Source organism: Protopterus annectens, chromosome 8.part0 (assembly GCF_019279795.1).
Source record: "Protopterus annectens isolate FY-2018-M chromosome 8.part0, PAN1.0, whole genome shotgun sequence".
NCBI lineage: Eukaryota > Metazoa > Chordata > Ceratodontiformes > Protopteridae > Protopterus > Protopterus annectens.
This window is the reverse complement of record NC_056741.1, coordinates 1,693,273,943-1,693,346,031: the sequence shown is the minus strand read 5'-3', so window position 1 is coordinate 1,693,346,031 and position 72,089 is coordinate 1,693,273,943. Positions and strand designations below refer to the sequence as shown.

Sequence of the window (72,089 nt, the reverse complement as noted above, 5' to 3'; positions counted from 1 at the left end):
ACAACAGCATGGGGATAAGCAACTCCCCATCGCTTACTATTCATCACAACTGGACCCAGTGGCACGATCCTTACACCACTGTGTACAAGCAGTAGTTGCAGCTGCAATGGCAGTGCAGGCTTCAGCCTCAGTAGTCTTGTTCCACCCTCTCAATTTGAGAGTGCCCCATGCAGTCTCGATCATTTTACTGCAAAAAAAAGTGGCATATCTCTCCCCTGCTAGGCATCTTTCCTGCATGACTATATTATTGAGCTAACCTCATATGACAACTGAATGATGTACAACTTTGAACCCTTCTACGCTGCTCCCAACCCCTGAAGATGGCACACCCCACCGCTGCCTGCAGGTAATTGAGCAAAAGGCCATACCTAGAAAAGATCTCATGGACGTCCCCTTGGACAATGCCCAGGTGACATATTACGTGGATGGCTCGTGCAAAAGGGGTCCTGCAGGAAAAAAACTAGTAGGATATGCAGTAGTCTCTGATACTGAGGTTGTAGAAGCAAAATCTTTACCACACTATTTATCTGCACAGGCAGCAGAATTGATTGCCCTGACATGGGCATGTACCCTAGCAAAGGGTAAATGTGTAAACATCTTTACTGACAGCCAGTATGCTTTTTCCACTGTACATGTGTTTGCACAACAGTGGAAAAAACGGGGAATGATAACATCTACTGGCAAACCTATAAATCATGCAGTTTATTTTAGATCTTTTAGAATCTATTCAGTTACCTCAGAAAGTGGCCATTTGCAAATGTACAGCTCACACCAAGCAACAGGATAGGATTTCAAAAGGTAATGTGAGAGCTGATACAGCTGCAAAACAAGTGGCCACAGAAGTATTTCTTTTTAATAAGGAATTACAACCATCTCAAACCTTAGATCTAGACATGTTAAAAACAATGCAGACACTCACTATGCAAGCTGAGAAACAGCGATGGATAAAATGAGAAGCAATCCTCGAAAAAGAGCTGTACATCTCTAAAGAAGGAAAACCGATACTACCCTCTAATTTGTTTTGCTATGCAGCATTGTTGAGCCACGGGCAATGCCATGTCTCAACAGGAGGGACAGCTGGTGAACCAAGTGTTCACAATGTACGGATTTACAAACTACTCTAAAAACTTTTGTTTGATGTGTCAGATTTGTAACAAACATCATGCACAGGGACGATAACGCCCAAGCAAGGGAGTTTCCCCACACCACCATATCCGTTTCACACTATCTGTATGGATTTCATAGAATTGAACAAATGTGAAAATAAAAAGTATTGTCTTGTAATTATAGATATGTTTTCCAGGTGGGTGGAAGCCTTTCCAACCAAAAATCTGGATGCAGCTACAGTGGCAAAAGTACTTGTCAAGGAAATTATTCCTAGATTTGGCATTCCGTAAAGAATCTACAGTGACAATGGTACACATTTTATAAATCAAACCATACAGCAGTTAAGTAAGCATTTTGGTATTTCTTTAAAAAATCATTGTGCGTACCATCCACACTATGCAGGGCTGGTTGAAAGGCATAATGGTATATTAAAAAGCAAATTGAGAAAATTAATAGCTGAGACAGGAAAAACTTGGTTGTACTGTTTACCCCTGGCACTGTTGAGCATGAGAACTGTCCCTACAGCAAAAGGATTGACTCCTTTTGAAAAACTGTTTGGAAGAGCTTATTATACACCCCAGTGGAAAATTCTCATGTCATCAGACCAGGAAGCCGATTTTACACTAGCTGAATATGTGAAAAAGTTGTTGAGTTCTAAACATCTCTTGTAGTCAAATTCTGTTTCAGATAAAAAACAAACCGAAACATCGGAAGTGGCAGTGATGACAGGAGACTGGGTATGGATCAAAATCGTGAAGCGAAAGAACTGGGCATCGCCAAGGTGGGAAGATCCCTACCAGGTGCTTCTTTTGACACCTACTGCAGTCAAAATAGCAGAACGAGCTTCGTGGATACAACTGATGCACTGCAAGCTGGTAAAGAACTTTGAATTGGACAAAGATCTTACCTCTCCATCGAGACCCTAAGCACAAAGTCTGGCTACAAAGGGGGGTCAGATCAATAGGACTGATCCGTCTCAAACCCAGTGAAGAAACCATCGATGCTGAAGGTCCTATTAGAGCACAGAGTAAGAGCACGTGTCCAAAATAAGATGATGGAATCCAGTAAGATCCAAAACACCTACTTGGAGAACTGGAGAAAACGGAAATGCAGAACAACCGTTTACACAAAAATATTACATGACCATCCTGTTGACTGTACTGGTGACAATAATCTTTTTATTGTGGCCATTTCTATTCTCAGCCATGCAAGTAGAACTAAATAAGCGTGCAGAGTGGCACCCGAACTTTAATACTTACCAGGCAATTAAATATGTGTATGCTGATGCCTTCAATGTTTCCAATTGCTGGATTTGCACGGCTTTACCAACAGCATATGGGGGGCTACTGTTAACTGCAGTTCCCCTAGGGGCTAACAAGACCTGGAAAAACTTAATTCATGATACATCAGATGTCACATCAAAAGATAAGGTAGCATTGCATTTGTCTATTCGACAGAAAGGAACTGTGTGTTTTTATAAGAATGATACAGTCAAGGTGGGTTGGAACTATTGCAATGTAACTGTTGCCTATAGATGCTACACTAAATCCGATAACATCAAATTCTATTGCAACATGAGCTGTGATTCATTTGTTGAACTGATGCATAGGACAATTAAAGAAGTAAAACTTAATGCTGATCTCTACAAACAACTGTCTGTAATCGACAGAAAAATGTTTCATGTAGGGCAAGGGTATAGTAAAGTTACTACTAAAGTGGAAGATTGTTACTTTATATGCAGAAGAAAAGCATATAAATGGCTACCCGAGAATTGATCCGGCAGTTGGTTTTTGGGATATTTGGTTCCAGCCATACGACACACGACAGTTTTACCTCAAGGGAAGATTCAGAATGTCCGAGAAATCAAGAAGCCTGTCAATCCAGTGGGACAAATCAATGCACCCTGGAAATACCATCATGACTTAGGCCCTGGAAATAACAAAGGACTATCACACAGGGATCTGAGTGATACTGTCATATCGTGGGCAGGCGTATTGCCAGCATATGGAGCAACAAAATCAATCTGGGAACTGAGAAAATTGTCTAAACTTCTCAAAATAATGAGTAATGCAACCTTTTCTGCCCTAGAATTGGCAACCGATGAACTGACTGCCATGAGAACAGTGGTATTTCAAAATTGCATGGCTCTTGACTTCACCCTAGTGACAAGAGGAGGTACGTGCACTTTAATCCAGAGGAGTGCTGTTCGTATATCCCTGACCACAAACACGAGATAGACAACCATCTTGAGGTAATCCAGCAGGTGTCGGCCATGACCAAACCAGGACCAAATCCATTGATGGACTTTTTCCAGAAATTGTTTGGGGGGGGCAGTATCCTGATGAACATTCTGATTGCCATCTGTGTAGGGATAGCTCTACTGATGATGTGTGGGTGCTGCTGCATTCCCTGCATAAAAGGACTAATCAAAAATTTTGTAGACATTTCAGTTTTGGAAACCTTATACCAAGATGCCGAACTCGAAGAGTTACTGAAAATTTGAAAATTCTTTCATGGGTTTAAACTAAATGACTCTCTTAACTGCAAGTCCTGAGTAGGAAGAGGTTAAGGGAAGAAAAAACTGTTTATGCTTGTTTTGAAAGTAGAATAAAAGTATTAAAAGGGGGAAATGTTAAGAAAATGCATAATAGCAATGTGCATGCTTAGTACATTAAAGGCTTAAAAGGGTTAATACATTTATTCTGTTAATACTGCATGAATCTGCACAGCTATTAGAAACTTAATAAGAGACACTTTATTCTGCTTATGCAATGAAAATATGTGCAGCTACTGGAAACTTAATAAGAGACATTCTATTTCTGCTTATGCCATGAGAAAATGTGCAGCTGCTAGAAGTCTTGATAAAGAAAACAATAGATGTTTGAAAGTTTAAACTATAGTCAGCACTTCTTGTACCAAAGCTAGAAATGTACCTTGAATCTAGACAAACTTTACCGCATGTATTCGAATTGTACAACGGAAGAATTGAAGAGACAAGGTGGGCTAAAATAAGCCCAAGGCCAGGGTGTTTTTCTCAAATGTTTTTGCAAGACAGCAATAATCTGACCATGTCAGCAATAAGCCTGGTAACATTTCCTGTGTAACATACAGAAAGCTGTGTCCAACTATGTCAGCAGTAAATTAGTAACATTTTCTAAGTGACATGAAGAGAACTGTATAAGAATAATATACTGACTACCAGAAAGTTAGACAAACCTTGTACCTACATGCTTTGTCTCCTTGCTGCAAGTAATAAAGGGTGCCTTACTTGAACCTAACGTATATTGATCTTTGAAGTTTTTCCTTCTACAGAAAGAATTTGCTTGGCCAATTTAATTACTTTGCCATTTTCGTCACTGTAGTGCAATCTCAGATTTGGTATATTTAAGTAGAGGGGCGTGGGGGGCACAGTCCCCTACATTATGTAATCTTTTAAATTTTTTTTATTTCGGAACAGCAATTTTTTTTCTCTTGGAAAAAAATCACTGTTCTGAGGTTTCGACGTTGTAAGCTTTCACTTACATGGGGTTGATTATTTATAGTTCACTTTTGTAAGCATGAGATAATATAATATAGACCCATACAATCAGTCAGGTTTTCTATATATACATGTATTTATGCATGGTGATGCATATATGTGGACAAATATAGATGAAATATATCTATAGAGATACATGTACAGTATATACATATAGGCATACACATATATATAAAAGTATATAAATACATACACACATATATAAATATTATATATATATATATATATATATATATATATATATATATATATATATACACACACACACACACACACACACACACACACACACACGCACACACACACACATATGTAGACATACATTTATTTATTCGTTTATTTATTTATTTATTTATTTTATTTTACATTTGTTGACCGGAATAGTCCGACTGGATACATGTCCATTTTCAGCGGAAGCCCGGGGAGAAAAGCTCCAAGGGTAAGCAGATACAGCATTACATAATACCAGCATTACATATTACAGACTATTTACAGTGATTACATAAGTAAGCAAGCTAAACAAGTTCCACAGGTTAGAGTTAATCCCGAGCGTAAGTCAGGATTAAATTAAATTACACAGTAAACTGGTTAACAGATTTTTACACATTCTAGAGAGAGAGTTAGCCAGGCTTGATACATTGACATAGCCAGCTAAGTGCCAAATGTTGCTGAGTCTAGTTTTAAATTGACCTAAGGTAGAAAGTAAGGTAATATCAGCTAGAAGAGAGCTCCAGGGTCTACTTACAGAGTTTGCAAAGAGAGAGTCACCGGCTGTGTTATTAGTTTTGCTAGTCTGAGTTAGTAGTTTGTTATTTGATTGAAGCGGTCTAGGATTGTTATAGGGGGTGATAATATTTTTAAGTGCAGGAGTATTGTCCAGATTGTAGAGGATTTTATAGGCCATAATCAGTTGGTTATACTGCATTAGGCTGGGTAGTTCAAGCCACCCAAGCTGATTTAGATTGATGCAATGATGTGTCCTAAAAGGCAGCCCACTGGCAAACCTGGCAATGTGGTTGTAGCAAATTGAGAGTTTGCTAAGGACAGTCTTGTTTAAATTCGAGAGTAGAGAGGATGCATACAGAAGGGTTGAAAGAAGATGAGAGCAAGCTATGGCAGTTTTAGCTGGAGGGGTTAGGAAGGCTTTTATTCTGTAAAGTGACCCTAGTTTTTTATTGATGGTTTTGATAGTTTGGTTAACATGTAGGTCGAATTTTAGATTATTATCTATAATGACACCTAATAGTTTTGTAGAGGGGTCAGGGGAGATTATTGTGCCATCATTTGAATTTATGGTAAAGGTGAACACGGTAGACATACGTGCTGGTGAAAATAACAACATTTTAGTTTTTTTGGGATTTAGGATCAGACGACGTTCAGAAAGCCATTTTTCTATTGTATTAAAGGTGGTCTGGCTTGCTGACCATAAATCTATTGGAGATGTGGCCAAGCAAATCAGAGATGATTTGTGTAAATACATGCAGGTTAATATGGGTGGTTGGGGATTCTGAGGAACAGGTGCCCCGGTCTATGTTAAAGTCTCCAAGTAGTAGGGTTTCTTGAGGGTAGTGACATGATAGCCAGTGCAGGATATCTTCAAGTGTAGATATATTGTTACCTGGGGGAATGTACATACAGATGATATTAATGCATTTATTTTATTAAGTTGCAATTTAGTGCAAGAATCTCTGAGTTATTAATCTGAGGTGGTTGTATTACATCTATGGTGACATTCAACTCAGATTTATAGAGTACAGCTACCCCACCCCCCTTCCTGGAAGCACAATCCAGCCTGTGTATGTTGTACCCAGGTGGTAACACTTCATTGTCTGTAGTGTTAGGTTTTAACCAGGTTTCAGATAAACAGAGAATCTCAAGGGAGTGGACATCCAGAAGTGCATGCAATTCATGTACCTTGTTATTAATGCTTCTAATATTGAGATGACAGGCTAGGAGAGAGTTAGTTGGCCTATTAATTGTAGGTTTGTAGCTTAGATTGCAAGTAGAGGGGGTATGTATATCTGAAGTGGGTGGGCCAGGATTGGGGTGAATATCACCACCAAGTATTAGGTTAAGTCTATACTTGGTGATGAACTTCAGGAATTTGTTTATTAGTTTGTGGTAGTGTTTGGATCTAGAGCTAATGTGCCTGGGGTTGAGATGTTGATAGACTGAACAAGATGTTGGATAGGACCTGGTACTGTAAGTATTGTTGAGGGTGGGAGGATTTACAGCTGGGGTGAGAGTATGGCCTTTTGGGACCTGAAATCCTGAGAGAAACTGGTTTTCATACAAGGTAAGGAGGTATGTTGCAAACAAGAGGGCTAGTAAAGAGGTGTATATCATTATTTGTGATTCACCTAGTGAGTTAAGGAACTTTTTTTACCTGGTGATGCAACACCAGAAGATAGAGTGGTGAGGTAAAGGTACTGGAAGAGGGATGAGAGAATGCCAGATGAAAGCTAATAGGTGCTATTAAAATGTAGATAGAAGAATGGGGGTGGGAGGAATTATCCCAAATGAAAGCAGATAGGATCTAGAAAGTGGAGGAGGTACTGGGGGCGGGAGGTAATTGGGGGCAGGGAGGGGAGCGAAGAGAGCCTGAGCATAGCGTGGGTGAACGTAACGGGGCTATTGCAGTTTACAAGGTTTCCTACGGTGTCCTAAAGCTATAAGTTAAGTATTATAGCTCTTAATGTAAGAGTCAGTTTACTTAAGTTACAGAGGAAGGAGACAAACAATCAAGTAGAAAAAAAAGCCCTATGGCTGACCAAAATGGTGACCTGCTTAATTACACAGCACTGTAAGTGAAAGCTTAACAAAAGCTTTTCGTGTGCAACCTACTTTGCTTAAATGCTGAGAGAAACTGATTTTGTTATGGTGACCAATTGCAATCCTGTAGACTCCGTTGTGTAGGTAAAATGTACAGTTCAACTAGGAAAAGAGAAAAGCAGAGATTCTAGGTAAGCGTAAAGGCAACAACAGGCAGTTATTTTATAATAATAGTAAAGTAGCACACTTCAGAATTAACTAAGATTTATAGCTAAGAAACCTAAGCAAAAGAGCAATGCAGTAAATAAACACGTGCCAGATTTTAAAGATATACCAGAAAAACTAAATACATTGTTCACAAAAGTACAACTGGAAAATTGCCAGTAAAAGCATTTCAGGTATAGCTAGCCCAAGTTATTCAGGTCATAAAAGCACTTCTTCAATGTGTGTGTGCAATTTAAACATTAAAAACACATGCAGCAAGTAGGAGCTCTGATTATACACTTTCTCTAGGTACAGGTTCAGTTTAAACACAAATATTACCACAGAAATTCAGTAAAGTCAGTAGCTACTTATAGAACCTCTGCAAAAAAATAGAACAGTCTGTGCAGAATCAGAATTTAGCAGCAGGTCATTCAGTTACACAAAAAATAGAGCAGTCTGTGCAGAATCAGAATTTAGCAGCAGGTCATTTGGTTAGACAAACAACAGTAAAAGATCCATACAATGAAGAAACTTACACTAAGTCACACCAGGTCAGCCAAGGGGGAAAGAGAGTGGGAAATGCTAAGCACCTAGATTTGAAAATGATGTCTGTACTGAATTGTAGCACTTTAACCTGTTTGAGGAAAGGGGGGGGGGGAGAAAAGAGAAGGCAGTAGGAGTGGTTACAGGGAATACACTGATTGACTCAAGACACCACACCAGAGGTAAGTTGAATGTAAGGGCCTAAAATCTGCACTCAGCACGTTAGTGTTATTTGCACTCAGCACTTTAATTTTAATGTTACTTTCACTCAATATAACATACTATATATACTAACAAATATACCTAAATATATAACAGCTACAAACAAGTGCATTCTGAGGGTCATGCTGCTCCACAAGGGAAGTTAAAATCTCAAAAGGCAGTCACTTGAAGCACTCCTTATTCACAAAGAATGCACACACATCCACACTGGTAGCCCAACATAATGCATCATAGATAGTGCAGGTGTAGCTAACATAGGGCAAGACAGCAATTCAAGTTGTAGCCTGCTACTGGTCCCCAACCATGTCCCAAGAGTCAAACCCCACATTCCTAAGTGCCCTGGAGAATATTACTGTCCAACCTAACACTATTATACTGGTTGACCTCAACTACCCCTCCATTAACTGTGAAAGCTATCCATGTATCAATGCACTTGCCCAATGTTGCCTGGAATGCATCCATTCCAATGGCCTGGATAAGCTCATTTCCACACCCACTACAGGTAGCAACATCATTGACCTGGTCCGTACTAAAATGGGTGACTGTTGCTGTACACCAGTAGTCAATTCTGCCATGGTTAGATCTGACCACAATGTCATCACCTTAGAAATCCACATCACTCCCACCCACCTGCAAAGGTAACCACCATGAAAAACCTTTCCAAATCAAATGTTGCCCTCCAAAGATCAGAGGTGGCTAACTTCACAGCACACATGCAAATAGAGACTAGTTGCATGACCTCCAAACACACACCAGTGCAGTACGTACACGTACACAAATACAAGGATTCCACCATACACAATAGAAACAAGACACTCCCCTCCAGAAAAGGGAAGCCAATATCGTGGTCTCCTGCCCAAAAAACTCTACAACAGAAGGAGGAAACTGATATGGAATAAGGTGAAGTCCCAAGACTGGAACCCCCCATCAGCCTCAACAAAAAGATGAGATTCCTCATGAAATACTCAAAAGGTAGCTGTGAAAACAAAATTCCAGCACACAGTAAAGACATCCACAAGGCCTCATATAGTTATCTAAAGAATCTCCATGACAATGCCAACATGTACTCTGGGCTACTGCATAACGTTAACTGCTATAATGAGGCAACAGATATTGCCAATATACTGGCACACAGATTCAGTGGCAACTTTACCCCTCTCCCCACATCAAGGGACCAGTCGCAATACCAGTACACTGCCAAGCACCCAGTAGTACTGTTGATTTGTTTAACACACCAATGTCCAAGGCCAAGAATATAGCTTCTTTTGGACCTAGCAATATCTGTAGCTGTCTTCTGCATGAACTACAGAGTGAACAGTCACCTCACCTGTGTTCCCTGTTCAGTCACAGCCTCACCTTATGCTTTGTCCCTACTGACTGGTGCACTACTACAGTTATCCCTCTCCACACCGGAGGAGTAGCTGCAGACCCTGGGAAGTATCACACCATTAGCCTGACAAGGCTGTCATGCTAAGCTATGGAATACATCATCATGGACCTAAGAAACAGGGATAGGGGAATCCCCAGACTCAGGATCCCACACTGTTTGCTTTTGTGAAGGGTAGACCATGCCTGTTCAATCAACCTGGTTGACTTCTTTGAGTCAGTCACCAGAGCTATGGATGAAGGCAAGATGGTTCATACAGCCTACCTCAATCTGGCCTAGCCCTTTGATAACATTCCCCACTCAGGGTTCATGGATAAACTCATTAAGATATGCATCAACCCCTATAACAGTAGGTGGGTTGGAAACTGGCTCACAGATAGAACACACAGTGTGAAAGTAGCTGAGCCCAAGTCAGACTGCCGACCAGTCACACATGGAGTCCTACAGGGTTTGGTTCTTGGTCATCTCCTGCTTGGTATCAACATGCCTGAAGTCCTTGCCAACATGAAGGGACTCTGGCTGACAATGTTTGCAGATGATCGCAAGTTGAGAGCTATTAACTACCCAAGTGATGTTGATATCTTACTGAAATGCCTCACTGAGTCCAATGACTGGTGTCAGAGCCATGGCCTGAAGCTCAATGTCAATGAGTGTGTTGTCATCCCCTTTGGGATGTCAGGCATGACAGGGATGTTACAGCACTAAAAATCAGACACCAGTGTCAAAGTATACCCACAACCAATTCCACAACAGACACAGTCACGTACCGGTAGATCAGATGAACAGTAGAATATACGGACTGTGTGAAGAAATACATAATAGTTTACCAGTCATACATTACCCTTACATATAGTGGTCCAGTTCTCAGTGTAGTCTAAATTCTGACTGTGGTACAGGACATGTGTCAGTCTGCCACTACAAAGGCATACAGGCAACAGACCAGAAAACACTGGAGCAGCATACACAGTCAGATAAAAAAAGGAGCCATAACACTTATATTTAACATCTAACATCATGGCTGAGCTATGCTTAGCAGGTGTACACATTGCTTACATGTGAATGATAACCATTACTTAGCTCTGCTAAGCATATTTGTGCACTGGTAAGTGTCGGTAAGCAAATCCTACACAGTTTAAGCGCCTATCAGTTTAACCGTGTCTTAGCTCCACTTAGCACTGTGCAAACCCATTGAAACCCACTAACAACTGCTTAAATAGTGCCTTAATCACTCTGTATCCAGCAGCCCTTCTTCTGGCCAGCAACAAAATAATCAGCCATGCTCAGTCTTGAGCCCAGGATTCTGTACACCATAGCCACAGCAATTTACCACTAGGCCATCTTAAATGCACGATGTTAGGGTGTTTTTTACAACATATTGTGCAGTACAGTTTACAATTGGAAAGACACACTGTGCAAACATGAATGATTATCTACAAATATATACATGAAGAAAATATTTATCCATATAGAGTGATAGATAGATATGTGTGGAGATGCATATATAAATATATATATATATATATATATATATATATATATATATATATATATATATATATATATATATATATATATATATATATATATAAAACAATAAACAGATATATTACCAAGAAATACTGACATGTATGTATATGTATATGTATATATATATATATATATATATATATATATATATATATATATATATATATATATATATATATATATATATATATATATATATATATATATATATATATATATACATATACACACACCATGGCATTCACACCTGCACCGCAGTCCAAATAATAAGTGAACAGTATGCTGCTACAAAACCATCATAGGCCATGCACAATGGCCAGAAATATATAGTGACTCTTAGCAAAACAACTACAATGAGTGAAGATAGTAAACAAAAATACAAACATCCAGTAATTCTCACAAGTTCATTTTACTCTGATGTCTTTGACAAAGCCTTCAAGGAGTAAAACTTTACAAAAAAATTCTTGCCTTAATTAGGAGAAGCAGTTAACACATAAGTACATTTAAATACACAGCCTCCAATTACAATCCTCAGTCGGGTCTATATTACATAGTCGAAGTTCCGTAACTCTGAACACCTAATGGTCGAACCATTGTGTTCAAAGTTACAGAACATCGACTATGTAAAAAAAAATAACTACACAATGTACAAAACAATAACTTGTAAGCAGGGGGGCAAGCCCCCCTGCACCCCCCACATGGGGGGGCTGCACCTCCCACACACCCCCACTACTTAAATATACCAACTCCGAGATCGCACCACATTGAAGTGAATGGAAACCTCCACCTACGGAGATTTCCAATCAAACGCTCAAACTTTTACAAATTCGAGCATATGGTCTCGATCATATGTGGTTCGAACTTGTAAAAGTTCAATTACATGATAGGAACCCTCCTCAGTCAACCCCCTAGAGGGTAAAGTATCACATTTAAAAACATACATTGAATCTGTACATAACAATTGTTCTTTTATGACTGTATGACCAAACTGAGAAACAAACTTTTTCCAAAGCAGTACCTTGCAACCCACTACACTTAATTACATGTATATACACTATACATTCAATCCCCCTAGGGGATAAAGTATCACATTTAAGAATTTAAACCAATTCTGTACATAATTCTTCTTTCAGGACTACTACCCCCATGGTGGGAGTTATTCAAATGTAGAGCTATAGAACTGTCTTCTTCCTCATCAGTAATATCTGTCACATGTTCAAACAGCCTAGTTTTAAAGCACTTGTTATTCTCCCCTTCATAAAATATGTTACAATGGCATCTAAGAGCATTCTCCACACATCAACCTCTAGAATGTACAGAGTCCCACATGTTGCCCAACCTTTCCCCTCAGTAGGAATGACAGAACATAGTAATGGTAGACCCTACCTATCAACCTCCTACTGTATGGCATCTGCACCTAGCCTGACATAATGTGAGACTGAGGCTTAAAAACATGGCCATACTTGAAATGTTGCTGTTATACACTGAGAAAATAGTTGGCGTTACAGGGTTTATTGTAACATAACTTTTCTAAGGGATATTATGTCTGAAACACAAATGGATGTTGGCATGCACTGATTGCAGTCACCAGAGTATGTGACTGATTTGCCAAGGACAACAACTGTCTGGGGAACAGACCAAACATAACAGGCAAACCTCTGGCCATTATGTGGATAGCCCTACAGTTGAGAGCTATGCAGACACAGAACTTTGTCAGACTGATGCCCATGCAGAAGTAGCATGTTCAGACAAACCCTGTTAAACAAGTCGTATTCATAACATATAACAGCAATACTCACATTCTGCCCTAGAACTTGAATCTTCTCTACCATTTAGTTGGCTTGTCTTCACAGGTCCTGTTCCAAGAGGTATTAGCTCACACACCCCCAGGATCTCTTCCTCACAGGTAAGGGAATGGGCCAACCCCACATGGAGTACTCAATTATAGGAGTGTGTTGCCATGACATTGGCTATTGGGATAACTACACAGCTGCTCTGCATGCAGTCAGAAACTGGGGAACACCAATTGGTGCTCAGGCCATCACATGGTCATGAGCATTTCCTACAAAAGACAAGCTGCCATATATCCAAACCATTTCTGTTATAGACAGTCCATCAGTGCAAAGCTAAAGAAGTGTGAGAAAAAAGAATAAGAAAGGATATATATGTGACATATCCATGAAAATAAGGTATGTGAAACAAGTAAGCATGTAATTGAATGCAGTAGGTGGTCTGTAATAATGTAAAATAGGGGTTTGAAAACATATGCCTTAACAAGACTTACTGTACTGATGTACTGCAAAACAGCACTGATGGCCATAGCATGTGGTTCTGTCTGTAGTGACTAAGCCAGTTACTGGGATGTTGTACATATCCATAAGCTACCTGTGCATATAACTGTGATACACATTTTATCTTGTAAATATAAAACAGCTATACAGAGCATGTGCAGAGTAAAGTACTGCTGCAGATGTGTATGTTGAACTGCATGTTATATACTGAGGTCATACCATTCAACTGTCCAGTGTTCTGCACACTGACCATATGTGTGCCTCATATTTGTAGTCATTTACCCATAGAGTTGTGTCATGTCAGTCAAATCCTTGCCAAATCTGTGAAGACTAACAATACAACATCCCCCTTAATTCTTCTCTGTCGTTTCCCATTCTGGATTACCACAGTGGATCATCCGTTGCCATTTCTGTCTGTCCTCTGAATCTTGCTCTCTCACACCAGCCACCTGCATGTCCTCTCTCACCACATCCAGAAAGCTTATCTGAGGCCTTCCTCTCTTCCTCTTACCTGGCAGCTACATCCTTACCATCTTTTTCACAATATACTCAGCACCCCTCCTCAGCACATGTCCAAACTGATGTAATGCTGCCTCTCCAACACTGTCTCATATCTGTCCAACATGGCCTGAGTCTGTCATATACACATTGCTAAACCTGTGCACCAATGTCATAACCAGTGCAAAGCATAATATCTGTAACTTTGCCATGTGCAGAACAGACCCCTGCCTTTTTGTCAATGCCACTGTCTCCAACCCATATAACATAGGTGGTCTCACTACCCTCTTGTAGTCCTGACATAGCACATTTGCTAGTACTCATCTGCCATATATCACTCCTGACACTCTTCTCCACCCTCTCAATCCTGCCTGTACTCTGTTCTATGCCTGTCCTCCATAGTCCTCATTACTCTGAAATTTTGATTCCAGTCATTTGAACACATCCACCTTTGCCAACTGTACCCCATGCATCCTCAACATTCCACTATCCTCCCTCTCAGTCACACACAGATATTCTGTCTTAGTGCGGCTGACATTCATTTGTCTCCTCCCCAGAGCACATGTCCACCTCTCCAGGGTCTCCAAAAGATGTTCCCTACTCTCAATACAGATCACAATGTCATCTGCAAAAAACATAGTCAATGGCAACTCCAGTATGATCTTGTCTGTCAACCTGTCCATCCCCATTGTAAATCAGAAAGGGCTCACAGGTGACACCTGATGTCATACCACCTCCACCTTAAACACATCTGTCAATCAGAATTTTGACCTCAATGCTGTCACACCACCCTTGTACATATCCTATACCACTCTTACATATATTTCTTCCGTTCATGACTTCTTCATAGAATACCACAACTCCTGTCTAGGCAACCTGTCATATGCTTTCTGTACATCCAGAGAGACAGAGAGCAACTCCTGACCTTCTCTGTATTGCACCAGTAACAGTCTCAGAGAAGACATCACATCGGTTGTACCCTTTTCATGCATGAAACCATACTGCTGAACAGTACTCCTCACCTCCCAGCATAACCTAGCTTCCACTACTCTTACCCATATCTTCATACTGTGACAGGTCAGTGTTATCCCTCTGTAGTTATTACAGCTCTGCACATCAACCTAATTCTTAATACCGTACCCAAGCACTTTCTTTCCACTCCTCATGCAACCTAAGACTTCCCAAGATATCAGTACACAGTCTGTCTAACACACCACTGTCATTTCCCCTAAGCAACCCCATGCTTCCACAGGCATGTAATGTGGACCAACAGGTTTGCCAGTATTCATCCTCTTCATAGCTATCCTTACATCCTCCTTGTTAAGCCATTGCACTTTCTGATTCACCATACCCACATCATCCAACCTTCTGTCTCATTCTCTTCATTCATCAGCCTCTCAAAGTACACTGTCCATGTGCTCAACACACTATCCTCGCTTGTGAGTACATAAACCTCATCATCCTTTATCACCCTCATCTGCTGCACATCTTTCCTAGCTCAGTTCATCTGTCCAGCCAATTGGCACAATTCCTTATATACCTCAATATTGTCCAAACTGTCAGTGAACTCTTCATATGCCCATCCTCAGCCTTTGCCACCTCTCTCTTGTTCATGATCATCATCTCCTCATACTCCTGCCTACTTTCCTCATATCTGTGACAATCCCACTCCTTCTTCCCCATACTGTTGCCAAATGTATGGTGTCCTGAGATGTGTTTCCCTGTTAGTGTCTACCAGGTACAATACCACATCACCAGCGGAGACCTTTTCACCAGCAGAATTCCTGATAATGGAAGCATTAATACAGAACCACACAGTACTGTTGGGCCAAAGCCAGCAACATCTGTGGGAGAGGACCACCCTGTGGGATGTTCCTGTCCACAGGGTTAATTAGGTGGGCCTGCACACACGTACATATGAGCAGGTGCAGCATCATGCCACCAGTCTCATACGCCATGCCTGGCAAAGGGCTGCTGCCATGGCCAGGGACCCCACAAGCACAGGTGGGGAATCAGCCATGCAGTCCCCAATGACACCAAATAACGAGCTCCTTGCAAGCATGGGCCACCCATCACAGTACAACACCAGGGTACAAAGCCTCACTTGCTGGAGGTGGATGGCACCCACACAATGAACAAGGAGTGTGCAAGTAAGGTCCCAGTGGGGATCAGCAGACTACAGTATGAGACATACTTGTATCTGTTCAGTATATTCATGCATGTGCCATGTACAACTGCAGTTGGGGATGGGGATTTCTAATGCACAGAAATTCAAATCTATGGTGAAGGACAGCATATTGTGTAGCATTGGATGTTGTACTATAAATGTGCAGACATGCTGCATCCATCCTTTTCCAAGGGCACATGTGAGTCTGCTGACAATACCTCTCTCCCACAACTACATATGTCACTTTGGTCTGCATATGGGACAGCAGCCTGAAGCTGGTGAGTATGGAATTGTTCATTTGTGCTTTGGCAATAAACTGGACATGTGGAGGGCATTCAAGTTACCATACACACAACTATGACTAATATCCATATTGCTTTATGTGCATGTTCACTTGTGGTGAGGTTAATTGTATTGCATCACAGTGGCCACCATAAGGGCCTATCTGAAGAGAATGTAACATTCCTGTAGCATACCTCACAACCTGTTAGTGCAAGACATCTGGACAGACACCAGCAAAATGTATTGGACAAACTGACTAAGGTAGGGACATGTGTAAAACATTACTGCTATACAGTGGATATAAAATGTACACACACACCTGTTAAAATGCCATTTGTTTCTGATATATACTGATTGACACCACAATATGTCAGTCCACACCTTTCCCAAGCTTTAATGAGACCCATGACATGAACAGTTCACTTGTAAAACCAAACATCTGGACTAATGTACTGCACCTACAAGCCTGGACAAGTGCAAGAGTAGCAGACGTTGTATCAGTATGTTGTTTGAGTCAGGTATGATACCTGATGCTGCCATATGTGTCAATACTCTCACTGTGGCCTATTTGACAACTATTTCATATACATGGGCATTGTTAAGGTAGAAAGAGCACTAATAGGTTCCAAACATCTGGATGTTCCAGACACATCTGTACAAAGGACTGGTATGGCCTGTACAATGGTTACACATGTTGCATGTGAGGCAGAAGCCATTACCACATTATATAAAGTAATGGCATTCAGAGGTGGTCAACTGCCATGTATGGTACACACATGAAAATGGTATCAGCCACACAAGAGATGATCCGCTTACCCACACACACAACAGTATTGAGATTAGAAATCCTACTGATGTATCAGACACGTGACGGAGCTTACACAATTTCATTTTATCCAAAGGTACTTGTAAGATGAATGACATCAACAGGACTACTAAATTAGGATGAGTATGTCGGTACACAACTCAGAATGGTATAACCTTTACAGTACATGATTCTCATACAAGCACACACACACACAAACAGTTGCCAGTATTGAGATTAGAACTTTTGCCTATCTAGTTATTTGTATTATGGTATTACACAGTTAACAGACACGCCATACAGCTTACACAATTTCACTTTGTCCAACGGTACTTCTAAGGTGAATGACAACAACAGCAGTAGTAAAGTAGGGTGGGGGAAGTGTAATGGGTGGTGCACTAATCAAAATGGTATAAGCCACAAACACACACACACACACACACACACACACACACACACACACACACACACACACACACACACACACACACACACACACAGTTGCCAGTGTTGGGATGAGAACTCCTGCTTATCTAGTTATGTCTACTATAGTGTTTTGTATTTGTCAGTCACTCCACAGAACAGAGCTTCTGCCATTTCACCTAGTCCAAAGATACTTCAAAGGTGAATGACATCAACAGAACTACTACATTAGAGTGAGGGGAAGTGTAAAGGGTGGTACACAAGTCAATAGTATAACCCACACACTATATCATTCTCACACACTCACATACACATGCACACACACACATACATACACACACACACACACACACACACACACACACACACACACACACACACACACACACACACACTTGCTAGTATTGAGATTAGAACCCCTGCCTATACAGATATATGTACTATAGTATTACAAAGTTACTGCATATGCTACAGAGCTTACTGGACTTACAACTGGCCAAGGGTGTTGATATTTGCATAGCTGAGGTAAAGTATTAAAGGTGGCAGGAAGACTGCCTTCAGTTTCTGCCATACATCTTGCTAGTTCTTTCTCTCTTGCACTTCAAATAGCATTATAGCTTTGCACTTCAACAGGTTAATGTATCAATATGTGTATCACACCTGGGAGCCATCAGCAGTACTCGTTCATCATGGAATTAGTCCCAGTACTTACTATTTATGACCACCCCCCATGGCATGATTGAAGTGCGGTTTTCTGTGCTTTAACCCATTAACCTGGTGCACTTGTCCATTCTGAGGCACTGTTGCAACTGCCTCATGTACACAGACAACCCTCTACTCTATATTCCAAACACTCAGACCAGTGAGAGTTACCCTTATATCACCAGATGTGCAACTATGCACTCTCCAGCAAAGACTAGACTAGCTGGTCAAGAGGATGAGATCAACAGCGCACCACACCATGTGGACTACATAACTCATCACAACACCCACTATGACAGCCGTGACATACACTGAAAAGACACACACCCACCTTCACAGAGGAACTCAATGGACATTTACACAAACAGCACAGACCAGCAAGACAGACACCCACTCAGACACTATGACAGCACATGTCAAAGGAGACATATGTCACCTACACAGTGTGCCCCTCAACCTAAGCTCCTAAGGTTGCTCACCTTGCACAATACAGCGATCATGGGTGACTCAGTACTGCAGCCCACAGATGTGCCTCTCACTATGTTGATTATGAAGGAGGTATCAGCCAACTGTCTATCACATGCCAGCATTAAACACATGACACACCCAGTCAGGCCACACCACAACAGCTACAAGTATCACTCTGTCATCATCCATATGGGTGTGAATGACCTGAGACACATCTCCCAAGGCTACATGACAAGAGACATGGTTGAACACTTGGATTATGTGGACCAGGCAGGTGTAACAGTAGCCCTGAGTAGTATACCCCTGTCACCAAGAATGATGCTGCAGTCCTATCAACAGATAATTGGCTACAACACTGGCTTATGTGTTGTGTGTCATTCTCAGGGGCTCCAGTATCTCTCTGCTTGAGATAACATGATTGAGAGACCTCAATGCCTTGCCAGAGATATCCTAAATCTGTCAGCCCTGGGTTTACAGGTACAGGGTAAGTGTCTTGCCACCCCTATAGTGCCTTATTAGTCAGTGTTCCAAATCAAATTACAACCGTAACAGCTAGCCATGTATGGTATCTGAGGGTCATGCTCCTCAACAGTAGACATCTAACTGTTAAGATGCAGTCACACAAAGCACTCCTAAGAGAAGAAAACATTGACATTTGTGCTGTAATGGAGAGGTGGTTCATAGCAGCAGACAGAAGCCCTGCACTAACAGGCTAAAACACATTCCGCAGCTGTTTGGCACCAAAACATGGACCACACCTTCATAGGTGGTGTTGTCTCCATATCCATAATGGATATGCACACCTCAAGACTAGTATCCCAGCATAATGCATTGGAGGTACTTCTAGTAAAACTGACTTTGGGGAGTACTGCAATAAACACCATAGCCTGCTATCGGTCCCCAGCTATGTCCCTAGACTGCCAATGCACATTCCTCAACACCCTGGCATTTATGAAGGTCCAACCCAACACTGACATAGTAGGAGGCTTCAACTACCCCTCCATCACCTGGGGAAAGTAGTCAAGCACCAGTACACTGGCCCAACACTTTATGGAATTCATCATTTCAAATTACCTTGACCGGCTCATACTGACCACCAGTAGAGGATGCAACAACCTTGATCTGTGTTGATTACTTACATATGGGACTGTTGCTTGACCACAGTTGTCAATCTCTACCTGGCAGATCCAAACATGATGTAATCAACATGGAGCTCAACATAACACCCACACCCCCACAAAGGCAACCACCTTGCAAAACCTCTCCAATGCTGACTTTGCAGTAATAGAAACAGGGGTGGATGACTTCACTGCACCCATGCCAATGGGAAATAACTGCATGACTGTCACATCCTACACATATGCACTGCACAAACATGTACATGGATGCATGGTACTATCCATAGCCAACAGAACACAGACACTGTCTTCCAAACACTGGAAGCTATTGTGATGGTCCCCTGGCATTACTAATGTGTACAACAGAAGGAGGACACTGTTGCAGAAAATGATGGGTCCCAAGACTGGTGAACCCCCTTATTAGCCTTAAACACAACTTGCAATCCCTCATGGACTCACCTACAGGCAGCTATGCAGGCAGATTTCGAGCACAACTGATGACAATCACAAAAGTCTTTGATAGTTACATCAACAACCTCCACAGCAATAACCACAAGTGCTGTGAGTTACTGCATAATGCTGATTCCTATCATGACACAATATATATTGGCCACAGTCTTGCCAACACATAAAGTGCCAGCTTTACCCCCCCCAAGGGGAGGATCACAATGACAGATGAATGCCAGGCACCCAGCATTACTGTAGGCCAGGTTAGACCTGCATTGTCCAATGGCAAGGATGCAGCTTCCATGGGAACCCAACATATATGTGGCTGTGTTCTACATGACATACAAAGAGATCTGCCACCACATCTATGTGCCCTAGTCAGTCACATCCTCACCTCAGGCTTTGCCTTCCAAAATGGCACACTGCTACAGTCAACCCTCTCCATGAAGGGGTAGCATCTACAGATCCTGTGGATTATTGGGCCCTTAGCCTGACAAGTCTACTATGCATGGGTATGGGTGCATCATCAGGGACCTGATTTACCAAGATATGGGTGATCTCCTAACTCTGGACCCCACACAGTTTGGCTTTGTGAATGGCAGATCATGCCTGCTCAACCTGGTTGACATCTTTCAGTGAGTCACCAGGGCTGTGTATGACAGTAAGGCACTGCTTACAGCCTGCCTCAATCTGGCCAAGGCTTCTGATACCATTCCCCGGTCAGGGATTATTGGTAAGGGCAGCAAACTAGACATCAACCCCTATATCAGTGGGTGGTTTGCAAACTGGTTCACACAACACAAGTGTGACAGTGGCAAATTCAAAGTCAGACTGGCAAGCAGTCATGAGAGGAGTCACACAGGGATCAGTACTGGATAGTGCCCTGTACAGCATCAGCCTCTCAGGAGTCCAGCCCAACACAGAGGATCTCTGGCTGACCGAGTTCACAGAGGAGTGCATGCTGGGAGCTATCATGAACTCCACAAGTGATGCAGACATCCTACAGAAATGCCTCAGTGAGGCCAATGAGTGGTGTGGAAACCATGGCCAGAAGCAACACCACAAAATGCATCATCATCCCTTTGGGAAAATGCCCAGTTCCCAGTACGTTCAACACCAATTGGAGCCCAATGAACACTGTAGGCATTATTAGAGATCTAGGGCACAGCTTGACAATAACTTCTTCTTCAAGCACCACAATGACATTGTGGTCAGGAAGTCCTTTAATATGGCACATTGCACTACCAATGGTTTTTCATACAGGAAGACAGAGGTAATGATCTCTGTCTACTATTCCCTCATTAGACCACTCCCAAAATATTATGGCCCATTTGCCATGTATCTCACTAGACACTTGCTACACCTGGAGGAACAACAGAAGCACAAAGGGGTTCCTATGCATTAAACACACATCCTGCACAGACACACTCAGAAGACCCAAGCTATTTTCTTTATCACATCACTTAATTAGCAGATATCTGTGCTTGATTTACAAAACCATGTCTGACCCAGCTGGTTTAGAAATGCTACATATAGATCCATCCACACCACACAATATAGAGACCTCTACCTCAGTACCACAATCACCACAACATGCTGGTGAGACAGGTCCCTCGCCAAGAGACTGCACATGCCCTGGAATACACTTCCCATGCATGTCATGCAGAGCACATAGCTGACTCTGTTCCAGAGAAATCTTGATGAGTGGATGGGTAATAGTTCAACCCAAGGATCACTGCAGTGACTATACTTGATACAGGCAGTGGGACATAACATCGGGAGGAACATTGGCGGGGCCCTTCTATGTGCTAGGCTTGTAAAGGCTCCTGGGCCATTACCTACTACACACTTGTGAACCCGTAAAGGGAATGACATTAGCAGGACTGATAAAGTAGTGCAGTGGGTGTTAAATGTATCAAAATAATTTGTCCTACACACATTTGCCACATGTAAGAGTAGAACTCCTACCTTACTAGTGATTTGTACCATAGTGTTACACAGTTACTGCACATGCTACAGAGCTTACTGGACTGAGAGTTGTCAAAGGTGCTGATATGGGGAATGACATCAGCAGGACTGATAAAGTAGGGCAGTGGGTGGGAAACATGTCAAAATACTTCTGCTTACAAACATACATACACACACACACACACACACACACACACACACACACACACACACACACACACACACACACACACACACACACACACACACACACACACACACACACACACACACACACACACACACACACACACACACACACACGCACACATTTTCCAGACACAAGAGTGGGACCCCTGCCAAACTAGTCATTTGTAATATAGTGTTAGGCATTTATCACATGCACTATTGAGCCTACATGACTGACAGCTGAACAAGGTTGCTGATAAGAGTCTGACATCATCTGGACCGATATGGTGGGGCACTGTGAAGTGTCATGGGTGGGAATGGCATAAAACTGTTTCACCTATAAACAAACAAAATCAACCCCTTTAGTCTTGCATGCACAGCTGTCACACACACACACACACACACTTTGACATTTGCTAGGAATGAGACTAGAACTCCTAACTAACAAGTTATTTGCATTATTGTGTTGTAAATTTATCACATGCACCACAGAGGTTAGGGGGCTGATGCCTGATGGAAGGCACTTCTAAGATGACTGATAACTGTAGGACTGCTAAAGTAGGGAAAAGGGATATGTACTGGATTGGAATAGACCCAAAAGATTTTAGTTTTAACTGCACACACACACACACACACACACACACACACACACACACACACACACACAATTTTACATTTGCCAGGACTGAGATTAGAACTCCTACCTTACTAGTTAGTCATACTATCTAATTATCACTCGACCACAGAGCTTATAGGATTGAGGCCTGATGGAAGGCACTTCTAAGATGACTGATATCTGCAAGACTGCTAATATAGGGAAAGAGGAAGTGTACTAGGTTGGAATGGACCCAAAAGGTTTTAGTTCCGAAGAAACACAAACACTTTTACATTTGCCAGGACTGAGATTAGAATTCCTACCTAACTAGTTATTTGTACTATTGTGTTAGGCAATTATCGCATGCACCACAGAGCTTATGGGGCTGAGGCGTGATGGAAGGCATTTCTAAGATGACTGATATCTGTAGGACTGCTAAAGTAGGGAAAGAGTTAGTGTACTGGGTCAGAATGGACCCAAAAGCTTTTAGTTGTGAACACACACACACACACACACACACACACACACACACACACACACACACACAGACACACACACTTATACATTTGCTAGGACCGAGATTAGAACTCCTACTTAACTAGTTATTTGTACTGTCATATTATGCAGTTATGGCATGCACCACAGAGATTATGGGGCTGGGTCTAACAAATGTGACTTCTATGGTGACAGACATCCACAGGACTGCTAAGGTGGGGCAATGGAAAGTGCACTGGGTGGAGAAGTCCTGTTCATTCCTAGATCCTACTGAAATTTCTCTAAGTGTATGAGCATGCCCAGTGTGTCCTTCTATAGTACATGTGGGACTCAATTCCAGGGATGGTTGTACTCCAGTCTGGTTTGTTTTGTGCTACAGCCATGCCTCTCAACCTGTTGGTGTATGATATCTGGAGATAGCCTATCCATTTGTGGGGGCAATGGGTCATACAATGATTGTGACCATTTATCTCTGTAATGTATGGTTTGTTAGGGTTACAGGGCTTGTTTTAGCAGACATCTGTCATACATGCCATTTGACACTGTCATGTATTGTTTCAGTACCTTGTGACATACCTCCTCAGATCATCACAGTGATTTGCCAAAGGAATACAGGATGGAGGATGCACACACAAGGTTTATGGGCCAAATGCTACGCATTCTTGCACAATCCAGCCTGTTGAGGAGGGTGCCTGCAAGCAATTGACTGTTGGTGCTGTGGAAATGGTGATATATTACAATGGTGGAATCTGTGTACATTTATGTTCTGGCCTGGTCTGATTTCCAATCTGCAGTTGGGTATTATAAGTCAGACAGGATCAGGGTGACAAGCAGACTCCAGATAGATTTGTTGTATGTGTGTGTCCTAGGCAGATATGTTTGCCTATAGCTACCTGTACTTTGCATTGGGCTCTCCTCAATGGTGTCAGACTGTTTGACCAGCCTGGATGTGTGTATTTGTCACACGTATATGTATGGCCCACTTCATTTTGCCTGGATGGCCAGATGTTGCGGGCAGGATGTTGCACAGGATGAGTGATTAGAAAGGCATGTGTTACTCCCCATGGCTGTAGCCCAGGGTTCTGTGGGTACACACATGTCACCATCTTCAGATTTAGGCCTGCCTGCAGTGAGTGCATTCCCATGTTTATATTCCTACCCCTGCCTGTTGACTGTACAGAGTATCACAGAATGTCCACATCCATGACCCATATATCTTGTTGGTTACCCAAACAAGTGTGGTTTTCCAGCAAAAGTGTTTTGCAAGTCACTCTGGGTTGAAGTCAGATATTACTGACAGTTGACATTGCAGTCCCAGTCTTCGTACTCATCAGACATTCCATGCTACCACAAATCATTTCATCAAATTTATAACATTATTAGAGAAGTATTTCACAGGTGTCCTTCTCTTTGGATCTTCATTACCCCATTATTCATGGTTTTGTCCTGATTTCTGGCTCCCTGAGGCTGGCAGGTGTGTTCCTAGCAGTTGTCAGCATGGCCTTCCTTTGCATTTTGTGGACTATGTTACGTTGGTGTTATGGACCCCATGACACTCCCTAAAGAGCACTGTTGGTGAGGTATAGGCAATGGCCAGAGACCTGTAGGCCAGGTGTGACAGATGCATGCCATCAGTAGCAGGATAGTGCATTCTGATGATCATATGTTCCCAGGCTGCCGGCAGGAGACACCCCTGGGATGGCACCAGTAAGCTGACTGTGGGTGTTACTGACAATTGCTTTGTGTTACTATTGCGCCATCACTCTGGCTGGCAGCTGGATGCTGCTTACGTCTAGAAACTTGTTACTGCTTTTCTATGGGGAGACACGACTGTACACGATACACATCTGCACAGACTGTATTGATATTTGCTTAACATTTTGTTCCCATGTAGCATAGTGGTGTGCCCTATCTTTCGGACTACAGGCATAACAGCATCAACTGGTTTATTTTCCTTGACTTGTCAACGCATAAAGGTTTGCTACCTTTTGTGTCTATAACAGCATCAACCACAGGTCAGATTGTTCCGGCATATACATTTATAGTTTCAGATTTCTTACCTTTGAGAGCCATACTGCCACTGTCAGACCTGCTGTGATATCACTGTGTAAATGTCTGTGGGTGGGGATTTCATGGATGTCACCATGTGGGGGCCTTTGCCAGGCATTTCTGTATGGTTGTCTACAGTTGATCTGCTGTGTGGGGTTGGTGGTGGGTATGGGATCCCCACTCTGACATCTATCTATGTGTCCTATGACCCCCCCCCAGTTATTTAGCTCACTACATATACTGCAGTGGTATTTGTTGACTAGGGTAGTACTGCATGGTGTGGGTAGGGCAGTACTGGGGGTACACATCCTGCTGTCCCACAGAGCTGTCAGTTGTCTGCTGTTTTCCCAGTTAGCCACCCTATTCCCTACATGCTTGATCAATACCATAGATATGCTATCAGTAAATTCCACTCCATTCATTTAATTTGTTACAGAGACTGACTTACCTTGTGCCTGCAGCTGTTGTGAGGATGGTGCTTGAGGGCTGACTATGTTGGAGGCACACAGTACACTGCCTATACATGGTCAGGTATAGGTGTGATGTTTGGCATCCATTTTACTGTGTGTGTGAGTCAGACAGAGAGAGATCAGTCCCTGGGTCCCTACAGTGTCAGTGTATGTGCTATGTGTTGCCTCTGTGCCAAGGCCAGGTCATACCGGGCATGCCTCCATCTGCCTACATGGGCAGGCTCAGGATGTTCCTCTTCTGAGTCCCTCTGTGCCTGTGGAGACCTTGGCAATGGTGGGGGGGGGGGATGTGTGGTCCTTCCCCACTTTGTTACTGGTGCAGCTGTTTTTGCAGGATCATATTGTGTAGCATGGCACATACTTTGACCATGTGTGCACATGTGGCTGGAGAGTACTGCAAGGCTCTACCGGATATGTCAAGGCAGCAGAACCATGACTTGAGCATCTCAAACACATGCTCTGTAATGATCCTGGTTTGCATGTGTGCCTCATTATTATTTTCTTGTGTGGGTATGTGTGCATTTCTGATGGGTGTCACCATCCACGGCTTCAGTGCATAGCCAGCATCCCCCACTAAATGGCCATATGGGATGTTCCCTCTGGCAAACCACTGATACAGCTGTGAGGAATGCCAGATGTGGGAGTAATGATAGCTTCCAGGGCAGCCAGGACACACATTCATGATAATGCTCTGGGCATCACACATGACCTGGCAGTTGATGGAGTGGAAACCTTTCCAGTTTATGGAGACACTACCCCAGTCACCAGGCAGTGCTTTGATGTGGATGTGCATGCAGTCTATGGCACCCAGTACCTACAGGTAGTCTGCTACATGGTGGAAGCGATGTATATTGCGGGTCCTCTCCTCACGGGTGCTGGGGAATTAAATGTGCTCCTCGTCATGTGGTCGCATGTCATCCAGGAACTGTTGGAGTATCCTAGATGCAGATGCCTGTGAGACCCCCATGATATCCCCAGTTGGTCTTTGGAAAGTACCTGTAGCTATTCTTAGAGCTACACATACCTTGGTATCCACTGGGATGGGTTCCCCTCTGTTTGTTCTGGATGTGAGGTGAGGCCGGCACAGCTCCACAATTTTCTGCCGTATGTCACTGTCCATCCTGTAGTGCTCTACTATCTCCAGATCATGTAGCCCCTAGTAGGTTACCCTGGGACTGAACACTCTTCTCCTCCTCCTCATAAGTCTGGGGCAGTTGTCAGTATTGTCCTCTTCACCACCCTCAGCCTCTTGCACATACTGATGTATGAGAGCGACAGCAGCCCCTAAAATTTTGTGAGTTTTGTCAGGTAAATCTTCCCCATCTGTGTACACTGTTGGTGTAGAGTTTGTTGGAAAAAAAACAAACTGAAAGGTGTTTGCATTGTTCATAGTGGTGTGCTGCAGATGCTGCCTGTTTGATTGGCTGAGTATGATACATTCCACCTCCCAGCTCTATTACATGCAATTGAATGCCTCTCTTCTGCTATTTCCCTTTTTTTTTCTTGTTCCATTTGCCATTTCCTGTATTTTTTTTTTATTTTTGTGGTTTAAATCCCGGTGCGTCCGCACACACCTATTTAGGCAAAGTAAACAACTCTATACAGCCTCAGATACACACCCTTGCTTACATATACAAAGTGCTGCCATTTCCTATTTTTTTTTTTTTTGGTTTGTTTAAGTTCCAGTGCATGCCACACAAACCTGATTAGCTAAGTTAAATGGGTCTATATTACATTGATGAACGCTTAAATGTTTGAATCTCTAAAGGTCAACCTTTAGAGATCGAACAGTTAAACGTTCGAATATGTTTAAAAATTAAAAAAAAAAAAAGTGAAAAAAAAAACCTAAAGGGTTTAAGCAGAGGGGCAAGCCCCCATGCACCCCCACCCCCACCGCTACTTAAATATACCAACTCCAAGATTGCGCTACAGTGTAGGAAATAGGAAATTTCCCATTTCCGCACTGTAGTTCACTGAAGTGCGATCTTGGAGTTGGTATATTTAAGTAGCGGGGGTGCAGGTGGGCTTGCCCCCCTGCTAAAACTCTTTACTTTTACTTATTTTTTTTAAATTTATTTTCTTACATTTTCAAACGTTTAACTGTTCGATCCTTAAAGGTCGACCTTTAGAGATTTGAATATTTAAGCGATCGACAATGTAATATAGACCCAAGTTAAACACATTTTAGCAGAAATGTCCCTCCCTGGACTCAAACACGTTCTTCACTTCATGGTGCAAGACATTTCAGCCTCAGACACACACTCTTGCTTAGTTGTGCTAAGCACAAACCCGGGCAACAGAACTCCAATGTGTTTACAACAAGCATGGCACACACCCTTTTCATGTTAGTTGGTCCTCCTGCCTACACATTCCTGTTTTGGCACTTACACGGTTAGGTGCAGGTTTTGGACTTAGAATATTTTGTGATTCATTAAATTTCCCCATATTTGCATACCCCACTGCCTTAGCCCATAGATACTGCACTGACACAGAGCCCTTCCCCATGACTGCCACTGTCCCCTGGTATTGTTTTGATTCTGCATGCCATACACTATAATGACAAACTGCAGATATTCTTTAAACTTGGGTTTTCACATTTTTTTTTTATTTTTGGCAAGATCATGTTTGCGTGCCACTGTGCTATGCTTAAACGGCTGAGATTGGCCACAAAAAATATATATTTTATATTAAAATTAAACATTTATTCATGCCAATGGCCATATATTTGGCCATTGGCTTTCCTACAGATGTGAATACATGCTTTTATTTGTGCTGTCATGCCTCCATTTTCTTTTTTGCAAACATTTGTTCAGTTAGTAACTGAACACATTTCTGCACTGACACTGTTCCTGCATGGATACCTGCCAGCTTCCTACATTACTAATTCACCTCATTTTCACCAGCAAATGAGATGATTGGCATGCCACATGGTCTTCCATGCAGGAACAGTGTAGACAGGCTTGTGCAAATCAGATCGGCTGCTTGCTGAATCGCTTGGTGGCTGAACTCCATGCAGAAGCTGCTACACTGTTCCTGAATGGAGTACTAGCTTTCATGAATCCCAGGGAAACTCTCCTACTTAAATTTAAATCCTTTTGTTTCTTTCTGAATAACAAACTGGATCATAAATATAACCAATGAAATTAGATTGGGTGGCTCTGTATCTTCAAAACAATCTGTACTAGCAGTGCACCCCCAGTGTTCTGTCCTTGTGGCCCTTCTCTGTGGCATTTACTTCTTGGATGTCAAAGCAAATGTTAAGGGTTTATGGATGATGAAGTTTTCAAATGAAAGTATGCTTGGTTCCAGAATATACTTCACAGTGGAAACCAAAATTCTCCAACAGGGTGTTTCCTAAACAAGTACTTTGCATCAAAAACATGTACTTCTAAATGTCAAGAAATGTAGCTAATCCACACAGTTAGGGATGTGGGAATCTGTGCTGATAAAAAAACTGTACTTTGATCACCATGTATCCAGTATTGTAAGGAAGATCCTTTTCATTCCACAGCTTATATTTAAGGTATTGTTTCCAGGTCCAGGGATTTAATACTTTCACCATACTTGGATCTTATCAGGCTGACGATTGAATATAATTTCCCATTCAGTATGTGCTTGTCCAAACACTTAACACAACAGGAACAATCACAATACTTTTTCACTAATAAATCACAGTCTAAATCCCTAATTCGATGAAGACCATCCCAAAGCCTTGTCTCATTTCCCATTATAATACACGCTGCTAAAAAGGCTACTTCTTCTGCGTATAGAGCCTCAACAGACCTTATCATTACACATTTGCATGTCCGATAGTAGTGTGGACATCCACTCAAGGGATCTTTAATCTCTTTTGCAACATAAATAGAACATGTTGGAGGGGCAGGTATGTATCATATAGAATATCACTTTAATGAAAGTATCTTCCACTCGACATATAGCAAATTATTTATCTTATTCTATTAAAATGTAATTTGAACAAATGGATGATAACCACAACTTCTCTTACAATTTAGTACCTCTGCCCCTCACTGATAAGGGCAACAAGTAAATGCCCCAACATATCCTTGTTCTGCCCATCTCTGGGCTATTTGTACACAAAATATAATTGTTAAAAACTAACATGGGAACATAAGTTTTGTAAGATCCTCACATATCAATAGTACTGTAAGTACCTGTTAACCTGTGTTTTCAGAGGTCTGTGTTAGGAAATTGTGATAGACTGGCATCCTATCCAGAATTAGTTTCTATCTGCCTTATACCCACCAAGTGGTGAGATAGGTCTTACCTCTACAATGACCCTGAACTGTATAATGTTGGTATGGAGGAATGAATGAATGGATAAAGGAAAAAATTCAGGAAGCAACTTGTAGTGGTACAACTTTCAGATTCCTCACCAGCAGTCACAGTTTTAATGTTAAATATTAGTTTATACAAAATGGCAGTTAGCAGGTTTGCTAGTAACTCTAAAAGATGCATAAACTAAAAATGCCTAGAAAGTCGAATAAGGTCATGCACGACCAGAACACTTACCTGTAAAGTGTGATAATCATTTTGCATTTCATCTTTGAAGCTATTAAGAATATTGTTAACTGGATTTATTTTTATAAACAACCTGAGATATGACTCACTTCAATAAATGCATGCATCAAGTAACAGCAGTATTGAATAATTATAACAGCTAATGTTTTCTTTGTTTGTAGCTGTATCATGAAATTTAAGAAAGGAAATATCAAGCTGTCTACAGCAAATAGAAGGAACTCATGGATCATCAGCTTATGAACTCTACTCTTCTACAATTCACTGAAGATACTCATTTTTGTTATAAGAATGTGACTAACTCTTGTAAAAAGATTGTGCGATCCAACAGTTCATATGTGGCCATATATTTTGCTTTCTGCTTAGGGATGCTGGTTACTGTACTGGGGAACCTACTGGTAATAGTGTCAGTGGCTCACTTCAAAGTACTCCATTCTCCAACCAATTTTCTGGTTTTATCTCTTGCTATAACTGATTTCCTCATTGGGTTTGTAATAATGCCATTTAGTATTGTAAGATCAGTTGAAACCTGCTGGTACTTTGGTGATGACTTCTGTAGACTACATACTTGTTTGGATTCATCTTTGTGCTTGGTCTCAATTTTTCACTTATGCTTCATTGCAGTTGATCGTTATAATGCAGTTTGTAAGCCACTGCTTTATACATCTAGAAATAAAGTTTCTGTAGTATTGATTTACATAGGTACTGGGTGGACTGTTTCTCTGAGTTACACAATTCCATGGCTGTATTCAAATCTACTTGAGGAAACAATAAAGACTGTCAAAACAGAATCATACTGCTTGGGGAGCTGTCAACTTGTGTATATTAAAATATGGGGGTGGATAAATCTCCCTTTGTTTCTTATCCCATGCTTTCTAATGATAGCTCTGTACTTGAAGATATATTGTGTTGCACAAAGACAAGTGAGGATTATAGACAATGCAAGGCATGCACACATATCTGTACCTTTGAAGAAAGCATCAAAAAGGGAAAAGAAGGCTACAAAAACCCTTGGGATAACAATCGGCGTTTATTTCCTTTGCTGGTTCCCATTTTTGATAAACACAATGATAGATCCATTAATAAACTTCAGTATTCCACCACTTCTATCTGAAATCCTTTTCTGGATTGCATATTTTAATTCTGCTTGTAATCCCTTCATTTATGGATTCTTTTTCCCGTGGTTTAGGAAGTCCTTGAAAATCATTATTACTTTTAGAATATTTTGCTCAGAGTCATCATCAATTAACTTGTATCAGTAATAATCCACAGGATTGCTTTCTGCTTCATATGTTTATTAATCTGCTCTAGGTATTGTTTCCTGTTTCTTGAATTTGGAGATAAACATATTTTGTGGTTGAATGAATCACGTTCAACGTTAGTATAATGTCAGAAATGTATCAATGCATGTATCTACATATGTATAGTTTGGAACAGCATACAGAATGCTGGCATTGCTTGTACTTTACAAGCATAATAATTGGATATTTTGCAGCTTTTCTTTTCTTTTACAGATGACGTTTAAAATGCAGTAGGATGCATACCTCTCAAGTGTACCTCATTATGAGGAACGTACCTCATTTGGGGTCTTAAAAAGTTCATGTTCTTCGAAGTTTCTCAAAGTTCCACATTGAAAGAGTCTGTCACACATTCAGTGTTAGGAATTTGTTTAAGTGAAATCCATGGTAAATAGAAATTAATCTTATTAATTCATTAAAGGATCTTCTTTATAAGTAAAACCAGCATATTTTAACCATTCTATGACCTTCCTAGTTGAAGTTGTTAGTAAGCCATTAGCATGTGTTCCACATTTTGCCCATTTGTTCTACATTATGAAGGCGAGTGTTCCTCATTTTGCTGATGGAAGGTTGAGAGCTGTGGTAGGATGATAGTTTGCAAGCATTTTCCAACTTGTGTTACCCAGTTACAGCTCCAGAACTGGAAGGTAACCTCTTTTGTTTGCTAAAATAAAATTGGTTTATAAATTAAACTGACATGCGATTATTTGGTTGCTGTTGTGTCTTTCGGCTTTTCCCGATTAGGGGTCGCCAGCGGAACTTCGGTCCGCTAATGATTGGCAGTTGATTTTGACGTACCGAGTTAACAGCTCTGATGCACACCCTTCAACAAAGGTATGCCCATTCACGCATGTCTCCACACAGAAGACGCTCTAACTGAGAGTCTAACCGAACAGCGTCTTACTGTTTGGCGACAATGCTACCGCGGTACCACCACCGTACACTTGAAACTGATACAGCTTTAATAAATGCAGAGTACTGTTCTGTTTTGAAGGCTATGGAGCAATAAAGATAGGGGAAGGATAATGGCATGGATGCTTTTGGTGTATGGAATGGAGGTTCTAGAGCACCAATGTAGAACATAAAACATGTTTTGGTTAAAAAAAAAAAGTTGCCCAGCTTGAAATATGTCTTTCAATCAAACTGTAGAGGGCAAAGATGTAGAAGTTTATCTCAATAAATGCCAAACATTTTTAGAGATAGATCAAAATAAAAAGAAGTTTGAATACTAATAACTCTTTGGTTAGGAATAGGATATGGTAAAGGAGTTATTTATAAAAGGCAAAGCAGATGGCCATGCACAGAAACCAGTTCAGGTATCATTAAGGTTATGTCTTTACTGGATTAAGAGGCAGTAATTCTGATTGAATAGCATAATAGTCCATAAAGTTGTAAGAGTTATTATAGACTAGTACAATGTTCAGGAGTGATGTTAGCAATTTTCAGGCCAATAACAAACTTCAGGGCAAGTCTTTCAGGCAATGACAATAAAAATTAAGAGGCAGTCTCTTTCGCGATAAACAGATGTGTTTTACCTCAGTAATTCAGGTTTTAGAAATTGCTTTTTAATTTATTGTTGATGACTTAAAGTCTGGCCCTTTCACTGCAGGCACTGTATTTTATGGCCTCACTGACATTGTACTGTCCAGTATATGTTTTGTTTATTTATTTTATTTTATTTTATAATTATCTACTGGGAAAGTCTGTCTGTGCAGGCTGCCCATTTCAGTGGAGACTCAGGGAGAAAAGCTTCATTATTAACCATACAAGATTATTTAAATAGGAAGAATGTGTTACAGTAGGTGTACAATAGAAAGATCATCTTAATATATTATGAAATAGTTGGCATACACAATCAGCAGTGGATACATTATTTGGTAATTATATATAGTAATATATATAGCACATTATATAGTGGACTTAAGATACATTCTAAATGACAAGTGACAGTGATAACACTTTGATAAAAAAATAAAAAAATAGAAAAAAAAAAAAGCTGAGTCAGACCTGTATTTGTTCATCTTGAGTAGCATAGCTTAGTTTTCAAACAAGGTAAATGAATATGGAAGGTGGTTCATTTATGACAATATAAAGTTGATGTCATATACAATTACAGGATTTGTTTTTAGGGTAGTGAAATATAATACGATAGTGCACATACAGCAGGATTTGATTTTAGGGGTAGTGAAATATAATAAGACAGTGTACATACCATAGTGAAAAAAGACACTATTATTGGACACAACTGGTAGTGTTAGCCTTATGTAAATAACATCCTAGATCTGCCTTTCTGTGAAAGGACACATACATTGCAAAAATGTCTGCATATATTGTATAAGTAGTTTAGCCCCATTAGGAACAGGTGCATATCCATGAGCTAGCTAAATGGGTTTTGAGAAGGTTTCTGAAGGTGGCTTTTTTGGCTGTAGTTCTTATGTTAAGAGGTATCGCGTTACAGATTTTTGCAATGTAGTTGGACTATAGAAAGTGACCTGAGCTATTTTTACTTCTGGTTGCATCCATTAGTGTTGTCTTACTGGATCGTAGCAGGCATTTACTTGAGTATTGATTTAATAGGCCTTGTAGAGGTATTTTATTTCAGGTTGGTAAAATATTTGATGGGGCATAGTAAGTTGGTTAAGGGTAATCAGGTTGGGTAGTTCTAGCCAATATAATTTTTTAGGGCCTTCAGTAATGAGACCTAAAGGCTGAATCAGTTGTAAACTTTGCTATTTGGTTATAACAGGTGGTTATTTTGGCTAAGTTAGAGTTCTTCAGATTAATGAATATGGGGATGCATAGAGAAGTGTGGAGACTAGGTGGGTTCTTGCAATAATGGTTTTAATATTATTGGAAAGTTATTTCTTGTATCTGTATTGAGTTCCAAGTTTTATGTGAACTTTTTTATTGTTTGAGCAATATGTCAGTTGAACTTCATGTTATGATCTATTATCACACTTAGACGTTTGGTCTGGGGGACTGGTGTGATAGGGGTTTTGTTGCTTGAAATTGTTTTGAATGAAGGGATCAGATCTGTGGCTTTTGTGGGATGAAAAAGCATCAGCTTAATTTTGTTTGGGATGAGTATTAGTTGTGCATCTGACAGCCATGATTCAACTCCAGTAAAGATTCTTGTGTTATTTTTTGAAGTTCTTGGAGGGTTGGGACAGAACAGATTAGGGATGAATTGTCTGCATATTGGACCAATGTTGCATGTAGGGTGGCAGTATGAAGGTAGCTGGTGAATAAATTGAAGAGAAGGGGACCGAGAATAGACCCTTATAGAACACCTAAAGTAATAGGTAGAAGAGGAGATAGGTTATTTTGCCATTTTTACAGCTTGTCTGCGATCTGATAAGTCGTTCTGAAACCATGCAGAGTGGAGTAGTGTAGACTAAGTTCAGATAGTACAGTTACGAGTTTATTATGAGAGAGTATCAAAAGCTTTAGGAGGTCTAGAAAGATAAAACATACAAGGTTGCCTTCATTCCAGTATTGATTAATAGTATGAGGGAAGCTAATAAAGGTGGTTGTAATGCTGTGATTAGGGCAGAATCCAAGATGGGTGTTCGCTGGAAGCTTGTTGGATAAGGGAAGGTTTAGGACTTATGTATGTATACACTTTCTGAAAATTTTGGATAAATGTGATAGGGTGGAAATGGGCCAGTAATTTGATAGTTCAGTTGAGTTTCTGCCTTTGTGTAAAGGTATTATATGTGACATTTTCCAAACAGCAGGGATATGTTGCTCAGAAATTGAGTGATTGATTAGTAAAGAGACTGGGTATGATATGGCCTCGGCTACTATTTTAAGGTATTCAGCAGGCAGTCTGTCTACTGCAAGGGTTATGGGTTTAAGTTTATTAAGATATTTATATATAGTACTAGTTTAGTGTGGTTGTAGGGAAAAGTGGTTGTTTTTATGTGCTAAGGAAGAGAGATTTGGTGATGGTGTTGGGCAGTTATTGCTAGTGAGGGCAGTTATGGATTTAGTGAATATTTGTTAAACTGGGTGGCAATATTGTTAGTGGAGTTACTGGTAGATTGGGGAGGGTGTGCTAGTTTTGCCTGATTGCAGAGTTTTGTTAATTGCAGATCAGATATTTTGCGGGTTGTTTTTGTGCTTAGACTGTACATCAGTACAGAGATTTTTGTATCAAGTCTGATTTACTTTTTAGATTTATTTCTTAGTTCAATGTATTTCTGTTGATTTGATGCGGTTTTATTATGGACCCAAGTTTTCCAGGTGTTATCTCTTTCTTTTAGAATTGCTCTTGCTTCTTTGGTAAGCCAAGGGGCATAGCTGGACTTTATTCTTACTTTTCTAGTGGGGGCTATGTTGTTTAGGATGTTTAGGAAGGTAGTGTTAAAATATTCTACTGCACTGTCTCCTACAGGAGGAATTTCAGTGGATTACAGATTTGAATGTGGACACAAAGTTTTGAGGTTTGAAGTTTTTTGTATATCAAATTTGTTGGAAAGAGGAAGTTTTTATTGGGTTTACTTGATGTTGGAGAACAAATGTTGGGAGGCAGTCACTAAGAGAGTTAGGGATACTACCAGAGTGATAAGATAATGCAGGCTGATCAGTAAGGATCCAGTCAATGATGGACTCCTTTTTTTATGCTTTGTCTGTCTTAGTTGTAGTATGGATTATTTGAGTGAAGCTGTGGAGGTTAATATAGTCAGTAGGGAGCAGTGAGTTACAGGAGGACCAGTTGACATTGAAGTCACCAAGTATGATAGTCTCCTGGGGGGTTTTGCGGTCCATTGTAGGATGGATTCTAGTATGTTGATATTATTACTGGGGGAACATAGGATCCCAAAATATTTAAGCTTTTCTTTGACTTGATTTTTATTCTGGTGATCAGTATCTCTGCATTACTGAAAGTTGGAGGGGTGTGATCTATAATTTCAACTGTAAGGCTGTTTTTGAATAGTAAAGCTATGCCCTCACCTCTCTTAGATTTTTCTATCTGAAATGCTGAGGTGATGGTTTATATATATACATCTAAGGTCTGCAAATTTATGTGATACTGATTTGAACACAGTCTTATGTGGATAAAAATAGCCAGGACTTCCCAACTCTCACAAAACATGTTAAAGATAAAGTCTTAATTATTCTTTTCAGGGAACAATGGCATTACATATAGGGGTTATCGGTTAAAGTCAACAACACTTTGGTTCTGGTTTATATAAGTGTGGTGAAAACCGTGTATGTTACTTTTTTGTAATTAATTAGATAGGCATTCCTACTCTTAACAGGATAATCGTTCCTGACTTACTAACCATGTTTCCCATCTCCAGTAATGCCTTAAACATTAAGTAGGAATATGTTATTTCACCAAAATAGAAAAACATTAACTGTTCTTGTTATGCAAGAATAAAAACCTCAGAAATAATGAGAAGTAATCTATAAAGAGAAAAATCTGCATCTATTTACTGAAATATGTCAACTATCACTTTCATCCAAGTTAATTAATTAATTTATTTATTTATTGAGATTTGTTTACCGGGAAAGTCCACTGGGCTGAACAGAGCCCATTTTCAGTGGAGGCCAGGAGAGAAAATCTCCAATGCACAAAGCAACAAGGCAATTACAGTACAAAGGTAGCTAGAACAAGGTAATTACAATATTTGCAAGAATCACTACAATGCAAAATTTGACAATAAAATGATTGAACTCACTACAATACAAAATTTAGGAATAAAATCAAACAAAAAGACAATAAGTAAGCAAATCCAAACAATGCAAAAATAAGCAAGTTCAAACAATAGTAAAATATTAGGAAAATCAAGCAAGGTCCATCAGTTTGAGTGTGAAGCAGCTGTAGATTCGATATCAGATATTAAGTATAGAGGGAAGATAAGAAAGCAGAGAAAATACAAGTAGACAGAAGTCACATGACATTATAGTTAGTAGTTGGTATGCTTAAAGTGAAGTATAAAAGAATTAGTAATGGTTGATAGGGTATCAAGGACCATACAAATGGAGGAAAAGTTTGGTTTAGCTGGTTAGATAGTTAAGAAGGGCAATACTGGGTCTGAGTCTGGGGGAGAGAGAGTTAAGTGATCGCATTAGACATGGCGGAGCAGTTGCAGATCCAGTTGGAGAGAAGGTGCTTGTGGAGGACAGTTTTGAATTTGATGGGATGTTATTCAGAATGGACAGAGGAGGGGAGATTGTTCCAAAATCTGGCGATAGTCCAGGAGTATGGAACTTACATGCAAGTAGGTTAGGTTTGTAAACTTGTAGTAAGTATTGATTTTCTGAATGTAATGACCTAGCGGGGAATAAGAGAAAATCAGGCCCTGAGAACAGGGCAGTCTTCTGCTTTGTAAATTAGTCTGTGAGAGGTAGTTAACTGAACGTGTAGTAGGTATTGTGGGAATTCGACCCGTTGGAGATTTTTTAAGGCTATACAGTGATGGGTTGAAGTACGACAGTTAGAAGCAAATTCAGCAATAAAACAAAAGAAAGGAGTGGAGTAGGAGGCTGGAGAGGGTTGTGAAGTGTGATTTAGGTTGAAGGGGGTGATCAAGTACAGTGAGTAAGTTCAGCCAGGATTGGCACAGGAGCTGGTCCAAGATTTTGTAAAGTATTCTTTTAGGGAGCATGTAAAGGTGGGTAGGTTAGAAATAGTTCTGGTGGTTAGAGATAAAGAGTTCAGTTTTTTTTACTCCTCAGTATGAGTATAGGCTCTGCCATAGGTTCATAGGATGATACTAGGATGTTGGCCTGGAGGCCCTTATAAGCCTAGCCAAGAATTTCATCCATGTTCGCTCAAAGTCAGCACCTGTTTCCCCTGTCCAGCAGGGGCACAGGTGGGATCCCAGGGCTACATTTTCTGTTTCCCATTCAGTTGTCCATGTTCCTCTTGAAGAGGGATAGAGAGGTACTCTGCTTGACCTGGAGATTGGATCTATTCCACAGATGGGGGAGTCTTTGAGACACAAATCTATCCTGCCAACAAGTTCTATTAATGTCACAGACCAGGTTAAGGCCTTGTGTGTAGGTTGCACGAGTGGAGTTTGTCTTACAGATATGCAGCAACTCCATCAAGGCTGGGTCTGAAATGGCCTTATGTGCCAGACACAGGTCACCTCTGAGCAGCTGTATGAGAATGAGTAGATGGACAGGGCTTTCAATCTATCTGTATAGGATAGGTGCTTGAGACCCTGGATTTTCTTGGTCAGAAACCTCTGTGGTCTCTCCAACTGCTGCATGTGCTTGGCAAGGTACATGCTGAAGGGGGCATTGTACTTGATAATGGGTCTGATAAGGGAGGAGTACAGGGATGTTATGACCGCCTTGTTCTTGGATGAAATACCCTTATTTATGTACAACAGAAGCAACGTGGTGGTCAAAAGTTAGGTTGGCTATCAACCTTGCCAAGTCCTTCACAACTGATTGCATGCTTAGTACGTTCTCTGAGTTGTCTTCCCTTGGATCTATGTAGGTCTTCCTATCTTGATGTATACAGACTTGAAAATGTATAGTTATGGTATGCTTGGCAGGGATGATCACTTTCCTATGTAGTTAGTGAGGCAGCAAAAGACATTTAGCCAATTACATTTGTTTGCACCACTCGGGTATTACTTTATCTTGTACATCAAGCCTGGATACTTATTCATTATGGAAGCAATGTCCTGGGTGTCTTACAGGAATACCCAGATCAAGGACCATGGCTGAAGTACTTGAATGGCTAGACTACCTCAGAAGTGGACTCTTCCCCTGTTGTTTGTGTGAGGAGGCAGGAAGTGTTCTGTGGTAGTCTTCTTCCAGCATACAGAACTACCCTAGGTCTGAGACACTAAGTATGAGTGTGCTGGTCTAGTGCATAACCAGGTATGAGTGTGCTTGTGTATAACCGGGTATGAGTGTGCTGGTGCGCAACCAGGTATGAGTGTGCTGGTGCGTAACCATGTATGAGTGTGGTGGTGTGTAGTTATGAGTGTGCTGATGTGTAACCAGGTATACGTGTGCTGGTGTGTAACCAGGTATGAGTGTGCTGGTGTGTATTTATGAGTGTGCTGGTGTGTAACCAGGTATAAGTGCGCTGGTGCATAACCAGGTATGAGTGTGCTGGTGCGTAACCACGTATGAGTGTGCTGGTGTACAAGATTATAATTTTAGTTTCAGGGAGGACTGCAGATTAGTTAATAATGGAGCACTGTAGGTTAGAGAGGGAAGTAGATGGGATAAGGCTAAGGCTTGTTTAGTTAATGGGAAGAGGAATTTATTATGCCTGTAGAGTAGCCCAAGTTTTTTTGTGGGTTTTTGAGATGTTGGATTGGATATGTAAATCAAATGTTAGATTGTTGTCTATTATGTTATGTTAAAATTGAATATCATGAAATTCTTTATCTTTACTTTTTGATTGTGTTTTTATTTATTTATGCATTTATTTATTTCTGGATATGCAACACATTTCACAAGTGTCTACCATCTGCTCTATTTTTTTTCAAAAGTGTTAGCCCAATACAGAACATCATGAGACCTTACATTATGCTTTCTACTGATTCATGAATTCTGTTTAGCATGTTCCTGAGCACTTGTGTAGGAATATCAAGTCGAGTCACCTTTAAATAATAAACATTGAATAAATAAAAGCTTGTTTCTATGGGAAAAAAAGCTGCATTGATTGGATGAAGTCACATATCAATATCAGGACATCATAGCATATGCCATTACTTTGCATGATGCTTAAGCATGCTATGGTCATCAGACCTGTGTTTCCTTTCATCTTTGTTGGGAGGGTGGCCCAGTGGTTAAGGTGTTTGCCTTACAAACACAAGGTGCAGGGATTGAATCTCACAAGAGATAATTGGCTATAGTTTTAATCTATGAACCTATGGTCAAATATTAAATAAGAAAAATGTTCATGACTGTAGACAAATGTGTTTATCTCTTTAAATTTCTTAGTAGATATAGTCACTTGAGAAAAAAAGTCTTCTTGGCCACTTAAATTCCCTTGTAATTATATAGATGCAAACCTCTTAAAATACTGTCCAGAAGCATTAGCTTAACAAGGCTGCAATGAATTAAAAGAACATACTTTTGCAATAAGGAAAATAATAGCCTTTGAAGACTTGTGGGGGAGTTGTTTATGCAAAGAATATTTCATTATTATTCATTTAGCATGGAAATAGCCATGACATTTTTGACAAAAGATAGAAATATCTGGCCATCATCTCCTTTTCTATTTGATCACCAGGTATGAGTGTGCTGGTGTGTAACCAGGTATCGTCTTTTATGAGGTCAGCAAGAAGCAGAATACTGATTTGTTGCACAATAGTGGAAATGAAAATGGCATCACCAGCTGCACAGTGGGTTGGATCTTACTTCCCATGGTGAATACACATTAATCCTTATGTGTCTATTGAAGATCAATGGGCCCTGCATTAGTCCTTGCAGTTCCTCAGTTGTCTTTGGTTTGCTTTTGGACACTGTGTGGTCATTTTGCTCTAACAGATCTTTCAGACTGAGTGATGTTAGCATATGTCTTCTAAGAACACTGAATGATAAACCATGTCAGAAGGGTTGCAGAGGTGTGTTGGGAGGATTCCTACTGGGTTCCTACAGCAGATGCAGAGAACATCTTCAGTGATTTTTATCAAAATAGCTTCTGTACCCTAGGAGAGACTGGGATTTTGGATGCATATCCTTAAGGAGCCTAACAATAACCATACAGAATATTATATTCATAAAGCAGCAGAAAGTATTCTAAGAACTAAGCCAACACGGGAATGGAAAAAGATTCTGCCAATAGGGATGACTGCAATCAGAGATACAGACAATAGACAAGAGGGGCTTGGAATTTATTGGAGAAAAGTGGCAAAAGAAGCAAGGTGTTGGGAGCTAATAATTAGAAAGGGAAAGGTAATAGAATGGGAAGAGGCCAAAAATTAATTTGGACTGCAGGCTAGAGATTGCCTACCCTATCAAGGACTGATATCAGAGTATAGGAAAAAGAAAGAAATGGGGGGTCCTAAGGAAAGACCGGCACTGGAAGAGTGTTTAGATGAATCTAGAACAGAAGCACCTGCTAAAAAAGGAATAATTAGCAGAACATACAAAATACTGCATGATAACTATAAGACTCATTCAGAGGAGGTTAGAAAGCATTGGAAAAGCAATTCACAAAGAAGCAATGTGGGGATATATGTACATCTCCCAAATATGCAACACAGTCTAGAAGATTTAGGATCTTTGCTTGAGTGTTTACATAGGTATTTTTGTATCCCAAGCAGACTCCAAAGAAATTTTCCTCAGGTAGACAGCCAATGTTGGAGGTGTGATGGGGAAGAAAGCGTCAATTGGGAACACATTTTCTCCTAGTGTAATGAGTTGGCAGAATTTAAAGATTCCCTGCAGACTATGCTATCAGAGACAGTGGGTGAGCAAATTTGTTTAACTAAGGAAATTATTTTTTTAGCTATGATACAGAATCGGAAAATGCCTAGACATAGTAATGCTTTGCTGAGTATAATTGTGGTGGCTGCCAAAAAAAAAGCAATTACTAGAAAATGGAAATTAGTATCTAAAGCAGTTATACTAGAAGTAGTGAATATAGCAACCGAGATAAAACAACTGGAATTGGGATCATTAGAAAAGGACAGGAGCAAATTACATAGGAAAATGGGAATTGTGGGAAAAATACATGCAGAGGAGGAAGAAGATTTAAAAGAAGGCAAGATTTGAATGAGCTATGTAATGTTTGACTGACAATGACTGGACAGATTATACCACATTTGAGCATGAATCAGTGCTCTTGACCATTAAGCCATCAGTCTACCTATCTGAAATAACACCGTAACATGCGCTTTCGCAACTATCTGCAGTGTAGCAGGCTGCCACTCCTAATAACATTTGAGTGGAAGAGTCACATTTTTTTTATTCTATTAAGCAAAAACATGCTACATTATACTTACTTCCTGAATGACAATGATAGAGTTGAACATTCTGGGATTTCATGGATTTCAGCACATTACAGTAATACCAGTGCTAAACTTGTGGATAATGTTGTAATATGTAAATGTACCACAAGAAACTCAGAATAGTTCAGTGCACAATGTAGTATCTCAGTAGCAATGGTGCACTAAACAAATCTGCAAGTAATGAGAAATGGGTGATAAAGCCCGTTGTATGTTTATAAAGTTATGGACAGTTTATCATATATATATATACATATATATATATATATATATATATATATATATATATATATATATATATATACATATATATATATATATATATATATATATATATATATATATATATATATATCTATATACATATATATGCATACACACACACACACACACACACACACACACACACACATATATATATATATATATATATATATATATATATATCTTTATATATATGGGATCCTTTTCCTCACTGTACTGCAATCTCGGAGTGACAATAATAAAGTGGGGGTGGTGCAGGGGCCCCTGCAGAAACATAGATTTTTTTTTTAACTACACATACATGGAAGCGCTTTTTGATGTTATGTTTTGTGATTCGGACAGATGCTAGTCGAGCATGTGTCCTAGACCCATATATATATATATATATATATATATATATATATATATATATATATATATATATATATATATATATATATATATATATTATACTTATTTTAGAGTGGACTCTCTTTATTTATAGTACTATACAATACCCTGTCTTCTTTTATTTCTTTATTATGCATTTTAACTGTATGTTATATTGCACCTGCATTTTGCACTGATTATGATTTTTGCACTCACTAAAAATGTCTGTGTTAACCTGTAATATGCATTGTATATATCACTGTTGTTGTTGTTTTCTTGTTTATGTCTTGGAGCTTATTTCCCCGGGCCTCTACTGAAAATGGAAATATATCCAGTTCGTCTAGCCCGGTCAACAAATATAAAATAAAATAAAAATAAAATATATATATATATATATATATATATATATATATTTATAAAATCTGTCTAGTAAGGTTAAGGACAACTATGGAATTTAACTGATTCTGTTATGATGCAAAAAAACAAAAAATGCAAACTATCACAATGTAATCCGCATGGCATTTGTAATACACATTTCCAGAAAATTGCCCAGAAACGTTACAGACAGTTATCGATATTTCCATAATTCATTCACTAACAAAAATACTTGCTTCAAAAGCTCCAGTGCCATTTGTCATATATATTGCAGCAATCTTTACAGTAAGCTCACAGACAATTACTAATATCTCCATGTGATATGTACTCATAAAATATGCCTGCTTGCAGTTATGGGTTACGACAGAAACCATACCATTTCTAATAAAACAATGAATACAGGCTAAGGTAAACCAAGGCCACTTTAGCACAGCTAACATTTGCTAACAATGGGTTCAGGTTTTGTGTGGGGAACACAAGTAATGCACACACCCAGATAGAAAAGAAGATGTGGGGTATGACTGAAGAAGAAGGATACACAAGAGCGATGCTAGAATAGAAAAATCTGAGGGAAAGCCTGAGGGGCATGGGCATTTTCTGAGGGGAGGTGGGAATAGACCCCATTTTCTTTTTTTTAAGACTAGAAGGAAAGGTAAACATAGGGAAAGAGATGGAGAAGAACATCATAGCAGGTATACCTATAGAACAAATTTAACAACACAAGACAGACAAAGGTTATTAAAACAACAGCAATGACAGGTAAGTTATACAGATAGCACACTGCCCAACATGCACAATGGAAAGTTGTCAAACAAAGTGGAGATGCATACCAGAAATGCAGAAAAACATATCTACTTATGCACTATCACATTATGACATGTTGCAGACTGTGTGTCAGTCATACTTGGACATGTATGAACAATGATAGATGTGTGTTAGAGGGTAATACATTAAGATTACAGTACAAATTGGATAAACACATATCTAAGTATTCCATGTGTAAGCCAAGCAACATCACAAATGAGAAAATGCAGGTCTAACAATGCTAGATATCTCCAGCAGAGGAAAGAGCAGAACCTACAACCATGTATGTGAAAGGCAAACAACCAATCACAGTATGAATCAGAAGGATTGCAGAAAAAACAACAAAATGGCTGCCACATACACATGTAGATGTTTGTTTGTTTGTGTCTTTTGGCTTTTCCCTGTTAGGGGTCACCACAGCGGAACTCCAGTCCGCTAATGATTGGCAGTTGATTTTTACATACCGGCTTGCCAGGCCTGAAGCACAACCTTCAACGAAGGTACGCCCATTCATGCATGTCTCCACGCAGAAGACGGTCTAGCTGAGAATCAAACTGGACAGCGTCTTACTGTGAGGCGACAATGCTACCACAACCCAAACAAATGTGTAATGGAATGCATATATGTAACACACATATGCCAAGTCAAAGACAACACACAGGTGTAGATGTATATGTATGACTGTCAGTGTCCTAAGTGGAATGTACATGAAATCAAGGCCAGTACACATACACACACCAATGACATGTAAGAATATTTTCAAAAATATAACACTACAGGTTGTGCACATGGATGTCAATAAAGTGCACTGCTTAACACACAAGTATAATGAGAACAAGGACATATTGCAAGCAGTAGCCAGTGACTTGTGTGCAGATGTCCCCCATGATAAAATGGTCATATATTTGGCACGTGTTCACCATGTCAAACTAATACATGGCAGTGGTCAATGGTTGCAACAAAGGTATACATATCTGCAAAATATAATAGGGAAACATGAAGGTGCAAGGGAGGTGGACAATCTGGGCTCGCATCAGGAAAAGCAGGACGAGGTAAGTTGACACATTGCAAATGCATGTGTACAGCACTTGGTGTTATGTAGAAACCAAACCAAAATACATTTAACCAAATGGAAAGTGGATGTCACATGAGTAGAATTAATGCTTATGTTCACAGAACTGGCCATGTATGAAGCACACATACACACATGTGCTATCATGTAATATCAATGTGCATAGGTAAGCAAGTGAAGAATTTCATGCACATATGCATATACTGTCATGCAAATGTCAGATAAGCAAACACAGGTGTATGACACCCATCCTGCTCATTACTGAGCAGAGAACACTACTGTATCATTACATCACATCAGCAGTGAGTCCGTGAATGCTCATATATCAATGGTATAATTATTGTCAGTATGGATCCGACTATTTGTACACACATGTACAATCAGTTAATATGTACAACTATGTGTGGAAGGTATGAACTTGTGTGAATAAGTAATGGATGTGGAAATTTTAGATACAGCAAACATGGTGTAATATACTGTTAAAGAATAAATTATCTGTAACATTGTGTGTAGATTAATGCTACACAGATGTTTGATGCAGTAAGAAAAGAAGGACTGCACATAGACATTATATACCTGTATATGATCCCACATGGCATCAACCCATGCCACACAACACCATATCATGCCAGTGTGACATAATGTCAACTGTCATTCAGAACACATGGGGAATGGCATGGCCTTCTGTTGCACATACATGATATGGCAATACACAATTTCAAGCCATATTACAGTGCTAGTGAGGGACTATGGACAACATATGTTGTCTTTCATTTGCCCCAGTAAAACACATGTTTACAGGCTACTGGTTAACTGCCACAATGCATAGACAGCTAAATCTGTGAGGAAAGTACAGTGTCTTAATGTTTGTCATGCACACGTTGAAACAGAAGTAAATGGCACACGACAATAGCATATAAGCACAGGAGTGCAATACAGAGTCCAATCAATTATATGGCAATCAGCATGACGGCAGCATAACAGAAGTGGAGCAAACATCCAATATTTATGGAATGGACGTACCAGACTGATGGGGCTGTGACTCATGAATGACTTACTACATTGATATAAGCATTGGCATTCATTAGACCTATCACTGAGTATTATGATCCCTTTGGTATGTACCTAACCAGCCATATTCAACAACTGGAACATCCACAGAGGTTGCTCACTAAAAAAATAGGATGTAAGCAACATGTCTTATGCAGACCCTATCCCTGTACTCTGTCTGACTGTTGAGGAGAGATCTTATACCTGACACACAGGGCGTTGTCAAGACTCCCACTCTGATGGCCCTCCTGCATGTCTGCAAAACAAACTGCACCAGATTTACCTTTATAAAGACATAAACCTTACATTTGATATAAATAGGATGTGCTAGAGAGACAGGTATGTATCCCAGAGACTACCCCATCTCTGAAACAGGCTCCCCACCAAAGTGAAGCAGAGTCCCTCCCTAACCCAGTTCAAGTGTAACTTGGACAACTGGATGAAAACAAGAAATTCATCCCTGGCTTGGCACCTATGTCTCCAATGGACACAGGCAGCCTGTAAATCTTTCATCTCACAGGCCACTGCTTGTAAATGTTTCATCTCCCAACCCCATGCTTACACTTATCAAGGGTACTAGAACTAGTCAGAGATTTGGGATGCATGGCTAGTCTTAAAAAGGGCCTTATGATCATTAGCCTAGTAAATACCTGTAAACCTATGAACCTATGAACTCATAAGCTATCTCCCTGAATTAATTGACCATAGGCCGTGCTGTATCCTAAAAGAATGTCCCCATTATGTCCCTTATCTGTGTTCAGACACATTGGTCACAACCTTCCAGATCCCTTTCTGATAATCATCTCTATTCTGGTACTAGTGTGGTCTCCTATAGGCTGCATGTATGATGGCTCAGGCAGGGTAAGCACAGCTTCCTCAACATCATAATCGTCTTCATCACCATCATAATTGGAAGACTCTGGCAGTGGCCTGGAATGTGCTTGTCATTGTTGTCTAATAGGAGAACAGCCACATGTTCCATGCTCTGTCAAAATTAATTGCCAAACAAAACAGAAAAAAAGCAAATGTCTGTCGCACAGATTATCCCCATAAATATTATAGCAGAACTTAATATGAAAATGATGAAAATTTACACAGGGACTGACACACATCCATTATGGACAACCTTATAAATGCTTGGCCTTCAATGTCCTGCTCATAAATAGGACATCAGTATTCTTTTGTGAAATCTTGTATAGGCTTAGAAACCTGCTTGGATCATTAGAGATGGAAAAACGTATGAATGTTCAAATCTATAGATTGTACTGTCTGCATGTAATGATGAGTTATATGAACATTGTCCAAGGGTCATTACTATAATGAGGAGGAAGTGATACAACATTACTGTGGACAATAGGCAAGCCATATAACAAACATCCGAGCCAGACAGCATGATAATTGGCTAAAAACACATCAATATAGTGAATACAACAGTAACAAATGTGTTGTATGTTCATTTATCACAGCTTGTGATATATAAAAATGTAATATATATTGAACTAACATTAAGTGAACAACTGCTTACATTATCTACCTAAAATTAGCAACAATCAGTAGTCTGCAAAATGCAAACATCTTGATGATACTTGCTGATTATGAACTGCTGCAGAGAAATGTCTTTCTGCACATGTCAGTAAACCTAGCCTATTACTGTCTTTTAACGGAAACACCAAAGGTGTTGTAGGCAGATGCAATACCCATGTTAAACTGCTGGATGTGCTGATTATGAACTGCTGCAAATAAACATCTTATCTGCACAAGTGTCAGTAAACTTAGGGTATAACTGCATTTTAATTAGAAAAAACAAAAGTATGGCAAGCAGATGGAATGCCAATAGAAAACTATACCAATATGAAACTAAAAGGCATGTTATGTAATCTGCAAACACTAACAAAGCAGACATCCATTCAGTCTGTAAATAGGCAGGTTATGTACAACAAATCAATCACTGGAAATCCCAGCCAACATACTTGTGCCAAGCCATATACTATAAGCATAAGTCATAACACTAAAATATTTACACAAACCATCTACCTTAAAGTATGTTTGACAGATACGCAATGCAAATGTTATTTAGGTTATGGAGTACAATTCAAAGACTGTGTACTGAAACAATGGCTTAATGCTTCATGATAGTTCAACACTTTTTGATTTAAACCATCATTGTAAGTGGAGCTATAATGTGATAATTTCACTCACCTTACTGATGCATGATGGGCATTTCTCCATTCTAGGTAATATACATTTTGCTGTAAAAAATGCAAACCTGTAAACAGAATGAGATGCATTTAATTCCATAAAAACTGAAAAAAATAATCAGCATACTTCTCTCCCGCCACTGCTCCTCAAGCCTGTCAATCTGCTCAGTGCACATAGCTCAATTACTGGTCTGTTTTTTATCATCTGAAAATAGGAAAGAGAAACTTTAAATTATGTATTCCTCAAACAACAATGAAGTAAATTGCCCAGAACAATTTCTAGACAATTTACCCTGTTGTGGAACTAGCAATCTCCCTGCATCCGAAAACACCTTGCTGCATTACTGCCATCTATACACAAAAGAGACCAAAGGACTGGTGTGAAATGACCCAAGGACTGGTACCAACTCCTCTGAATGCTCAACTTACCATATAGTGGAACTAGCTGAGTTGAGCTGAATGCTCAATGTACATCTCTGACTACTCACCTTCTGTGTAAATTTAAGCTTGTCTTCCAAGTTCTAAACTAGGCTGTGGGTAGTACAGTCATCTTGGTTGCCTCAGTCACCCCATCTAAGCTTATATTGCCTAACTTTCTATTTAAATTTCTTCTTCCTAGTTGCTACATCTCCCTGTACTCAATTTTACATCCAGTGCTTAGAATTCAAGAACAATACTTTGTCTCTGCACTATCATTTGCAAGGTCTCCCTTAATTACTAAACTTCCACTATAAACTCCCTTATGCTATTTACTCTAACATCAGTGGCACTCACCTTTGAAAGCCTTGGATTTTTAGAATCACTGATTGTTTTTTTCTTAGTGATTCTTGGCTCATGGCTCTGCCCATTACATTCGCCCTTGCTATGATTGGGCTCACTTCACTCCCCTACTCTGCTCCCTTTCCCACTCACCCCTGAAATCAATGAATTTATAGCTAATTGTTTCCCTTTCCCACCCTAACAACTCCCCTTCCTCACATACTCAACCTATTACACTTTCTAATTTTCCCTCCCATCTCTTAAACTCCAGTCATTTTGCCCCTTATTAACTAGCATTTCCTCTTCACTGCTCTCACATAATTCACCCTATAAATTTCTATTTTTTCCCTCCATCCAACCTACACCACATCTACACTCCCCCTCTATTCTAAACTTTACCCTCCTCTGTGACATACTCCTTCTCCTTCAACTACACACCCCTATAGTCAAATTACATCCTTCTCTTTCTATCTTGTCTACCACCTCAAACCACAACTATTTTCACCAATTCACTGGTTGGGTAGGGGACTACTTATTGACACTCTTATCCTCTAGCTACATGAACTCTCATCCCTCTTCCATCATCTATCCTATGACCCTATCTCCTTACTAAATCTTATACACTCCTTAGCTCTTCAGCTATTCCACCAACCTTGCATTATCCTTGTATTCATATCTGCCTTCCTTGCCTCTTTCTGAAATCTTCTCAAAACTTTTACCCCTTACTACCGCAACATGTTTCTTCCTCTTTTCTACATACCTGTTCTACTTCTCCTAACCTATCTCTACTCATATCACACACTGATTAATCCTCTACACCTTCCAACTACTTCCACTGATTATACCTTGCACACCCAAATCCACCACTCTTTCACTTTATCTCCCTTACTTTTCCTTACTACTAATTCAATTCTCCACAAGATTAAAATATCCTCCAACATCACTTATAACCCCAGCACCAAGTATAAGCATCACTTCTATCACCTCTCACCCCCAAGTCTTCACTACCCTATTATACCTTACTACTTTCTGGTGACATACACCCCAACCCTGGACTATCCAGCAACTCCTCCACTACCAACCTAACCACACAACCTGCAACACATCATCCATACTCCCCAGCTAAACATTTAACATTTTACTCACTCAATATATGCAGCATGATCAACAAAATAAGTGAATTCCATGTTTGGATGGCACAGTACTCTCCTGACATAATAACACTCACAGAAACTTGGCTCAAACCCAACATCTCATACAAAGAATTTCTCCCCACAGGCTACAACATATTTTGTCTTGACCAACAAAACAAAAAGGTGGAGGTGTAGCCATAATTTACTCTGACTACCTGAACCTGTCCCCTGTATTAAACCCTCCTCCTACATTTTGCCAAGCAGAACTCCTACCTGCTAACATTAAACTTAATGACCATAAAACTCTAACAATAGTTGTGATATATATACCCCCTGGTGAAGTATTCCCACACTTTAACAAATCCTCTCCTGGATCATCCAAAACATACCCAATGAGACCACTCTAGTAGAAGATGTCAATATCAATTGGCTAACCGTAACTTCCAATATACCCAGCTCTTCTATAAATGTACACAGCTTTACACAACTAATCTCAATCCCCACACACTTTAACAAGCCCACAATTCCAGTACTATCATAGACTGGATTCTAGTATCCAAACCAGATCTATATCACCATTCTAAAACATTACCTGACTTCATCAGTGACCACTCACCAATTTGTGTTCAAAGACTCCACCTTCACCATCAAAGGCCACAAAAATTCAATGACTGCCACAACCTCTCTAACTTCCATACTGACATATTCAATAACATGCTCATCTCTATAAACTGGTCCTTCCTATTCTACCTTTTTGTATATGAAGTGGTCCAAAAATGTAATTTGATATTTTTAAATATACTCAACTTGCTTTCCCCTCAGAACAATAACAGTGAGATCCTATGCTCTCCCTGGCTATCATAGTCCACATGCTTTCTTTTGCATAAAAGAGACAATGCCTGGAAACTCTGGACTAAGAAAAAATCCCCCTTCCACCTACAAACCTATGAAGAACTCTGTAAGCTCTCTAAAAACAAGTCAACATCAACAAGAAAAATATTTACCTTAAACCCCAGACAACACATCTCAGCAACCCAAAAACAATTGGGACACTTTCAGTCAAATCCTGCACCCAGGCAACCTCCCAACCCCTAACCCATGTCCTAATAATACCCCCCTTGAAACAGCAACCTTACTTAACTCCTACTTTATTAACACTGTCAGTAAACTAACATCAACCTCAAACTCCTCTAGCCCTACTGACCCCCCTAACCCCACTAAACAAAATTATGCCTTGTCTCTGAAACCTGTCCCCTCCAGCTACATAAAATGTCTTCTTTTTAAGCTTAAGCCATGCTCTCCATCTGTTGACAACTTACCTCCACTCTTCCTCAAGTTAACAACAAACTCCATAGTATATACTATTTCCATCCACATAAAGTACTCTATATTTGACTCCACAGTTCCCTCACTCTGGAAACAATTCTTTACTATACCTATCCACAAAGGTGGCAACTCCACTGAAGTATCTAACTACCATCTTATAGATATATTGTTCCCTCTCTCTAAAATACTTGAAAAATGTGTACATAAGCAAATCTTGGACCATGTACTTCTTGAAAATCTACTCACCCCTACCCAATGTGGCTTTTGTCCTAACCACAGTACAACTACTGCCTTTATCTCTTTTTCCCACACTGTCTGCCTTGACAGAGACAATAAAAGACTTGTCTCCTATTTCTTCCTCAACCTCTCAAAAGCTTTTAACACCATCTCTCACCCCATGCTCCTCTCCAAACTCTCGGACCTTAAAATTTCTAACTGAACTATCTCTTGGTTTACCAGCTACCTCTCTAGCAGACAACAATCTGTTAAATGGCTCTCCTCACTATCTTCCATCCTCCTCATCAAAATGGGAGTTCCTTATTGTTCTATTCTTGGTTGCTTACTGTTCAACATCTTTACTAGCCATCTCCATACTTCCTGTCCTTACTCTAAATGTATTCAATATGCAGATGACTCCACTATCATCTCCACTGCTGACACCTTTTCTGACTTATTCACCATCACAAAAAAATTCTTCAATTCTATTGAAAATTGGATCTCTGACAACCAACTTAAGCTCAATCCCAAAAAGGCCAGACTTCTTCTATTACTCTGTAAATCACTCTCACACTTCAAACCCACCTTGACTGTAACATCTCTTAACAACACTGTCATTAATGTTGAAACACTAAGCTGCTTGGGACAATTATAGATGATCAACTTAAGTTTGACCTCCATATCCACCACTGTAGAAAGAAAACCCACAAAAAACTTGGTTTACTCTACAGAAATAAAATGTTCCTCACAAAGAACTCTCACATCTCTCTTGCTTATGCCTATCTTGTCCCTAGTCTCCTCTACAGCTCACAAATCCTAACTACCACACCAGTCTACTAGTTAAATGTGAAGCCACCTACAACAAAATACCCAGGTTTGCAGCTACTCTGACCTCTAACTCTCATCACTATCAGTCACTTAAGACTTTAAATTGGTTAGGGTTCCCCAGTCAACTACTATCCTCCCAACTTCTGATCATTCATTCCATCCTTTATAAGTAATTTTTCTGTCCCGGCATCTCCTCTCTTATTGCACTCTCTATTCCCCAGCTAGAACCTTCATGAGCTGTGACTACAACTCTTAGGTATATATAAGCCTAAAATATCAATAGGCCAAAACCTATATAGCTACACTCCTGCCCTATCCTGGAAAAAAGTTTCCCTTGACCATCAGAAAAATAACACACACACACACACACACACACACACACACACACACACACACACACACACACACACACACACACACACACATTCAAAAAAGCTCTCAAAGAATATCTACTTACCATTTAGACATGTCACTGTAATAACATTGCTTGAACTTCCTTCATCTAACACCCCCAAATCTCAATCTCCCTACCTCTTTAACTACAACCTCACTACTTCCTCTAAATAGCTCTACTTCTGGTCCCCACACTTTTTCTTAACATGTTGCTACTGCTCTCCCTACATCTATTACCTTACACCTTCTCACTAAATTTCTGAACCTTTCCCAGACTCTGAATTTCATACCTCTCCCTTCGCTTTCTTCACGGTATATATGAATTGGTATCTTATAAAACGTATCAACTGCTTCAGCAAACCCTGTACATTGTCAATTAGCAACATTATTGTTTGTTAGGAAGTGCATTCAACACTATATTCTCCTTGTGATGTTGTAATATTCATAGAAACTGCTGTTTTTGTAAAATTACTATGTACTATTGTAGAACTTTGCTCCCTGGGCCACTGCTGAAAAAAGGCTGTAGCTCAGTCAGGCATTCCAGGTTAACAAATGTCAAATAAATAAATAATCACCATAAATAATTTTCAGTTTTACATACAGGTCTTAATATTTTTGAGAACATGAGATTCAAACCTATAACTCCAATGCATATCCAAACTCTTACTTTGTGAGCTACCTGCATAGCTAATCCATTTCAACAATAAGTGCATCTTTTCAATGCAGTGGAAAGACTATTTTTTATGACATCACCTGGCTGGAGGGTCTATTAATATGGATACTGACTTAGGATTTCAAAGTATGAACATTTGCTGGTGATATAGGCAAAGAGTTTGGAAAACTTCACTCATGCTAGCACTTTGTTCAGAAATATTAATAGTAATGGAAATCATTCATTCCTCAGACAGTGAGACAGTGTCATGTTTCAAAGAGCTTCTGTGAACAGAACCATACACATTGCTGTGGATAATGGACATAGTAAGGTATGTGTGAGAACCATGATATTCCTTGGCAAAATGGACATCACTAAGAAAATACATACATCTTCCCTATTCTGCATTTCAACTGTTAATCTGCCCCCCTACTCTGTCAAAAGATGACAATGATGTTGTTCTTGAATTGAATGTAATATTTCATAATAAAACATACCTTGATAGCACTTTTACAAAGTATACAATATTAAGAAAGCATTTGTCAGACATATAACAGTTTTTAGCAAGCTTTACTGACCCTGCTGTTAAAAAAAGCGTATGTCAATGGATTATTACAGATTGTGAATATGTTTGTAGGGATTTGATTCACAACCATGATCAAAGTATTCAATAATATCAGTAAGTGGAATATGATTCTCTAAAGAAATGCTACGGATGACCTAAATCAAGATAACAATTTCAGTATGTTTCCCTTATGTGGATTAGAGCCCACAGCACACCAAGCTACAGGTATGCTGGCCTGCTACCTTACAACAAATCTAACAGCCTGCACCCATTTTTTGTTACACAAACAGGTGCTAAAGAGTTAGAAAGCTTATGTTAGCAGAGTGTTATGTATTATTGGCATATTCATAGGAATTCGATAACTAACTCAGTTACTTATAACAAAGTACAACATAAACATTAATATCACCTAATGAAATATGGTTCTCCAGAGCAATGCCATGTGAAATAAACCAAGATAACAATTTTAGACATGTCTCCCCTGTGTGGATTGGACCCCACATCATGCCAAAATAAAAGTAGGCTACCTTGTTGTCTTACAGGACAAGCGAACAGGCAGCAGGCATGTAATTTTCACAGATATGTGCTGCATGTGTTTATTTGAATTCCTGTGGAGAAAGGATGAATACAGAAACTGCAAACACTTATTGGAGATTTTATAGTAAAGAAATAACAGCTATCAGCACATAAGTGATAACATATGTGTAAGCAGTGAGACAGGCATTCCTTTTTGTCTTAAATAAATGTGACTGGTTACTTTATTAGGAGAAATGAATTAGACAAGTTATGTATGAGTTTTCATTCTGATGTATAATGGTATAGTAGATGATACTATGGTACTATAACAGAAAACTGTGAAATATTTTCTCATCAGGTGCTATAGGTGTCAGTGATGCATGAGGACTTTGGCTGTGTGAAACAATGACATTATATACATATAATTCATAATTATGTATATCAAAAACATGCACAAGGACAGTGGCTGTGTGAAACGATACCATTATATACATCTACCTCGTTTATAATTATGCATATTATAAACTAATAGAATGGGAATCGAACCCACACTTATATATAATGTGAGGGGCTCTAATCCCATTTACAAGCTCTAAAGGTATTACACCTTATTTTATTTTACAAATGTTGTGTATGAAGGCATTGTTGTTACCTTTTATATGTCATGTTAGTATTTGTCACAGTGTTATACAGACCTTTGCATTGTACAGAAGTGCGTACTGTTTGTGTTGACATACACTGTCAACAGAATCAACTGCATAAATGGGCTCACACAGGAATATCATTGTTTGCAAATCACTGTCTTTCAGATGGCCAATGCTTCTAGGGATGACAACTTCTCCCCACAGGAAAATGACATCATAATTAATGCTCTCCAGCAACATGGACAGAGACTCCTTGGCCATTCTGGTGATACAGTTTGGAGGTATGAAATCTGGATTGACCTCAACATGATAAATTCAGTTAGAGGTCACAGCTGATCTTATGATGCCTCTGAGGACACTGCTCAGACATGATCCTTCCTGCAGCCAACAGATTAAGATGTTACCAGAGATCGGGGGATGGCAGAAGTGGTAGACCACCATTGATCCTCCCTGATGACAGCTCAATATTTCTGGTCTCACTGCATACAGAAATTGGGGAGTGATGCATGCCAAGGGTTAGGATTGAAGCTGAAGTTCCAGGCTGAATATGTATATCTGTCCATAACATGGCTGGGTATAGAGGCAATCACTGCATATTGCTGTGGCATGCATACTCATGTATTCTTATTTTTTTTTTATTTGCAGCAGCAGATTTGAGCCATGCACACAGATCCACACACGGTCCAATGACATGTATTCATACAACTGAAGTACAGCCAGAGCAATCCAAACAACATGTGTAATGCTGTTTACATTAATATTCACAGGTCCATCTACTTTGTAAGAAAACCAGGGAATGGTAGTCAAGTGTCTTTAAACTGTTACTGCATCCAGTACCTGTTATTGCCTTAGCTACATTTCATGGCACTACTTTTTGCTGACATATTGCTATTTCCCTAGCATTGTACATTACTGGTAAAGCCAGTGTGGGCACATGCCATGCAGGTTCAATTTCAGACAGACCAGGTATGTTACAGCAAATTTGTCATAGCTTGCATCAGTGTGTAGCGCACACATGATACATGACATTTATGTCAATATTTTTCAGCACAGGCCCTTATGGTGTACAAGTGCAATATCCATCATGTGAATATCTGCAGCCCCTATTACTGTGTTGTGTATCTGATGTTGCCAGTATTGCTTTTGCTAAATACATGTCTGTGTTGTCTTTCTCTTTAATTTCCCACTAATGGAACCACAGTACAACCACCCACAACCTCTCCACAACACAAGTCTGTCAGTGTTCTGCTATTAACTGTTTCATTCCTGCTGCTGCTGTTACTCCTGTTGTTGTCCTACATTAATACTGTGTTCTTCTTCCCATTCATAGGCCAGTCTGCATCAACCTCATCAAGTGCACATATGAGTAGTATGTGCATGTCAAACCTTCTGTATGTTTTAACTATGTTCACATGGTTAATAGTGGCAGTGATGTGATCACTGGTTTTTTTTCCTACAATAGTTGAAGTTCAGCCCTCTTCAACAGCACCGTCTTCCCATGAGGAGTTGTCCGGTGTGTGTTTTGTTTGTATTCCTCACATATGCCATGTATGTTGTCTTTGTGAATTAATTCTATACTCCATATATGTAGAGTCTGTGGAACATACCTAGAGTAGACCTCATGTAAAGTCATTATTTTTTGTAACATTGCAATAAGATATATCTGTCATCTGTATATGATGTTATCCATTGTTAGATGTAAGCACATTGTCCTGATGTGTCTTTGTATCTTGTAGTACATCGAATACCTGTGTTATCCATGAGCCCATCCAGCAATAATGATGTGGTTTCAGATGTGTCTCAGCATGATATTATGGCTCTTGGCACACAGGGCTTTGATGTGTTTGCAGAGTCTGTTCAAGATGCAGTGATGTTGCTGCAGCTGTAATTTCAAATTTGGAGGGGGACTTCTCTGGTCATTTGGAGGATATAGGACGTTGAATGTTGAATAGGGTGAGGCCTTTGAATGACAAACCCCAAGGGTGTCACTTAGACTTAGGCAAGCCGTAGATGTTGTGCATGGCCAGGTGTCAGAGGGTGCAGACAAATGAGTATTCACACCAATGGCATCAGTCAGACATCTGTGCTCTTGCATATGCCACAGATAATGTGGCACAAGAATTATGCGTCATGCATGAAGGATAAGAGCACAGACACCATGATATAATGGTGACATTGGCCACTCAAAATAAGTGTCTGCTGGCTGTGACACAGTGGATAAAAACCCTGGCTTCTACAGGACTGCAGCAGTGTGGTAGTGCCAGCAGAGTTCTGTGTACCCTGACTGTGCTCAGCAGATTGCAATATGGGATATTCAGGCCACCTGTCTGCAGAACAATCATTGGCAATCAATCATCAGTGTCTATGGTCCAACCTGCACAGAGTTTCTATGCTGGCCCATCTGCTGTGGTCCCTCCAGTCACAACAAGGCCTTCAACTCGCAGTCACGTTCCTTCACCTCAGCATATTTTTGTCAACCCATCAATCAGAGCAATGTGTTTCTGCAGCTGGTCAGGGCATAGCAGACCATGGTGTGAGATGTCAGCAAGGTCACTCCTCCTAGACTGCGTTAGAGTGTGTCAAACAGTGCCAAACACATAGCTGGCTAGTATTATTGAATTATCACTTTACTGTGAGATTTATTTTCTGTGGCTATTAAACATTCTGCATTATGTCCTGTATTTTTTCTCTTTTTTCACATTATTATATTGTAGCGATAGGAATGTGTAGCGCTGATGTGTGTCCCTTATTGTTTTCCATGCAGTGATACAACAATCTGAGTGTGTATGCATACCCTGTCAGTTGTGCCCTGAGTGGATGATCCCTGTTGTGACACATTTACATATATTCATATTGTAACATATAATGATGATGCTGTTATGTCTGATGCTCAGCATGTACATCTAGTGGGTAATTGCCATTTGATGCAATCTGTGCTGCTATGGTGGGGCAATGCCTTAACATCAATGTATAATCTGAGTACTTATGTGGTGTGTGTGTGTGTGTGTGTGTGTGTGTGTGTGTGTGTGTGTGTGTGTGTGTGTGTGTGTGTGTGAGTGTGAGTGTGTCTTGTCATTACTCAAAATTGTGGATCAGATGCTGCTGTGTTTCCTGGGCCTGCACATGTGGTTACACTCTACATTGCCTATGCCTGTGTCTTCTGTCCACTATGCCCTCCTGCTCCTCCTGTGATATCTGTGAGATTTCCTCTTCAGACATCTGGAGTTCTTGGGGTAGTCTACCCACAGCTGCAGCTGGAAGACCACCATGTGCTCTAGTTAGCAAGTCGTGCAGCATGGCACACACAATTACATGTGTTGCCTTCTAAGGTGTGTACTGAAGTGCAACCCCAGATGTGTCCAGACATCTGAAGCTAGCTTTCAGTACACCAAACATGCACTCTGTGGTGTTTCTGGTTGTTGTGTGTGCTGTACTGTAGGCCTTCTGTACAGAGTTGGATGGTTCTTTGTACAGGGCCATTAGTCACAACTCAAATGGATATCCATACTCATCTGTTGTGTGGAATGAAAACACATTTGTTCATCATGGAAATTGTTGTGAGGGGTATCCTTGGCTTATATCCTAGCTGTGATCCTTTGCCTACCCAGTAATAACCCCACAGGTATTTCACCTTCCTGGAATGCAGCACTCAGCCCACTTTCCCTCCATACTGCATCATCATGGACACTTCCAGGTTGTGTTGCCATGATGTTTGTTATGCTTCAGTCTGTTGCACACACAAGCTGGCAGTTAATGGATATCCATCTTTTTTTGTTCATGTATCGGTTTGCTTCAGGATGCACTGGTGTCTTGATAGGTATGTGTGCACAATCTATTGTGCCAAGTACAAATGGGAAGTTTGCAGTGTTATAGAACTAGTGCATTATAGTTCTCCACTCCATGGGGGTGGATGAAAAGTGTATGTAGTCATCCACCTTGCTGCACATTGTTTCCAGGATGCCTGCGGCCTTTGTTGTTGGGCATCATAACACCCTGGGTGGGCATTAATTACACATTAACACACACCTTATCAGACATTATTGCTTGTGTAAGACCCATCTATAAACAAGTTTAGTACAGGGACCAGATTCCAAAACACCTACTCTTCACCTCCTCTCATAAGTGGTCACTTATACCTGGAGCAAGTCTTTTGGAATTGGGGTCAGTAAAAAAAACAAATAAAAACACAACTAAACATTTATAAACAGTAGAAAATAAATGCATAACAGTACAAACAGATGAACAAAAATCCTGACACTGATACAAACTAATATATAAACCATCTAACTGTGTTCACTGGGAAAAACTGTCACTTTTCCCAAACTATAAAATCCTAAAGTTCAGGGTTCACAAAACGTTTCCTGTACTTGCTGAAACTACTGTGTACTAGTGGATCAGTTTTTGAAATCACAGGAAATGAGATTCAGAAATGAGGAAAGATGATATTATATTCTAACATGCATAACTTTGAATTGTGTGCTGTTACTGCACCCTATATGCATATGATATAGTATCAATCTCTGCACACAAACAAAGACAGATTAGAGAGCCAGCAAATGCATACTACTGAAATCATCTCCAAAATTAACCATCAAATTTTGGGACAAACTGCAGACCATACTGTCACATCGAGCCCCGTCTAATGGGGTCATGATACAGCAAAATTGTAATGAACACACCACTAAGTAAATGAAAAAGAGGAAAATACATATATACATGCATACATAAAAATAATCAAATAAATTACTAAATAGCAAAACTAAAATAAAGTAATCTGACATTACTGTGTCTCTCATTCACAAAATTTGTCAGCAAAAACTAGTAAAGCACTGCAGCCCTTTATATTCTATGGAATGATAGTGGTGGGCATGCCAGAAAGAGCTTGAGCCAGGCTCGTGCATGAGTATAAGGTCAGTTTTTTGCTCATGGTTAGGGAATCTTCAGAGTCATGAATGATACTGAAGCATTTAACTTATAGTCAACATGGGCTAACTATGGAAATGAACCAGAAAATACTTTTGTAAACTGCTGTTAGTACGATATTTTCTTTATATAAGATATATATAACTAATGAGTGGAATTGTGGTGTTATCTACTTGAAAGGCTGTAAAGCCAACGCACAAGTGAGTGGGTTAAAAGGGACAAAGCAGGGAAGTGTGTCTTTTTATTGCTGTCAAGACTCAGTGATTCATATTTAAAATATTTTTGGAGAATCATGTGTTTGGATAATCTTGAGGCATTTCCTCATTTGGAATACAATGAATATGCATATGGACAAGTAGATGAATGTGAAATTAACTTAATGGATCATATGTTTGATAGACAGGATGCTAAAGAGCAAATATAAATGCTGATATATTTGGGAATTAACAATATCAGAAACCACAAATAGCAGGGACCATTCAGAGCCAGGTTAAGCAATATACAAAGGTGATGGAACAAGACCTGAACTTAATACCATAATACCCTGACTCTAAAATATTTAGCAATGGAAATTACACCAAGAGTTTTATGCATAGGCAAACTGCAAATGTTTTTTTTTCCAGAGGATTAAATGCAGTTTCAAGAAAGATTGACAGAAGTAGCATTATGTTGCACTAAAACATGGATACAAATATTGGTGGAGAGAAATGAAATAAAACATGCAATTGTTGTATGAGACATAAAAAATTTACATGACAGATTGTAAGCTGCCTTCGCCTCTCTGCCTTCACTGAAGTTAACCAAACAAGTTTAGAATATTGAAGAAGAAAGAGGGAAAGTTAATTGAATTTAAAGGAAACAAACTACTGCATGACATAAAGGACTACAAAATGGATGCATATTTTGCTGGCAATGCCCAAACACTGACTTCATCAGTCTAGGACTCAGAAATGGCACACAGACCCAGCAGGAAAGAGAAATGAATGTGAAACTAGACCTAGAGATTCATGTGCTTCTTGCAGTTCTTCTGCACCACGAATGTTGCATTTTGTAGAAAAACAAGACGTGGGAACATATGAAAACCACAAAGACTTATGCAGGAGTTGTAGCAGCATCTTCAGCACCGTGAAGGGTGAGGAAAAAGACAAAAATGAATAGCCAATTCCCCGAGATTCAAGAAGCTTACGCCAGGTGCAGGCATAGTGTCAGCGTTCTAACACCAAATATTGCCGCCAAGCGATTCAGGTACGAGCTGTTTCCACGTGCACTACCAGCGTACGCTACACCTGCACAACTCCTGAGCCTTGTATTCTAATTACCCCATGTGCAGCAGTGTAGCATGTAAATTAAAGTATGTAGTGATTCAGGAAGTGGTGCAGGCATAGTGTAAGCAAGCAGAAATGTAAACCGTAGAAAATGGTTTACATTTTTGCAAACATAAAATTGGAGCCTCAACAGCTGACCAAACACATGTATTATAATGTTAATATATGCCAATGGCTAGATATATAGCTATTGGCATAAAAAATTGTACAAAATATAAAATTAACATTTAATATATATAATCGCACTATCGCAATGTGGAAGCGCAGGGCAGCAGTGCACAAAGGGGATCGCAAGGAATATATAAAAATAAAGAATAAAACCTCAGTGAAACACATAACATGATTCCCCCATAATAGTCAAAGGCAGGCATGCTACATCATACTCATGGTGCAAGGGTTACTAAGGGGAAGTGACAGTGTTATGCGCAGTAGCTAGGAATTAGTAGGCAATGCCATGCGAATGAGAGGAGTAATAGTGAATCGCAGATTTCCCACTGGTGTAAGGATGCACATCACAGTGTAGCGTTATAACACAGAGGAGAGCCCTTGAGATAAAGATGACATCAAGAGAGGCATGTGTCACCATTGCTGTAAGCACAATGGAGCATTGCTAAACTGGTCTGCCCCTAGCTAGGCAAAGCTGCAGGATAGAGTGTTTTGAATTGTCCATAGCTATACTTAGCTGAGAGTATACAAGGAAACCGAGTATGCATGTGAACAGATATGAAAATGCGCGTAAACCCAGTAAATGGGCATGCACATTGCGCACTGCAGTTGAAAGAGGAAGGATAAAGGAAAGAAATAAGAAAATTCTGCAGCAGTGAAATTGGAGTGCAAATGACTAATTATCACCTAGGAGCCTACAGTGGGCCATTGACAACAGCTAACAAGGCTGCAAGCAGCTACCTGCAGAACAGGGAAGGGGAGGGGCTGTACTGCAAAGAAAACAGCAAAGTGTCAAAGGAGAACAAAGGCGATATGCAGTATTATCAGCTAGAAGGCACATTTTGCCATGACTGGGTAGGGAAAGTATAAAACAAGGAAGATGGCAGGTGGATGCATGCCTGATAATGGGAGGGGATCCAGGTCTAAAAGTGAATTAAAGGACAACAGAGTAATCAAGCTAGGCAAGTAGATCTCCATGGTAAAGGCCCCACACTTGCAGTACTCATTGCAAAACCCATAATTAAAGCATGCAGCAGCTGGAATAGTTCATACACACCCACTTACATCAGCAGCATCCATAGCACAATACCATAAAGTGTGAAAGCACCTCACACGCATTTGTGTATTCCCATACACTCTTCACCAGTAGTGTATACAGACGGGGAACTTTTATTATGTACATGTCTGGGGCTGCCACAGCTTTGATCCACCAGCATGTGTTGGAGACTGAAGGTGGTGTGGAGGATGATGCACACGACCACCACAGGCACCAGAGGAGGAGGAGAGTGTTCAGACCCAGGCTAATCTACCAGGGGCTACATGATCTGGAGATAGTAGAGCATTACTGGGTGAACAGGGACACCCTACAGCAACGTATGGAGCTGTGCCGGCCATGCCTCAGAGCCAGAACAAACAAAGCTGAACCCATCCCAGTGGATACGAAGGTATGTGTAAGCCTGAAAATACTAGCTACAGGTACCTTTCAAAGACCAACTGGGGATATCATGGGTATCTCACAAGCATCAGCATCCAGGGTACTACACCAATTCCTGGATGCCATGTTACCACATGCCAATGAGTACATATACTTCTCCCAAATGCAGGAGGAGTTGGCCAGCAATATGCGTCTCTTCCACCATGTGGCAGAATTCCCAGAGGTACTGGGTGCAATAGACTGCATGCACATACACATCAAGTCACCACCCGGTGAGCAGGGAAGGCGCTACATAATCCGCAAGGGATACCCCTCCATCAACTGCCAGGTCATGTGCAATATCTAGGGCATTATCATGGATGTGTGTGCTGACAGACCTGGAAGCTATCACGACTCCCACATCTGGCATGCCTCACAGCTGTATTGGTTATTTGCCAAGAGGGACATCCCAAATGGCCACCTGGCAGGGGATGCTGGCTATGCACTGGAACCGTGGATGATGACTCCCATCAGAAATGCACACACACCCCTTGCAGGAACACCATAATGAGGCACATGCCCAAACCAGAATCATCATAGTACATGTGTTTGGGATGCTGAAATCATGGTTCTGTTGCTTGGACATATCTGGTGGAGCCTTGCAGTACTCTCCAGGCACATATGCCCACATCTTCATAGTGCGTGCCATGCTACACAATATGATCCTGCGGAAACAGCTGCAGCAGGGACAGAATGGTGAAAGCCCTCACAGCCCACCACCATTGCCAAGGGCCCTACAGGCACTGAAGTATTCAGACCATGAACACCCCGAGCCAGCACAGTAGGCAGACGGAAGTGTGCCCAGTATGCCCATGCCTTGGCAAAGAGGAAACGTATAGCACACACATAGACAGTGTAGGCACCTAGGTATTGACACCTTTCACCACCTGCACACACAGTAAAAATAGATGGCACACACACAAGACTACCTGTAAATTGTCATGTATAGGCAGTCTACTGTGTGCATCTAACATAGGCAGCCCTCAACTATTGCACACACAACAGCCATTGGCACAAGGTAAGTCAACACCTGAACAGTAAATTAAGCTATCAGCATATGCAGATACTGTATGTATAGATTCATAGGTAGGTACTTGGCCAACTGCCAGAGGTCATTCATAAGGCTAGCCAAAATGTGTCAACGTTTGCCACCCCATTGAGTCATTAGCCATCCCTCTGTGGAGCAGAGCCAATGGCGGGATCCCTGGGGTGCATCTACTGTTCCCCATCCACCCTACAAGGTTTCTCTTGCAGATTGTTAGGTGAAGGGCCCTGTAAAATGCGGTTAGGGTTGTTGTTCCAAAGTATGGGGAGTGTCTGAAACAAGAAGCTGTCCCTCCAGCATCTTCCAGTTATTGTTGTGGCAAGGTCAGCTCACTACAGTGTGTAGCTCACTGTGACATGGATTCCGATAGGTGGAGCATATCCATCAAGCCTGAGTTTGACATGGCTGTGTTGGTCAGTGGAGATCATCTCTGGGTAAACGAGATGCCACTGATTAAAGCAGGAGTTTATTCAGTCCGGCTGCATAAGCCATATGTTGAAGGCCAGTATTCCTCTTAATGAGGTACATTGGTGGACCCCCCAGCTGTTGGACATGTCCTCTGAGGTACATCCCACATGGATTATTATACCCTATGATGGGATTGATGAGTGATGAGTAAAGGGACACTATAACCCCAGTATGTCTAGATGGGAATCAGTTAGTGGTCAGATGGCCTACATAGAAGGATGCCCTAACTACTGTGGAGATATGATTGTCACAGGGGAGATCACTATCTACCTTAGTCCTTAGATACCCCATTACCTCGTCTGTATAAATGTGGCTGCCACTCATGTGTTAATATGTGGGTGCCAATTCCACAATGGAATGACCATGCAGTTAGTGGCACTTGGCTGGAGGCCATGTCATTGGCACCCTGTGGCGTTCTCAGTGAGGCCCCTTGAGCGATGTCTGTGTCAGCTGGGATATTCGTCAAGGCTCCCAGTTTGCAGTCATTGCCAAACATGGTCTACCGTAGTCCACCTGTGTTTGCCTGTACATCTGAGACATATATGCCAAACAGTAGGGCTCCCAGGACTGAGTCCTGTGGGACACCAGTCATGACTGTTCAAGAGTTGGACCTGGAGACTAGTCGTACCATGTGGGTTGTGTGTGTAAGCCCATTGGCAACCCAACCTATGATGTATGGGTGAATGTACTGGCTGGTGTGTTTATCAATAATACCTGAATGGGGCATGGTGGCAAAAGCCACAGTGAGGTCTAGGTAGTATGTGTGAACCACCTCCCCTGTCATCTAATGTCTTGGTGACTGAATGTAAGACGTCAAACAGGTTCAGTAGGCATGAACTGCACTCAACCAAGCTGACCTGTGTTGGGTCACATGTTCAAAGGATACCACTGTCATTGTTAATGAGTGCCATGAGGATGCGAACCATACCTTTGCAGACCAGGCTAATCAGGCTTATGGGGTGGTAGTTACCATGGTCAGTTGTGATTTCTCCATGATGGAGTGGAATAACCATTGCCACATGCCATTGTATGGGAATATAGCCTGTGGAGAGGCTGAGGTAGGAATGCTTAATTAGGTGAGGGGCAGGTTGTCTTGTACAGTTTGCAAGATGCAGTCTGGGTCAACATCTGCCTCCACTGATGCTGTGTTCTGCTGTTAGAGTGGGCCATTTCCACCTATGTGTCCCTGATGGTTGGGATACTGTACCTTTCCGATAGTGTTGTGGGCTCTTTAGGGGGTGAAGTATGCACCGAAAGTATCTGCAAGGATGTTGGTGATATCAGCAGGGTCAGCATATTTTGTGCTATATTTTACTGGCACAGTGCAAATTTGTGTGTCACCACGTAGATCCTTGACATAGCCAAAGAAGGCTTTGTGGTTATCTTTCGAATCCTTGTATATTCTCCTGCTGATTTTAACCTTGGGTGATGTCATGAGGTACCTACATATCATATTAATAGTGGTCATGGATGTCTGCCCCTCGTGGGAATTGCTGTGTGTCAGGAACACTGTCCTACGTCTGTAGTATAGCCTGTTTATTGCAGCGGTCCACCAGACTGGTGTTCTTGTCTAGGAGGAGTGAGTCTTGGTTTACCAGTGATGGCACGATCCATACATCCATGTAGGTGCTTATAGATTGAATTTGTAAATCTGTCTGTATCTTGAGCTGTGTTTCCCCTTAGCAGGGAGGCTGTGAAACCCCCATTACCTGTCCTAGTAGTGTAAATTTAGCTGTAGGAAACGTATACACTGTGGTAGCCATGGGTGCAGGAGATGCTAGGGTTTAGAAACAGTGAATAGTTTATTGTCAGATCTAACCAGTGACTGGTTAACCTCCACTGTGGTGCACCTGTTGCCCATGCTGGTGATGACCACATCTAGTAGCTTCCACCCCACATTAGGGAAGTTACCACCTGATACAGGGCATATGAGGTGATACATTCCAGGAAGTGCTTGTCGTGGAAGTGAGTACCGGAGTACGTTTCCCAGTTAATGGTATGGTAGTTGACATCGACCAATGCCAGGGTGTGCATTAGGACTGTCGTGTTCTCCACTATCTACAGGTAGGTGGAGTGGAGGTCCTGGGTCATGGAGAGCGATCCGTAGCAGGCCACATTCCACATTGCTGTTGTGGCTGATGTTAGCTGTACATGGATGATCACAGAGGTATCATGCTGCCCCACTAACCTGGAGGTGTACATATCCCTGATCAATATGGATACAGCCCCTCTGAGTCTGTCAGTCCATGTTCCATGGCTGAAATGTGTGGTATGAGTTGTAGTCTGGTAGTGCTGGTGTGCTCTCAGGAGCCTTAAGACAGATTGCAGTTAATGCACAGATAATGATGTTGTCCATCCTGAGGAGTGCTGTGAGTGCATGCATGTTGTGATTACAACCCCTGGTGTTGAGCAGCATAAACCTCATTGAATCTGCTATTGTGCTGTTTACAGAGCTGGTATTCCCCTTCGGGACTGTCCTAAGTAAGGCACCATGGAGGCGCCAATAGCCTTGGCCAGTATTCCAAAGTGTAAGGCTGACACATAGGCCGGTATGGTATCATTGCATGCATGTTCCCCATCTGTGTTTGTTTTTCATCTCCCCTATAGGTATCCTAGTGGTAATCAATAGAAAGCCTTAAACTTATAAAAGTCTTCTAGCTTCCAAGATAGGCATTTGGAGAGACTAAGCATCAGTGTTTTGGATGTTCTTGCTGTACTCAACTGTTTCCTGACTACATGGTGACTTCACACTGTAGATTGTGATCTGAAGGTCTGTTTATTCACATATTATGGCTGTGATGGCCTGCACATCAGAGGTTCACAGATAGCCTACTATCTATCTGCCCAAGGGCAATTAGAAGCATAGCAACAGTGTGTTGGACTTCCCCGCACCATTGATAAAGTAACTGAACCTCTGTCAAGCATAGCCAATGAAGCAATTCCAGGCACAGTTCCTGGAAGCTGTTGAAGACTGGGATTGTGGAGGGTAATAGGGGCACTTAGTAATCTAAAAAGAGCATGTTAATGTGGCAATTCAACACCATTCAATTCCCCCAACAGGTCTTGCAGCTATCAAACTGGACATGCCTGGCTGTATGGTTCTGGGACACAGGATCCCAGGGGTGTATAGTCTGTTACCCATTCACACAACAAGGTTTCTCTTGAAGTGTGTCAGTGGGGGGCTATGCCTAATGTAGTTAGGAATGTGATGTATTGTCTCACAGTACATTTGTTATATGTTGTTATGTCAAGAGTACGTGAAGCTCAGTGAGTATGGGGGCTCCCGCCTTTGCTTAGCCTAGCTTACACATAGAAATCATCTAAATAGGAAACAGGCTGAAGCAATGTTAATGTCAACAGTGTAATGGTTACAGCATCTGCATAGTATCTGTGCACTCGAGGTTACAATCCCGATAAAGGCAGGGATGTTTATTATGTACAAAAGTATACCTTAACCACAGCTTGCATATATAGGTGGTAATTGTCTGTATAATAAACATTCAAATCACCCATATAAACCTATGTGTGCAGGAGAGTACAGTCAACAGAGAATGTAATGTCATGTCACCAGATAGTGAGATGTTACGTCACTGACAGGTATATATCCGGAGTAGTTAGCGGATGTGGCAGTGCTTGCGCGCACAGGTTATACGTTACGTTTGTTTAACTGTATTTAACCGCTGCTATAATGTCACACAAACACTTTTAAACATGCTTGCAACTGCTTAAATGAGCCTTACTCTTCAGTAAAAAACATTCGTAAAGTATCGCAGGTGTTGAACCCTAGACCATGCACACTATAGTCATGGGACATACCACTAAGCCATCCAAGGTGTACACGTGTTTCATGGTCCTGAAACTACACCTTATACCATATGCATTTCACTGTAATGATCACAAATGGGACCGTGGCCTTCTGTACATAGGTAATAGATATATATATATATATATATATATATATATATATATATATCAGAGATGTGTGCACATATATACACACACACACACATATATATATATATATATATATATATATATATATATATACGCATCTTTGAACACACTTCATGACTCAGAAGCACTCCAAAGGAATTGGAGTGTACACAAAACACATTCAGCTCTGGAATTATAACAATATTAACCTAAGTCACCATAGAAGGGGTGGTTGTTGTGTATGTAAAGATTGGGGTGGGGGAGGAATAATGGGTAATGCAATCATGTGTCAAGGAGGGCCTGGGGTGGATGTCCAATAAGTGAACTGGAGGGGCATACATGGAGTATGGGGACAATATAAAAAGCACACAAAGCAAGAACCTTACTCATTCATAATACACCCTGTCATGTCGCATTGCAACACCTACTTTCACAAACATATGAACATTAACATGTATCAGACATATGTACACCAACTGATTTTCATATATGTTTTCAGTAGTGAGGAATGTCTGTAGTACAATGTATATTCTAAACACCATAACATTCATGCATATCTCAGATGCCTTAGTGGTAAGGTCAGTGACTGTGGTGTTCATGGTCCTGGGTTCAAGACCTGCAAGGGTTTTTAGGTTATTTTGCGGGCCAGAATAAGAGCTTTTGGATGGAGGTGGATTAAAGCACTCTTAAGCAGTTGTAAGCGGGTTTCAACATGTTTGCATGATGGTAAGCGGTGCTACAACACGGTAAACAGAGAAGAGCTTCACACATTTGACCTTTGCTTAACGTTGCGCACACCACTGGCAAACCTGCTCACAACCACGTAAATGTGTGTTATTCACACCTTCCCTACCAGTGCCTATTTTGAGAGGTAAAATAATAACACCTTCTAGGAGTAGAACCTGCAAACATGTGCTCCATACTCCGATTAACCGAACACTAAGCTACCTATGATGTACCTATCCCGGTTGTGTATGTAGACAAGTTAAAACACAAAAGGGAGGAATGAGATGAAATAGGACAACCCGCCATGTACCCAATTAAGGGTGTACACTCATCTATATATATATATATATATATATATATATATATATATATATATATATATATATATATATATAGATAGATATATGTATATATATATGTAGAGAGAGATATACATAGAGACATGTCGATATATACAGGTCTACATATATATGTAGATATATAGATAGGTTAGAAACATCTACAAATCTATGGAAGTACAGATAAACATATATATCTATATACATACACACACACACACACACACACATATATATATATATATATATATATATATATATATATCTATATATATATATATATATATATATATATATATATATATATATATATATATATATATATATAAATATATATATATATATATATATATATATATATATATATACACATACATACATGCCTGTAGACAGCATCCAAAGTGGACATATCTGAGTATAACATGGACCATAGCAATCACACATCCCCCCCCCAAACTATATGAACATAACATATGAAGAGTATATGCCAATACACTATTACAAATATGTTCTATGGACACAGTCACCAACACAACTGCATTGACTGCAAATATCCATTACAGAATTACACAGACAGCTTTCATTTTGCAAATCTTTATTAGATGCTGATGTATTGCCAAAAGGACTCAAGGACTAACAGTACCTGCATGCTATACAGGAAGCATTTAATAGTGCCCTAATGAATCAACCTGAATTTACCATAGTATTAGTCCACTAAGGGATAGGTGTTCACATAGGGAAAGAACACCCACACACATATAAACGTTGTATAAAAGGGGTTCCTACACACCTGTGTGTGCTATGTACACCCACCAACATCTACCCCACAACCAAAATAATTACATCAATACACACTGTCATACCATAACCAGTTATGCAACTGCTGTACAACATCTGTTGAAACCTTAACATACCTGGACACAAGCACACTAACATGGCCCTATGTGAAATAGTTGCCGTTATACAATTGAACAGCTGCTGATGTAATAGGGTTTGTATGAACTAATCCCATTTCAGAGGGCTGAAAGGTTCGTACACCAGGAAGTTTTACTGAGTACTGATTATTAGCACAGTATGATACACAGTAACACCAAACTAAATATGTCTGGTAAGCACACTGTAAACCCCCTAACATTATATGCATAGCTATGCAGCCTTTAGCTGGTCAAACAACCTGGCCAGACTGACACATTTGGAGAATTATTAGGTACAGGCAAACCCTGCACAAGTAGCAATGTTCAGAAATATAACAGCTGTACTTACATTTAGACCAACTCCTCTAGGCATTACAGATAAGATATTACTGTTCATCTCCATACAGCTGTTGCAATAGATTCCAAACAAAACCTCCACGCTTTCTTCCTCACAAGTAAAGCAAAGGGACAACGCCTAAGTGGAGTACTCAATTATACTCCACTGTAGCTATGGTATTGGCTAAGGCAGTAGCAGCACAGCTGATGTGCATGTAATTAGCTACTTAGGAACACCAATTGGTCATCAGGATAGCACAT

At 40.4% G+C, this 72,089-nt stretch overlaps 1 protein-coding gene across 1 annotated transcript; it reads left to right on the top strand.

Moving 5' to 3' along the window:
• The first annotated feature begins 31,021 nt into the window (after positions 1-31,021).
• LOC122808116 (trace amine-associated receptor 5-like) lies at positions 31,022-32,044 on the top strand. The gene has a single exon (XM_044079085.1). The coding sequence runs from the start codon at positions 31,022-31,024 to the stop codon at positions 32,042-32,044; it is 1,023 nt and encodes a 340-aa protein (XP_043935020.1).
• Positions 32,045-72,089: the final 40,045 nt, after the last annotated feature.

What these genes read in the sequence shown, in the direction of transcription:
- LOC122808116 (XM_044079085.1), top strand. Translation starts at nt 31,022, where the DNA reads ATGAACTCTACTCTTCTACAATTCACTGAAGATACTCATTTTTGTTAT.